We start from the raw sequence: 64,916 nt of genomic DNA on the forward strand, positions 1-64,916 counted from the left end.
ACTCAACAGAAACATTCAAAAACACAGATTCATTCATGGATGAATGTCTTAATGAGAGTGTAACTGAATCATTCACTCGACAGATTCATTCAAAACAGATTTATTCAGGGATCAAGCAAGTGGTTGAATTTAGGAGTTTTTTAAATTAATTTATGTTGAGAAAACAAGCTTATAAATCATACAGAATTAATTGTATGAAAATCTAAAAATATAGAAAGTTTAGTGTTAAGGGCAGGGTTTGGGTTTTGGTATAGAAAATCCAATTACAGTATAAAAACCATTACATCTATGGAACGTCCTTATAAAACATGGAAACCTAACGTGTGTGTGTGTGTGTGTGTGTTTTCTACAGAAGAAAGAAAGTTATACAGGTCTGAAACGGCATGAGGGTGAATAAATCAACTCTCTTATATCATTGTGGTGTCTTTTAATATCTAACTATTTAAAAATTCATTTTTATAAAATCATAAAATAGAGATATGAATAAATTTATAGGGTGGAACTAATGAGAACACAAATAATTTTTTCTTGGATTTTTAAGAACTGTCAGAAGAAATGAATTGCTTGCACACATCTTTGATGGAGCACAGTAATGTACTATATCTCTAAAACCAGTGATCTTCCATTGAAGGTATGGCCCAGCTCATTCTTTGGTCCACATCTTAATCATTTCCTCATATTTAGAGTGAATATTTCCAGTAGTTCCTGCTTTCAGTGCTTCACATGAATGACAAGCACTGTCTATGCCACTGGAAGCCAAATTCATTCACATCTTTTTGTACAGCATTTAAGGCATCTTGTTCAAAGCAAAAGAGCAGCGGCGCTCTACAGGTGTTTGAACATTTCTCTAAACAGCTCTGATGCTTTCATACTTGCACTGAATTATCTTGACGCAACTTTTAAAGCAATTTAGTCACTTTGCCCCAGCTGCAGAAAATAGACCAGAGTAGTGTCTGTGCTGAGTGCACATACTGTACAGAGTAATTGACAATGTGTGTGAAAAACAAGAAAATGGCCATCCTGCTGCTGAAGATATAACCCTTTCTGAGAAAGGTTAACAATGCAAAAGTGGAAACGTTTTTGATAGATTCAAAATCGAGCATTGACGAATGCTTTTGGCCCTTAAGCTTTTAGTGTTCGTATAATCCTCCCAAATTGAACAAAAATAAGTCTGATGTGACGATAATAACAGACGCAAACTCACTTGAATAATTTGAACTGCAAAAGTGGGACAGTTATTTTAAGTTGACAGCATATATTTGTTACAATATAAACACTACAGAATTTTCCACAACAATCTTATTCTATGAAAATTGACAAGAAGTTTGATGAATTAAGTCTATGGATCCTTGTGATCTTTAAAAACGCAGCTCATTATGAAGCTGAACCCACTATATTTAGTTGTTCGCTTTCACCCATTCGGCAAGTCAACAGTGAGAATAATTATGCCCACATTTCATAAAAGAAGCATTTAAAAAAACTCTTCACATAAGCAGTGCCTAAAAACTGTCTCCACAGTGCAATGAAAGAACATTAACCTTCTAAAGTTTCGCAAGAAGACTTCTTTGCTGATGAAGCAAATAACTGGACCACTTGCACAGCAAAGACGGACTCTCCCTTTGAAAATCTGTCATTTCAAATCAAGTGCTGTGACATAAAACATAAAAGACATTGAATTTATATAGCCTCTACCTTCACTTGATTTAATATAAAACATGTAGTCCCAACATGCTTTCTATTGTCTTGACTTCTCTGCTTGCAAAAATGAATGTCTTTTTAATATCATTAATGTTTATTTTGACATTTGGTATTGACTCAATGCGAGGGAAGTAAGGTCATTTTAACATAAAATTAACTTTTTTGTTCCCTCAGCCATTATAAGGAAAGCATTTTGCTATCTTGTGGTGTATCTTAACCACGCAGACTAAAGGTGTCTTAACACAGCTGTGATAATGCTGCTTTGCGCCTGCTCAAAGTTCAGTGTAAAGACACAAGCCAGACTAAATTATGCCAGCTCTGACCCACCTCAGCCACTAGTATAAGTACACAGTTCATTGTAAATGCATTCACGCCACCTTTGTACAGCAGTAAACAGTGTGAAGACATCTTAATGCCACTACAGAAGCACTTCTACGGCACCTTTGCAGTGTATATTGAGCACAATTTTCACATATTCCATCTATAAATGGGAATTACAAGTATGTGTCCATCTGACTTTTTTTCTAGGGTGTTGTCCTAAATATTCAATTTTGCACTTTCATCATTGGAGCTATTAGAAACCTAGGTGCATTTCAGAGCTGCGGTAACCATGGAGACTGCAGGATCCACTGATGTTAGCCCAATCCAGCCTCAGCAATGTACTTTGAGAGCCAGCGTTATTCCTCAGGATTATACCGAGAGAGATTTGGGGATTTTTTTTTTTTTATTATAGGAGCATGGATACTCATTTTGTTTTGCTACTTTTAGACTTTTATGGTCTCTCTTGTACACTGTGTGCTAAATATTTTATGGATGTAATGTCTGTTACAAAAAAAATGACTAAAGAAAATGTCTGAAAAATATCATACCTGATCAAAATGTATGTCTGTGCACTCAATGCTTGTTTTTTTTCTGCACAGTCTGTGGCTATTATTTGACCCTTTTATGAACAGTATTTGTCTATATTGTCTATACGGGTCTATATTTCTGCATTGACCTGGGTGATATATTAAATATTTATGATGCTTTTCTGGTGAAAAAAAACTATGCAGCATCATGAATTTTGCAATGATTTTAATACACATCTTAACTGCGGAGCTCCTCCTTGCATGGGAGCATACAATATTTTAATAACATCTCTGCTTTAAACATCATGATGAAGGTCTGTAAGATTTTTAATGTTTCTTATGCTCACCAAGGCTGTATTTATTTGAACACAGTAGAAGATATAACATGCTAATATGCTGATCTGTTGCTCAAGAAACATTTCTTATTATTAGCAATTTGGAAAATGGTTGTGCTGCTTAATATTATTTTTTTGTTGATTGTTTTTCCAGGACTCTTTGATGAACAGAAAGTTCCAAATAAAATCTTTTGTAATATTATAAATGTCTATACTTGCAGTCCAGTTCTCATAAGAGCACCTGGTTTGTTGCTCACTGCACATAGTGTGACCCTTTAAATATAACTATAAAAAAATTATAATAATAGTGATAATAGTATTATCACACTTTATCATTGTTTTATTTTAAATAAAATAATAAACAAAATAATAGGCTAAGTGTGATGATACTATTATATATTAAAAATAATACAATACAATAAAAAAATACAATTATTTTATAGTAAACTTGAAAATACAATGCTAATATTTACTTTTTCCCCCCTCTTTTTACTTTATCAATTTTCAAACCTAAAATGAGCAAGTTTTTATTTTGGCTGGTTCCTGGCAAGAAGTATATGCACTGTTGATTTTAGCGCGTCAGAATGAAATGCCAGAGTTTTGGGTTTTGCTCTGAAACCGGCAGCGCATAGCCTAGATTCATGCTTTCAGTTCAGATGGAAACAGTATTACAGTTAGTTGATCTAAAAGGGTGATTGTGCAGTAACAGCTGCAAATGAGTGGTCTTGATTTTAGTCGCACATGCGCACCTGTGTATCCCTGTCATCTCAAGTTAATGTGTGTTTGCTGAATAAAAGTTTTAATTTCTTTAAGAAAAAGTTGTTACTAACCCCAAAATTTTGAACCGTATAGTGTATCTTCATCTTTTCTCATATTTTGCATTAAATATTGTGAATATGAAACGATGTAATTTATGCATAATTTTCCTTTGAATGAAATAAATGTTATTTCCATTGTAGATATATCTATTATATAAACTGAATGTTGTCAGAAGGCTCATAATATAAAGACATTTTATGCCCGATCCCACTTCCTATTGTGAGTGCATTTTTAGCTGAAATCTGATTTTTGGTGGTCAACGTAATCACAAAATGGGCACACTGAGCACAACTCGTACAGCACGACAAAATCAGGTTCTGACACAACCACAGGGAGCCAGAAAGCTTCTCATCAGAGAGACTGGCCCAAAAACACATTATACCTGCCACAGCGGGCAGGAGTCATCATGACTGATGAAGCTGAGACAGGGCCGGTGAGACTCAGAGCAGTACAGGTGGTCTGATCCGATCCAGCTTTAATCAGAGGTGTGAACCTCAGCATCAGATAACTATTTGATGAGTGAGGGCCATAAATCAAACATTTACCCAGCAGCTTTGATCTCAGAGGGCACGGGGTTAAGAAAAACACCGTGCATATAAATCCTGGAGATGTACCATCTGCTAATGAAAGTCTTTTTGTTTTTATTTGGTCCTTTTAGACTTTGGTTAGATACTGCAGCAGAACACCCTAATGATCTTTCCTTTTCAATTAAGCAGCTGGGCTTTCGTAACCTGAGCCCAGCGCAGTGTTCCAGAATTAATTGCAAGTCCAATACAAGAGAGTGACCTTAATCAACAAGCATCCTCAAGGTACTTTCACATGTGAAAGTGAAGAAAACATGAAATGTTAACAGCACCATCAGCCTCTCACAGAAACAAAGAACAGGCTCAATCATTTGCAGGACAAAACATGCACTTTTATTATTTTTCTTCAGTGGAAGCAGAAACCAATCAAATCATTTCCTCTTGCTATAGCTAGGCTACTATATGATGTGTTCAAGTTAAAAGCCATGCATTTTTGTGGCTATTTTTCCCAAGTGCCTCTTTAGGAACCCATTAAGTCTCAGAAGTGCCGTCTACAAAAGAAAGCCTCCTAACAAAGCACTGTTTAATTCCTTTTTAGTCTCAAAAATCTGCAGTTTGATTATTAATACGAGTTGTTTGTAGGTTTCCCAGTTTCACGGATGATGGTGTGCTTTTCAACGATTTTTGTTAGCAATGTTGCTCATTGTATGCCTACAAGCTGACAGTTTTGAGACGCTTCTCACTGCACATGTGCCGGTCTTTAATAAAACAAATACTCGGGCAACTGACATTACCTGCGAAATCCGACCCGACAGCTTGCATTAGAAATCATTATTATTAGTGTGCCGGTGTTCATCGGGAAAAGGCAAGGGCAACGTTTTAAACACTGATTTTATTTACTTGCTCAATAATTGATTTTTACCCCAAAACCTTCTGTACTGCAGTTTTAAGACGTTTTTAATAGTTTCTTTTATATGACCTGTCATAATTCAATGTTTATGTGGAGCCTCAGCCGCAGGCTTTATGAGATCTTGGCAAAGCTCACGAAACTGTTGCAAGGAAACAAGAGCGCCATCATCTGTTTAAAAAAAATAAAATATTAAGGCTTCATTTTATGCATTGTTAAATTAACCCAAATAACTACAGATATATAATATATAAATGAATGCAAAAAGGAACGAGAACTCCATATTTGTTTTAATACATGTCTTTATTGTCCAAAGTACCATAAAATGATAACTGTACAACTCGGCACACTTAAGCAGAACCAGGGCACTAAATATCCAAATTGGGTTGCTGGTTGTAGTTGAAGACACATTAAAAATAATAATAAAAAAAAAAAATGTACATATTTACATAGAAAGACTTAAAGTGTGTTGATGCTCTTCGCATAGGAAACTAAAAAAAAAAAAAAAAAAGAAGAAGTTCTTAAAGAAACTTAAAAACATAATGCAAGTCCCTGGTACTGGACACATGGAGTGAGGAGAGCAGACAGTGGATCAGAGATGTGAATGGTCAGAAAGGCACTCTGTGATGTCTATGTACAGGTCATCCATCATTCAGTGAGAGAAGCTCACATCCAGGCTATTCACAGTAGTTGACTCTTTACATCCCAGACAATTACACCCGAAAACAAATGAGAAATGTTCCATATTTAGCATCAAGTACCCATATTGTTCAAGTTGATGAAAGCTTAAAACAATTCTAACTGAACGTGTGTGGGGGGTGACAATAGCAACTTAAATCAAACTACACAGGAAATTTAAAAATTAAAAACTAGGAGGAAATGGGATGCCAGATGAACAGAAAGCATTCTAACGTTACAGCACCATGTCTGGCTCGGTCTCACCAGGCCTTTCCTATCGGTTAGTACACTTCTCAGTGTTTCATTACAACACACAGCCTGAAAACTCTATGAAGGAGCTTCATTTTTGTTGCTAAAACAACGCAAACAGATTTTATTTGACTCCCGTGATAGATTGTTCTCTTTGGTGTTTCATGATCTCAACAAGGCAGACCACGTTAGGCTAAAACTACATTTTTAAAACAATTCATTCTCGCCAGGCACCACATTTAGCTGTGTTAAGTTAAAAGGCTACAATTCTCTATTAGTTTCTTGTTCTGTAATACATTAAGGTAAGTGTAAACATGATCAGTATATTGTCCAATGGCACTAGACAGACGATGGACCCCAGGACGACCAGAACGTCACATTCCTCTGCTCTTAAACAGGCGTCAGCGCTGCTGCGGATCTCACACCTTACAGATTCTGGATATAAACTATAGACTTATAAATTGTGCCACTCAAACATCTTGAGATATTAGTTTCATAAAATCGGTTCACTCATTATTTTAGTGCTGTCAAATGATTAGTCGCGATTAATCGCATCCAAAAGAAAAGTTTAACATTGTGTATGCAGTATATATTTAGTTGTGTATATAAATACGCACACATGCATGTATATTTAGGACACATTTTGTGTTTATAATAAATATAATATATTTACATGTAAATACATAAAAAAATTTAAAATTAAAAAAAAAATTAAATTTTAAAATAATTATATATAATAAAATAGTGCGTATTTATATATACACATTATAAATATACAGTACACACACTTGTGTTAACTTTTTTATTTTGAATGCGATTAATTGCGAGTAATTGTTTGAGCACTACATCCTTCGCCCTTAAATCATGCTGTGCGTGAAGAGTGGAGGAATTATTATACATGTCATGACATCAACGAAGGACAGAGAGCAATGTGAAGGCATCGTCGTATAGGACATCCGCTCAAAGCGGTGCTCCTTTGACATCAATGCATAATGCAGTGAAAAGTGCGGCGTCGACTAACTTCTCCCTCTCTGTGATTAACAAACTGGTTTTATGAGTTAAAAGCACTTGGCAAAGCGTGGGTTATGATTTCTTCATAACCACAGCTTTGTGAAAGCCCACCATCTTGGGTCAGGTTGATGCTGCAGCTTTGATATGGGTGAACCGATTCCTCTTTTTTTTTTTTTTTTCTTTTTTTTAAATATTTAAATAGATATAAAACTTTCTCTTTTTCCTTTTAAACAGACAGTCTGTACACATCTGGTACCAGTACATATAAAATTACAAGAGTTGTTAAATTAGAAAGGATATGTTCCTTTTGATACGTCATATCAAAAATATGCAGCTTTAGTAAACATTTATAGTACTTTTTTCTAAGCTAACTTTACATTGCTACATTACATTTTTCAGAGTTAGAAATATAGCAAAAGTGAGAGAATGCTGCCTCGCGCTTTAGTCTCTGTGAGTCGAAGGGCTCTCCGTGCACAATGCAGTGATCTTGAGCACTGAGCAGCTGTGCGACTTTAAAAGCCGTTGTGCGGAGGTAGACGCCTCGGAGTAAATAGTGTACTTTCCACAGCAGCCATCCCTGTTCTGCACCTCTCACTCTCCTGCACATCCACTTTCGCTGTACCAATCTCAGCACCTGCTCGCTGCTTCCTCCCTTTCTCCATATCCTGCTGCGCCTGTGCAGCTCGAGTCCCTCTCTTCCCTCCCTCCTCCTTCCCGGCCTCAGTCGATCTTCTCGACTTTTCCGATGATTTTCTCCTCGAAGATGGGCAGGGTGGCATCATCTTCGCGTACCTCCTCGAACACCACTCCGCAGTCAAACTCATCGCTCACTTTCTTGAAATAATACCTAGGATGTGGTGAGTCAAAGGGATAGAGATGGTTTTAAGGACCGTCAAATTCAGTTGACATTACTATAAAATTCTTAACATTATATAAACATATAATCGACATTTGATACTGGAAATAAGTTTAAAGAGTTAATTCAAATATGAAAAATCTGTCACCATTTGCTTGCCTCATGCGGTTCCAAAGCATTATGACTTCCTCCACTAAATAAGCAATTTTGCTGATATTTCCGTGCAATTGTAGGAAAAGGTGACAAGCTTTCAAGCTTTAAAAGTTATAGATAAGTATAATAAAAGTGGTAATTTCACTAATGTGCCAGTCTTTTGAAGCCCTAAAATAGTTTTTTATAAAGTTATACTCTCCATGACTGATCAGAAATGGAGTAAAACAGTATTGTAAAATATTACAATTTAAAAGAACCAATTTGTATTTTAATACATATTAAATGTAATTTATTCCTGTGATAAAGACTAAATTGGTTTAGTCTTCAGTGTCACGTGATCCTTCAGAAATCATTCTGATATGTTGAAAGAAAAGAAAAGTTGAATAATGTATTTGTAAGGAGTGTAGGGGAGTTGTAAGGACCAGTTTTATTATACTTTCATACTGATGTTGGCTTTTGTGAAGCTTGAAAGTTTCAGTCCAAGACTGATAAACACAGTCACGTTTAGTGTTCCAAGAAGATATTTTGTAACAATATGAAGGTCAGTAAATGACGAAATGATCTTATTTTTTGGGTGAGCCATCTAAATTAAACACTACAGAAGGTTCTCAAAAACTAGAACATGAGATGTGGCAAAGGTTTACCTGTAGCTCCCTTTCTTAGTAAGCAGCTCCTTGAACTGTCCCAGCGAGACAATCCTTCCTTTGACAGATGTCCTGTATGGGATGGGCTCTCCGCAGAAGTAATAGGCCACGGTGATGTTTTCACAGGGCTGCTTCTTCATATTCTTATGCCTGCAAATGAAAAGAGAGGCACTTGACAAACATACCAAACATTTGTTCTACAAAAAGGAGGAACAAAATTATGCAGTTTGCTTTTCTAGCAACAAACTGAGAAGTACAATGTCTTGCAAGGATGTCTGGACCAGAGCCATTTTTCAAAGGCTCTTGTATGTGCTCTGCTGGGCCTGAAGTGGGCATGAGTGCTGGTGGGCGTCAGAGGATCGGTTTACTGTTGCCAAGTAAAACGGATTCCAGATGCCTGACAAATGTTCCTCAGAAAAAAAAACAGATGTGCCGCTTTCATCTCATCCACACCAAAGCTTTGATGTCACTAAACTGCATATCTGCATTAGGAGCAGGCACACATTCGCAGCCTCTCATTCTCCAGCAGCTGATCATCGGTTAATACGCCAGATCGACACTGCACTGCAACCAAATCTGTGAGAAACTACGTACTAAAACTGGTCAAACTATATTACATTCATAAGGGAACAGTTTACCTAAAAATGTAAATTTGCTGAAAATGTAGTCACCCTCAGGCCAGTCAAGATGCTTCTCAATCAGAACAGATTGAGGAATTTAGCATTACTTGCTCACCAATGGATCCTCTGCAGTGAATGGGTGCCACCAGAAAGACAGTCCAAACAGCTGATAAAAACATCACAATAATCCAGTAGTAGTCCACACGACTCCAGTACATTGATTAATATCTTAAGTGAAAAGCTGCATGTTTGTAAGAAACAAATAAATATTAACTCTGAAACATTGGTTCCAGCCAAAATAACCAGTGGAACTCCAGTGGAATAAATCCATCCCCTGTTGTCGTCTCATATCAAAATTCACCAACATATTTAACACGCAGCTTCACACTTTACAAGATATTAATTGATGGACTAGACCCATGTGGATTACTGTGATGTCTTAATCAGCTGTTTGGACTATCATTCTGATGGCACCCATTCAATGCAGAGGATCCACTGGTGAGCAAGTGATGTAATGCTAAATGTACCCATATCTGTCAAGTAAATTTAAATTTTTGGGTAAACTATTCCTTTAAATGCTATGCGCAGGAAGTCTGGATAGCTCTACACACAGAAGCGTTAGTTAACTACGTAAAGGCACAGCCTTGACAAAACAAACACATGCGGGTGCATGTATCGGTAGCATGGGATGGTGAAGGGAAGCGCTACACTCTATGGAGAAGCATGGAGGACATACTCTGCTTCGGAGAGTTCCATGTCGGAGACAGCGGGCACCACACTGAGCGTGGGGAACAGAGCAGGCCTGACAGCGGTGCGACCCCTCTGGATCACCTCCATCACATACCTGAGGAACAACCCTGAGTTAGACACACTAGCTGCGTCCAAAGGCTCACATCGCCTCGTTATACGCATGCACCTAAACCAGCCACAATGTGTGCAGGAATATGTCGACCAGAATGAGGGGGGGGGGTGAGGATGATGACGCAGCCTTGTATTGTGCATTAAGGGTTGTAGAGGGATCACTGACAAATTCCTTCCAAGATGAAGAAACATTAAGTTTATAAAGCAAAGTTTGTAAAAGCAAACATTTTTTTTTAAATAATAATCTTTGTTCATGTTGGTTTCATATGGATTTTAAAACTTTACTGGCATTTTCAACAAAAAAGTCAATTTAACGACTTTGAATGTCAAGTGGTGGAACCAGTAGGGCCGTGCGATTAATCGAAATCGAATCAAATTTGCGATTACCAAATCGCAACGTCTCAAATTGCGAAGCCTGCAATTTGGACGCGATATTACTCTGTTCCAGAGCATATGCATGACTGCCAGCCTTGAGTGGCGGGATAATATAATTTGCAAGAGCTGCGTCAAAGCACTTTCAGTACTGGAGAATAAAAGATACATTTTTAGATGTTTTTATAAGTAGGCTACATGAACGTTATCTTACACATTTTATCTCCCCAACAGATTAATTTGAAATAAGTTTATAATGCATGTTCGCTAATTCAGAAGCCCGCACACACAGCCCATGTCTCTGAATGCTTCTCATACTCGCTCCGCTCTGCCCCACGCTGCGCGTCTCCCACGTCTCACGGGCGAGCCATTTACATGCAGCCGGTCTCGTAATGCTCTTTAATACTCACAATAAAAAATGTTTGCTTGAGCATTGCACTACAAATCTTTTTGCACTATGCGCTGCTTCCCACAAAATCTCTCTTTAATCTAATGTACGAAATATATATACAATTTTTATTTCTATCCTTTTGCACAATTTCATGTACAGTATATATGTAAAGTTCTTGTACAGTCTCAGTTTGTGTATGTCTAGGCAACTAGGTATAGTAGTTAGTATTTATATAGTCAGATGCTCTTTTTTTTCTCTTTCTCTTATACTTGCATTGTTGTATGTTTATCTTATGTTTAACTAATATGTAGCACCGTGTTCCTGCGAGACACGACATTTCGTTCCACTATATGTCCACACATGTAGCAGAATGACAATAAAGCTCAACTTGACTTGACTTAATGTAAACTATAATGGTGTCTACTGGTATTTGATGAATTCTATTGGTGGGATGTAATCTAGTAGATGGCAACCAATAGAACAAGAGTAATTCCTATTGGAATAATGCCCAAAACAAAAAGGAATTTTGTAATGGCTTTTATGGAAACTATAAGAATTTATGTGATGGTTTCTATTGTTTTTTGTTTGTTTTTTTTTTCAGCAGGGTAATGATACTCATACTGTGCTGCACATTAGTGGCAAAATTGAGCCGAAGCTTGACTTTGTAAATTTAAAAATCGCAAATCAAATCGCAATATCTGTCAAAAAAAAAAAAAATTGCAATTTGATATTTTTCCCTAAATCACACAGCCCTAGGAACCAGTGTGTAAAACATAACACTTTCCTTACATCTCAAATACATGCAACAGTGTGTCTTAGACAAATTACTAATCTTACAAATTTAATTAATTATCAAATAATTTTAAGTCACCGTCTGGATGAACCTTCTGAAAGAACCTTGCCTTGCTGTAAATGGGTCAAATAATCTGACATTTTAAGTGACCTTGACATACAGTCATGAGGCTCTGCAGGGGTCCTTTCTATGATATTTCCAGTTTATTTTTCACTGCTTGTTTCGCCACAGTGGTTTAACTGCATGTCTGATTATAATCATAATAATAATAATAATAATGCCAAACCACTTTCTTTTAAGGCTCTTCTCAAGAACTGAATTCTTTCAAAATATATTTTTCTTCATTACCATATTAGAAATGTTTCACCCTGACATTTTCGACATTCTCCCCCAAAAATATCTAAATTTTTCATTTTGAAATGATCATAAAAAGGCATAGTCAGGTAATTTGGGCTTTTTTAGTGCATTTTCAAATAGAGCTGGCCTAATGAATAAGCGTCATTGACCCAAAGGCAAACTGCATGAGATTATTTTTATGCAATAACAAATCAAGCCACTACATTTCATATATGAACTATGGTCTTCAGGTGAACATGTCTTCTCACCTCTGCTTAGCCTGCAATGTTCCAGACTTCCTCTTGTCTTCCTCAAGCCGCCTACGCGCCTCCTCCAGCTGGGTGAGGGGGTTGGGGGCTGGGTTGGGGGGCATGGTTGGATCCTGGATGAAGGGATGGGAGGGCTGCACATTGTTGCGGAGCTGAGCGGTAACCCAAGGGTGCACAGCCCCCGGCCGCTCCACCGAACTGGGCCTCGACACCTCGTGACTCTGAGCCTTCTTAGAGCCAGAGATGCTCCTATAAAATAAGTAAAAACAAAATTAGTTTTTACATTATTCATTTTGAAAAACATTGCTATCTATCGATCTATCCATCCATCCTATATCTAGCAAAATAAAACTTTGAATTGCTGATTAGACACCTTCATTACTATTACTACACTAAGTAAGGGCTCTAACCCGTAAGGGCTCCTCTTATAGCGGCCAGCTTCCTTCTCGCCCTCCATCATCCACTGCAATATCTTCTGGTTCCTCTCCATATCATCAGGGGGCAAGGGCTCTCGCATCTCAAAGTTTCGACCATCATCTCCTTTTCTGACCGGACGCTTAGACAGTGTGCTTCCTTTACTGCTACAATGAGACATGAGAACATCAAAATCACTGAAGCTGTTGAGATAAATGGCTTCACTAAACGTCTCCAATTTTCACTGCCATTCAAAAGTTTGGTATCAGTACAATTTTGAAAGCAAATGACATTTACAATGTTACAAAAGATTTCTATTTCAAATAAATGCTGGTATTTTCAACTTCCTATTCCTCAAAGAATCCTAAAACAATTAGTAAAAAACTACCAAATAAATTGCAAAATATTAAGAAGCACTAGTGAAGTGTTTCTTGAGCAGCTTATTAGAATGACTGCTGAATAATCACATGACACTAAAGACAGGAGTAATGGCTGCTAAAAATTCAGCTTTGCATCACAGGAATAAATTACATAAAAAAAAAATTAAAAACAAAACATTTAATATTAATATTACGCTTATTTTAATAGTAATAATATTTCCCAGTGTTAGTGTTTTTACTGTATTTTGGATCAAATAAATGCAGCCTTGGTAAGCATGCAAGATTTCAAAAACATTTATGACTTATATTGACTACACTTTTGAACAGTAGTGTACATATCTAACAAAAGACATCGAGGCACATACCTGTAACCCATGGGGTCCATGGCACTGGGGCCGACACTCATTCCGTCTGCAAAGTTGCGTGACTTGGATCCAAAGTGTTGTTGCTCCATGTTCCAGGCGAATCCCCCATGCATCCTCATGGCTTCTGCCTCCACCTGTTCTTTGGGTTTCCCCCCCGTGGGATAATGTGTGTGGTGAATGTGTTTGTGATGGTGCAGGTGCGCTGCTTCACCCTTTGGGCCCAGCCGAGCCTGGTGCTTGCCTTGGCCACCAGACAGCGGCATCATCATCCCGGGGATCTTGCCTGCGGAAAGCCCGTCAGGGGAGCGGGACTTCGGAGAGTGGCGGCCTGTGCCCGGAGATTGACAGCCAGGGGTTTTCATGACACGCTGCACATGCTCATCCAGGATGCTCTCGGGGTTTTCCTCGTGTGCGTCCCGTAGCTGCAGCCCATTGTAGCTCATTTCAGAGTAGCGCCCGCCATAATGCTGCACATGGACCGCAGGAGGAATCCTGTGATTGGCCAGGGAGGGAGCGGTTGAGATGTCCGCATCGTCACCTTCCTCTTCCTACAGGACACAAGAGATTATTCAATGATGACAAGATGCTTAAACTCAGGCATTTAATTTGAACTGTATCTGAAACCATCTTCCTCAAAGAAAAAACACATTTTATAGTGAGTGGAGCAAGTCTACTGCAGAAAACAATGGGCTGTAGAATCACTGTGCAGTAACACGTTTAAACCAGCAGATGTCATACGTTTACAGCTTTCCTAAGATTCTATTGATATGCCTTTATGGTCACATTGAAAACACACAATGACCTCAAACAGCCAAAAGAAAATTCCCGTCGCCCAAAATTTGACTTCAATATTCCCTTTAATCATGAAAGCCCTTCTCCACAAGCAGACCTCTCTTTAGATTATAAATGATGTGACATGCCTGTTCCCTTAACAAGATTTAATATTTTACTTGCTAATTTGTTGTGCCCTTCTCCCATTTTGATTTTACTGGCAAAAAACACTGAGTTCTTTGACAAATGTAGTTTTACTCGTGGTCTGGTGACTAAACTGCATTTTAGTCACATTCTGTATTGTTACTTGCAGACAATGAAAAAGCATAGTTGTGTCTATGAAAGCAGTCATGACCTAAATCTAATTCAACTGTAACAGCGTTCCCACCATATCTTTATTCTGAATAATATTCAGCATATTACAGATTCAGGCTGTCACTCCGGGTTGGGGCGTTTGCAGGAATACTGTTATGTCAAGTAATTCCGATCATTTTCCCCACAAAATTAACCCTTTTATGTAAATGTTTAACTGTTTTAACCAATGCCATTTTTCAAGTTATTAAATTTAGTAGCAGTGCACTGACATTGCTGCTTATATTGTTGATGTGGGCTAAACTATGCACAGTGTTTAGTAAACTATGCCTTTGTGTTCTCTTTGCTGATAGTTACAAAAAAAAAAAAAAAAGTCATTTTATATGAACAGATCTCATGATCAGTCGACGTGTGCGTTGCACTTGACCGTTGAATTGCCATTATGCACACCACCATTCAGTTTCTTTTTTTAAAGAAATTATTTTAATTCAGCAACAAAGCATTATATTGATCCAAATTAACAAGACATTTTTGTTGTAAAAATTTATATTTCAAATAATTGTTCTTTTCAACTTTCTATATATAATCTATCCATTTATATAAAACAAACCCTAAAAATTATCACGGTATCCATATTTCATAAAATATTAGTATTTAATAATAAATATAATAAGCAGCACTACATATCATTACCATTATATTGATAATGCTTCTGGACAGAAAAGTGTTATTTTAAATTGTAATAATCAACAATATTTCAGAATATAATTTATTGAATGCTGACCTTGGTGAGAATGAAAAACTATTATTTTATTCTCCGTTAACAAACGCCTTTTCATTTGGTCGTCTTCTCGTTTTCATAATAGAGAAAGTCAATAAAGCTGAAACCACAGCAGGTCACTTGTGTGCAATGCTTTGATTCTCTCTCCAGGTAGTGAAGTCCAAGGAGATGAGGAATTTTGAGGATCTGGCAAATGCATTATTTTATTTTTACTGAACAGCTGTGCAGGTCAGGGCTCTGGATGATCTTTGACAGATCATGCCAGAATAAAAAAAGAGCAAAAAAGAAAAAAAGATGATGAGGTGGGATACACAACACAAATCCAACAGTAATGCGCAAAGCAGCCAATTTTCATTGTGCCGTTTCGACCTCTAAAAACTGATTTCTGTCCGAAATTGACTGAATAACACCCCAGAATGGCGATATCAAGAGTTTATTCAGACTTGTCAAGGTTCAGTTGCTGGCAAAAACATGTTTAACTGTCAGAGCCCGTCCTGCTCAGTGGAGCAAAGAGAGCAAGTGCTGTATATAGAAGATGGTTGCTCAGCTGATAGGTAGAGAAAACTTAAAACAAGTTTGCTGAAAGTCAAGGCTTCAGTGAGAATATCAATTAGAAGACAAATGACATTCCTCCTTCGGCTCTTAATAACTCCAAGTCACTGTTCTGTGACGGAAGTTCCTCTTACAGGAGGCCAAACTACATAAATAATCTGCCTTGAGACTTAACACCTGGCTTTGAGTCGGGAAAAAGATTCCCATTTGCGGTGTGCGCAAGCATTTCTTCACGCCTCGACTGACTTCAAACAAAGTCATTACACTGAGGCAGACTAGCAAGTAGCTCAATCTCAGCAGGTGATTCACCTGACACTGAACAAAGACGAAAGAAATGAGCAGAGTCCCCTTGATAAGACAGGAAGTCTTTAGAACACATCCGACTGTCTTGCTCATGAACAGAAGTGGCCTACACATCAGTGTTTGATACAAGGGGAAGCAAAAAATAAAATAATTACTATAGCTGAAATACGGCAGTGACTTGACGATTCGGATGCACTCACCAGTCGAACCCTCTTGAGCCGCTCCTCCAGTTTTTCTTGCGCCTCACGTTCCCTCAGCACCCCCTCCAGCCTGCTGATGAGCTCCGCCGCAAACTTCTCCGGCTCAACGTGAATATCCTTTGGCATCCGGTTTGTGCGCTGATGGGAAGACAATGCGAGTCAATACTCAAGGTCACTGTTCACAATTAATTAATGTGATGCACTTAAAAGAAACCACAACCACAGCTGCTGATTATACAGGCATGGAAAGAGAACAATAATATAAAAATAATAAACGGAGCAATTCCAATAGGGTCCTCACACCATTGGTGCTCGGGCCCTAATGACAGCTAAAACACAACAGTGAAAGCAAAAGAACATTAATACAGTCTAGACAGACAAATATTTGAAAAGACATATTTGACTAGACTGACATATTTCATAATGTGCCACTGAGAACGGATACACTGCTTCTGTACAGACTTCATTAATAAGTTTCAGTTTGAAAGAATTTACATTTTTATTTAGCCGAAAATAACTTTAAATAAATTTGATTTAAATGATTGATTAATAATGATCAACACTCAAATGTACACTTAAACTGCATGCTTTTAGGCAAATTGCATGTTTTTCATATCAGATTTTTTAAAGATATAATTATGTTTCTAATCTAATTAAATGTTGAAAAATAAGCATATAAACAGCAGCTGTAATAACTTGTTTCTTTGACAGATTCATTCAAACAAACTAAAACACGAAGACAACAGATTAAGTAAAAACAGTTAAATATAGTTCTCTTTATTTTTAGAACACATTTTTTGGCTTCGGACAAATATTTTTGGTTGCCAAAATTTCAGTGCATAATGAATTTAAAAGCATCAAGCTTGATGACCAAAAACAAATGCCAGACAGTAAAACAATCACTTGAAATTACTTTGGCCAAAAACAGCTCCACCAAACAAATTGGACGGCTGGCATCCATGTTCTAGTTTACAGCTGTGAGAATTCAAAATATGGCTATAGTTATCGCCATGTCAATCATCATAATTTTGCAAGTATCTCCTGTACTCTGTACAAACATGAAATGACACAGATTAGGGTATTCACTCCTACATTTCAATGTGGTTGTCATGGAGAAAGTAGTTAAGAAATATTAACCCTTTGACATGTAAAATCAAACCGGTGTGATTAGACCATTTAATTACATAATGAAACTGCATCGGCTTTTGTACTATTGTTTGCAACTGCACAGTTGCTGCTGACTCAGAATGAGGGACTGGCTGAGCAGTTATTAGTTATTTGAAGGTCTGAAAAGGCTTAAATCCAGCTTGCAACGTGAACCCAAACCTTAAAAAACAAAAAGCTGAATATCACAATCACTCTTTATCTGAGCAGATTAGATGGCACAGGGGAAAGGTGCATATAGATCTTCACTGTAGTTCTCGTTTGGCTCTGTTCGAAGGCGGTCGTATTTTTCTTCCCTCCCTCCCTATCCTGAACTTCCCTGCTTGCTCTCTAGTATTGTCCTGTCCTTCTTAAGAGACTCTCGCTGCACTATTTACAAAACCGAAATTATGGATCTGATCAACTGGTCTCTTAACGCAATTGACACCATCTTCTCGACTAGAAAAGCGGGATCTGGAGAACCGGAATGTCCCGCTGGGACGTTTGCTGCTGGCTACACGATGGACGCATGGGAGAGATGGCGGGTCGTGTGTCTGGCGGCTCTCTCCGTGGAGGACATTGAAGACATCATCTTATTCGGAACCATGATAACTGGGTTTCTGCTATTTGGATTAGGCGTTGCCCTAAACTATCGGAAAATTAAGGAGACGGGACTGGCTATCCAAAACCTCTCAAGGCTGCCCGTCATGATTGAGGCTGTAGGCAGAGCGGTCGCCTCTGAAACAGAGACGATTAACCGCAATATGGATTCGATCACGGCTAAGCTCTCGGCTTTGGAAAGGAAAATTGATGGACAAGGAGATCAGAATGGACAATGAGAATAGCTGTGAAACTGGAAGACAGCTGTTCGCCCAAACAATCTTATCTCTTTCCGGCTTCCCACAACAGAACGGCTTGGCAAGGCCGCTCTGGTATCAACTCTCCTGTGAATACTGCAGGGAGACGCTCTTTCTTCCCTCCCCCCATCAAACACCTTATTATTGTCTGGCGCTTGTGCTCTGTCCAAGGTCGTTTCCATGGCAATTGCTATGTCGCATCACAACCTGCGAACTGAGTCGACTGGTTTGGAGTGCTGGCGAAACGGATTTCAAGGCATACGAACTCACACGAACTTACACATACACACACTCATACACCTCCCTACCCCCATCCCACGCCTTCGTCGCTTCATCCTGTCAGTTGATAACGGGTCTGTGTGTTTGCGCTGTAATGGCTGCTGGCCGGATGGCTGTTTCGTCTGAAGTAGGATTACTATGCAAGTTATGTTCCTGTGTTGACTGTGCTCTATGCTGAGGTTTTTGTCCGTTCTCACACTGCACTCTCGTTCAGGAGCGTAGTGTGAGGACAATTTTTTTCTCCTCTCTTTCCTCATGTTATGCTGTATTTCTTCTTCTTTATTGCATTTCGTTGCCTTGTACCTACATGTGCAATGACAATAAATTGAATCCATCCATCCATCCACTGTACCATTTTTTTGCTCTCAAATCAACAGGACTCTAAACAACCTAAGTTCAGGAAATGAATTATTCCAGAAGTCTGGAAGGAGAAAAAGAGAGACGGGGGAGGAAGACAGACACATGAAGAAATACAGTTGCAGGCAGTGCCTGGACAAGGTCCAATAAAACCTTACAGGAGCCGTTAAAATTTTGATTACAGGGCCAAATCTGATCTAAAATCTGTTTCAGCTCTCTTTGTTCTGGCCCTCTGTTTGCTTAAGATTCATCAGTCTCCTCCACAGCCCACACGGTTACATGCCCAGTGGAACTGCAGAATCTGTCAAGCCTTGACAAGGCGTTTTGGTTGCTAACACTGCCTCCCTGCCGCAGACCACGCTTACAGAATATAAGAGAGCCTTTTAAACTTAACAGAGACAGAGCACCAGAATGCAACCAAATGGGAAAAAAAAACATCCAAGTGAGAGAGCGTTAAAGGTTTAGAATCATAAACAATGTGAACGTAATGTACAAGAAGATAAACCTGAACATAGTGGAGTATAACAATTGTCAACGGTTCATATGAAAATGAAGATTCTTCACCTAGTACATGTTGTTCCAAACCCACAAAATGTTCTTTCTTTGGTTAAAAAAGCAGACGTTAGGCAAGATGTTCAATCAGCTCTTTTCCATACAATGAATCTGAATGGTTATCAGGGGCTGTCAAGCTCCAAAAAAGTCTAAAATCATCTAAATAGTCACATGACCGCTTTGTGCAAGGAACAGGCCAAGATGTGTCATTATTCACTTTCAAATATTGTGGTTTGAATATGAACTACCATTCAAAAGTTTGGGGTTTCTATTCATATGCCTTCTATTCATAAAAAGAACCTTGAAATAACATGTACAGTTTCTACAAAAATATTAAGCAGCACAACGGTTTTCAATAACTTGAATTTGCATGTTTCTTGAGCATCAAATCAGCATATTAGACTGATTTCTAAAAGATCATGTGACACTGATGAATAGAGTAATGACTGCTGAATGAAATTACTTTTTAAAATATATTAAAATGGAAATAGTTGTTTTAAATTGCAATAATATTTCAAAATATTAGTGCTTTTACTGTATTTTTGATCAAATAATCAGACTTTTCTTCCTGACCAAAACTTTTGAACGGCAATACAGGCAATAACAGAAGATTTGAGAGATCAGAAAGACCAGATCTGAGTCAGTTTATCACAAAACTATTGTAGATAGTTCAGAAGACTTATGCCATATGAGTCAAACCTAGAGCTGCTCGATTCTGGAAAAATTGAGAATCACGATTTGTTTATCTCAAGAAGAGATAACGATTCTCCCACAATTCTGAACTAAACAATGCGTGACAACATATTAATTGCAGCAGTCTATTTAAAAAGTGTTTAGTTCATTAATATGAATTATTCAACATTTTAATATATATTTAAAATATAATACACCAATTTTTAAAGGGGTCATCGGATGCAAAATTCACTTTACATGTTGTTTGAACATAAATGTGTGTTGGAAGTGTGTGTACACATCCATCCTATAATGATAAAAATCCACCCAGTGTGTTTTTTTTTTTAAATCACTGTTTTAAAATCCCCAACCTCAAATCAGGCTGCTCTGAGAGCCCTGTCAGAATGACATAGTAATATTGCATAGTTGAAAAGACTGTTTGTGAAGCTATTTCTTACCTAAACATGGTAAACACAACACTAATTGTGTGGCTCTTTTTGTCATTTTAGAGCTTGACAGTCCCTGGAAACAGCAAAACACCCTGCTACATCATTCTGTGTTCCATGAAATAAAGAAAGTCAAACCGGTTTGGAACGACATGAGGTAAACTATGACAGAAGCTACATTTTCAGGTGAACTATCCCTTTAAGAAAGTTTGTACATCAGCAACTTGTCATTCGATAATCAGATATTGGTGTGCACGCTGAAAAAAAAAAAATGTTAAAGAGTCTCTAGTACGTCACATGCGCATTCGAGCTGAAGTGTCTTCGCTGCCTCCACAGCTTTCAGTCTCTATAGGATGAGTGAAAGGCCCCGTTGAGGGGAAGTGTATGTTTGCTCTGTTAAATTGGGCTCCATCTCAGAGGCTCCAATTATGCTGGAGCCGGTGCAGTGGGAAAGCCGAGCCATCAGAGGGGGAGGCTTCACATCTGCTGGGGCAGAGCAGGCAGAGCTGACGAGAGCATCAGGAACGCTTTAGACAGCACACTCGCGCTCTCTCACTCTCCATCAGCTATTCTCCGGCACATGATCAAAGCTCCCCAGCCACCGCTGTGCATCTTAAGAATGCACATTCATTTTAGGGGCGATGGGAGAGACAAGGCAGGGGGAAGAAAAGAGAGAGTAAGAATGACAGGGAAAGACCAGAAGATGATGGATGGAGACAAGGCACAGAGAATAAAATAAAAAGAAAGAGTGGGGGAAGAGAAAGAGAGAGAGGAATGATGGAAAGAAAGGTAGAAAGAGACACACACACACACACACACACACACAAAAGTCAACAAAGTGTTCTAGAAATCCAAAGCATACTTACAGGAATATGAGGTAGTGGCACTCGCCCATTAACTTTGGCACTTTCGTGTATCTCGTGTCGATGCGGCTTGCGATATCTATAAGGTGGGGCTCCATCTCTGTAGGGAGAAGCATAAGATTTTAGTTCTAAATCTTTAGCAATATACAAAAATACAATATATGAAGTAGTGTTGTCACGATACTGGAATTTCTAACTTCGATACGATTCGATACTTGAAAAATATCGATATTCGATACCATTTTCGATACCACGGAGAAAAAAACTGCCACAATATTAAGGGGGTAATTTTTTTAATTTAAAGATAAATGTAACAAGTCGAGAACATGCGGTATATTTTACATGAACAAAAAAATGTCTTGAGGTACTGCATTTGTTGATTTATTTATTAATCTTAGTTAAATGCTAATTGAAACTAACGTTTACTAATACATGTACTAATTAAAATCCAAAGTTCTATTTGTTGATATTCTCATTTGCTTCATAACCAAAATATTTCCAGATATAGAGCCCTATGAAATCCGTTTTATTTTTTTCTACATTCAATTTTTTCCATTTTAATTTTTCTGGATTCCGTTTTTTTCCGTTTGAATTTTTCTGGACTCTTAATGGTCAAATTAAATGCTATTAATCTAAAAGCATGTCTAATTCATTAAAATCATGAAAATTATACAATTTAACATTTAATCTATTAAAAGTGTACCAAAAATGACACGTTTGGGGCCATATGAAACTTTTATTTTTTTCCCATCTTATGTTTTATTGTTACCAAATTCTGTGTTTTAGCATGTCTATTATTTGAATGCATACAATTTTTATTTATTCTTACAGTAGCCTTATGAAATGTGTTTTCCCCCTCAGAAATTCTGTGTTGTGTATTTAAATTTTACTGGATATCAGATGAAGGCATAAAACTATTTTAATTAATTTATATTTGAATTAATGAAAATTAAACATTTACATCTTTGGCAAATGAAGGGGATTTACTATTAAAATTAAAATATTTTGTGATTATTTTTTTTTTAAATTAACAGTAGTAGAAAGTAGTAGTATTATGTACATTCTACTAAATAATAGTAATATAGCCTATTTCTGGCACACGGTCTTTAATAGGCCAAGTTAACCCGAACTTTTATTTTGACGGGTTGCCGTGAATACTTTTAAAGTTCTGTGTGTGTATGATATGACGCTAGTTTTACTCAAATTAAATGGTAAAATGCTCGTGCCTTTCAGATCAGTTCTGGAGATATTGTTGATGTTTTTATGTCCTCATTGAGACGGCAGGCGCTGAAATCACCGCGAGCGCCACATTAGTAAACACAACCGCACGTGAAGCACATTCACACAGAGACGCGCAGAACATGCAGGATTCATATTTAAATCCACTTTTGCAGCTTAATATTTACAGATACTAGTCCATATCGCGATTTGATTTAAGTGTAATGACCTACTTTTGATTACTTCATCCAAACTTTGACAAATTCCGTGACATTCCGCGTTAAACTGTAAATTCCGTTTTTATGACTGGATTCCGTGGCGTTCTCTGCATCGCGGAGATCATAGATCCTACAGATAGCGCTCCTGCTGTGTTCTTTAACAACCAGAGCAGTCATCTTTCTATTCACTTCACTTTTGCTATTTAACCAGAGCGAAGGAGACGAGTGCGGTCACGTGTGGTGCTTGTCCACGCGCCTTTGGAGAGAAGTGAAAGTGACAGCTCGGCTAGTATCGGTGTATCGATACTTCGGGAAATTAATATTGGTACCGTTCAGATATTTCAGTATCGATATTTATCGAAACATCAATATTTTTGACAACACTAATATGAAGTAGGGATGTGCAGATCTAGTCGGCTAGTCGACTAAACGTTACATCTTCTGCTAGTCGACACTGAAATCAATAGTCGATAACACGAGAGGGAAAAAAAACATGATTTTATTCAAATTACAATCATTTTAACATTACATTTAAAACATTTTAATTAACAAGTTAAAAAAAACTTTTGAAAAAGAATACATATCAAAACATTCAAATATCTAAATATTTTTAAAAGTGTATCTGGGCGGAAACTACATTTTTACCTCAGACCTCGCATGCGTTTTCTTCATGTCAGTTGCGGCGAGCTCAAAATGACCACGCGAAAGTGTGGGATTATTTTGAATTAGAAGGAAACTGAAAAGTTGTGTGTAAACTAATGTCAAATTGGCTTACAATAACTCTACTGGAGCTATGCGTAATCATATTCAATACAGGCATGTATGCGTTAGCTTGGAGGCTAGCCAATGCCAGCAAATGTCAATCATATCATACACTAACCCGCCGTCTCTGCGGTCCGCGATCCCATTCGCGCCGTCCATTACCCACTTCGGTGGAGGTGCGGGATTTCCAGGCTCTTTTCGAAACTGTCTGCTTGCTTGTAGTTATCTCTCTGCATGCCTGTGACTTCAGTTCGAGCACTTTTTTTTTCAGTGCAGAATCGCCTTTAGTCCCGTCTTTCGCAAGACCACGTTCACATGTTAAATTCACTGAACAAACGCGCATGGTCTGAGTAAGTAAAACGAGTATAGGTTTGTTTTTAGACAATATAGCCAACGAAGTACATTTTTAAAAGCCATTTTAATGCTTGATAAACTTTACTATTGTTTTTGTGTTTTAATATGTTGGCTAACGATATATGAAAATGAAGAATTCTGTCAGTCTATTGATTGATTTTCCATTTCAGCATTGCTCCAGGCGATCTGAATAAATAAGCTATGCACTGGTTTATGTTGAGTGTATGCTCTTCCTTTTTTTCAGTTTAACGACCGCCTAAAATTAAATGATGATAACGCGAGGCAAGCATACGGCATAATCGTGACCTATTTTTAGCAGAATTCACTGAGGGATTTGACAGTATGATTCAAAGATGAAGTATTTCAAGTGTAGGCTGTTATATAGACACACACACACACAGTTTTCTTTTGCCATTTTTTGGGGGGTTTCTAGCTTATAGACTAGTTGGATACAAAACTTCAGTTTACACGACAGTCAAATTAGTCGTAGCGCACACCCCTAATATGAAGTCATTATCTTCTACACAACACACCTTGAAAAAAAGTAACAAAAAAAACCAAACAAACAAATTTGTTCATTTACTCACCAGTATGAATTACTTTCATCCATGGAACACAAAAGTATATGTTCAGCAGAATGTCTAAACCAGTGTTATAGTAAACTATTAATAATAAACTAAAACTATATTAATAAAATTGATACGAATAAATAAAACAGTGACACTTTATAATAAGGTGCCATTAATTATTTTTTGTTAATGCATGAGCAATACAATTACTACAGTATTTATTAATCACTACTAACATTAGTTAATGAAAAACTGTTCACTAGTTCATATTAGCTCATGTTCATTAAATAATATCAACACACACAGCTTTTGATTTTAATAATGCATTACTAGATGCTATAATTAACATTAAGATTAATAAACACTTAAAATAATTTCTTAATGTAGTGTCACCAAAAAAAAAAAAAACCTACAAAAACAAAATTACAAAAATTAAGAGGAAAACTGAAAATATAAAAATAAGCTAACTAAAAATATTAAATACTATAATAGAATATAAAATACTAATGCTCTTTTCTATACAGTTAAGTAAATGGTGACCACGGCTGTAAAGCTAAACATTTTTTGTGAATATTTCATTTCTTTAAAGCTATCACGCATCCTCAGAACATGACTTCAGAAGCCTTATGGATTTATGGATGAGACTTTTATGCCATTTGAAGGCTTGAAAGTCTGTGGTTCCCATTTACTTTCATTGTATAAAAGAGCAGATCAGACATTCTGCTAAACATTTGTGTTCCACAAGACACAAATTCATACATACTGGAATGATATGAGGGTGAGTAAACAATGAAAATGTTCATTTTTGAACAAACTATCCCTTTAACCATAGTAGCGTTTGTCTAATCTACATATAAAGCCAGTTTGCAAAAGCTAGCTTCTACATAATCATTCAGCGAAAGCTTTGTATGTTGTATTTTTTGTGCTGGTAAATAAACTTGTGATGAAAAACATGTACTGAACATCAGGGGATTTAACTGTGCTTGCTAAATGCAAAATGTTACCTCACTAGCATGTGCGACTTATAAAGAAATGTCAGATCTACAGGGAACAAAATGGTGCTGGTGCTGCTTCATAACAATGAGTATGTGCAGTCCTTGTGTGAAAACAGACCTCAGACTGCAAAGCTAAAGTGATAGCAGGCGTTTACGTTTTTGTTGTGGGACTGAAATTGTAAAAAAAAAAACAAAAAAAAAAGGGTCCTCCCCACATCTGGCTGAATCCCTGGGGCAGTGGCGGCAACAGTTTCAGAGCAAATCATGTTTGGGGTCCTTCACTGACACATGCACAGGGAGTCTTTAATCCCCCCGGGTCCTGCTGCGGACCCCCCGCATCTCTGCCTGGCAAGCAGCTGATAATGGCCTCTAATCTAGCCCACTTCAGACACGTTTTTGCCCTGATGTGCCTTTAATGTGATTTTTTGTGTAACACTGATCCCTCATGCCATCTCTGCACCCAGCACACTCCTCACAAAACGCATTAAAAAAAAAAAAAGGAACTCATTTCCTGACGATGAAATTGTACATTTTTGCTAATTTACAGTTAAGGTACGGTCACAGAACAACTGTTCTGTGAACTTTTTGCAGGCAAAATCCAGCCGTTTCGATGAGGAATTTCGTGTGAGGGTAAAAAGTTTTCACCACGTAGATTTTACAACATGGTCAAGTTGGATTTGCGGCATTGACTAATGGAAAGCTGCTTGGTTTGAAAGTGACTTCTGCTGTGCTTTGTACATAACCACACTATTGACAATGGACTTTTTTTGCCCATGAAATTTCACTTTTGAACAGAAATGTATTTCAACAGAAATCCACATGATTGCTACACTATTGCCAATAGAAAATGGTCCTTTGTCCATGAATTTATTCTATGAATCCACACTAATGGGAATTTCACATGAGAGCAAAATATTACCCTGTGCACGTTTTGCAACACGTTTAAAAGGATTGCTGAATGAAGTTGTAATTTTTGTTTTCTTTGCACACAAAAAGTATTCTCGTAGATTCATAAAATTATGGATGAATCACTGATGTCACATGGACTATTTTAATGACTTCCTTACTACATTTCTTGGCCTTGAACATGTCAGTTACGCTGTGGTCTGTGCAGGGTCAGAAATATCTTAATTTGTGTTCGAAGATGAATGAAGATCTTATGGTTTTGGAATGACATGAGGGTGAGTTAATGGCAGAATTTTCATTTTTGGGTGAACTATCCCTTTAATTCTTTTTATTGCTGCATTGACCAATGGAAGGCTGCTTGATTTGACAATTACTTCTGTGCAAGCTGTGCTTCATACCTTGGTACACTATTGACCATCTATGTATACTATAGTCGCTAACGGTACATTAACTGTTGTTAAGCAAGTTTTCACTGACAATATCCAGTAATTTCAATGGGAATCTACACGATGGGGAATTTCACATGAGGGTGAAAGATTTCCCTGTGCATATTTTGCAACAGGTACAAGTTGGTTACACAGATTCGCAGAACTGGCCAATGGAAAGCTGCTTGGTTTGACAGTGACTAGGGTTGGGCAATGTCAACAAAATTGGCATCGGACGGTGTCTACAGTGAAAAATAGGGGGTGTGCCCGAAGCTGGAATCCGTATTCAAAAAGGCACGGAAAACAAATAGCAATTGCTAACGGCTGCCTGTTACATTACAGTACATAAGATTTCACTTACCACATAAACAGGGTAAGGAGAGATGACTGAGGATGATGGCCATCAGCCTATCAGCCATCAGCGACCCTAACAGTGACTTGTGTGAGCTGTCCTTCATTCACCAATACACTATTGACAATGGACCTTTTCTTGCCCATGTAATTTTCCTAATGTGACCGCACCTTGACTGAGCGTTGGCTGCATTAGCAATTTTAAAAATATGCATTTAAAAGCTTTAAATTTATAACCACTTCCACATAAATGGACAGAAAATCATTTTAATATCGCAGTGCATTATCCAGCTGACCACGTCCTCGTGTCAACCATTTAAAATAACTGCATGAGGCCGAAATATTTTGGAAGCCATGAAATGAGTGGACAAATTTGATTACACCTAAGGCCAAAACACTATTTATTCTCTGTTTGTTTTCTATATTCCATTTCCTGTTCCTTTCCGAAACCTGCTTATGTACAGTACCAACGTGAAGGCCATTTCCTTTGTTTTCAGGGAAAGTTAATTTGAAGGGAAACAAGTCAATGCCTTCAAATTACAGCCTGCAGCGCCTCTTACCTCCCAATTTGAAGCTCTATAATTAGCATAAGTAATGACATCTAGAAGCTTTCATTGGTGTGGATAATGAGCAGATGGTCCTCCTCAGAGGAGAGCAGATTTGTTTCTGTTCCCAGAGCAGAGCTGGGGGAAATGGCACTAATTCTGTGTGCACGAGACACTGCTCTGAGACCAGCCTCCAATAACGGCTGCCAGCCTTGGCTTAAGACACGCCAATGACAAGTAATATCAAGCTTTGTCTGCTCATCTTCCGTTCGATTGCTGAAATATCTGGGCTTCTGCAGAACTGGCTGTACATTTCTTGGAGGAGGAAAATCCTGCCAAATTGACCCAGTAGTGAAATTGAATCGCTCTAAGCTTTCGGATGGAATGTTCCACCAGCTTGCGGTGGCGAGGATGGATCCATCCGTGTGTGTGTTTGTGCGTCAGTCGATGTGTACGTACACACTGCTGTCGGTCAGGGAGAGAGTGTCTGCATCGCTGGACATGCTCTGCTGCTCACTGTCGTTGGCACTGGTGGCGGGAGCCACCGCGTAGCCGGTGTTCACGTAGTACGGGTTGATGGGCTCCCTCCATGACGCGTGTCTGTTGATGAGAAATGGGACAGAGGAGATTCCTGTTAGACACGTGATCAGGAAGACAATACAGGTCATCTCAATGAAACGACACACTATATTCATGCATTTCTAAGTAATAATGACAAATGAGGGATGCTCAGCTGATTGCAATCAGTGGATAATCCCTTTGTATGACTTGACTGTCTGTCAAATTCACCAGATCATATTTGTGACCCTGGAGCACAAAAGCAGTCATATGTAGCACGGGTATATTTCTAACAATAGCCAACAATACATTGTATGGGTCAAAACTTTCTATTTTTCTTTTATGCCAAAAACCATTAGGATATTAAGTAAAGATCATGTTCCATGAACATATTTCGTAAATTGAAACTTTTCATAAAAAAAAAAAAAAAAAAAAAAAAGTTTTATTTTAACCATGCAGCAAACCTTTTAAAATATTTTGACAAATTATTGAAAAAAATAAATAAGTGACTTTAAACCGTTTAACTGATTATATTAATCGGTCAAAGTTCTTATTGGTCGGGAAACATCCCTAGTTGTTATTCTTGGCTAGATAACTAGCAGGTTTTAAAAGCCCTTTAAAATTAAATGTATAGCCTACACAGTTTGGATTAAATGAAAGTAGAGTCAAATTTTATCTCCTGTGCAGACTTTACAATAATACCGTCCATGTTCATACTTCATGTTATTATCTAACATCAGCTTACAGTGGGTGAACAATATATTTTTACAACATTAATCAAGAAGTTTGCTTTTAAATGCTTTTATTTTGTACAAAATTGCACAAAGTAACACTTGTCAAAAATGGCTGGCCATTGAAAGTGAATGGGGAAGAATGAAAGAAACAACTAGTGTTCAGGAGCATGTTGTGCTTGCAAACATAAATGCCTTGGACCAGTGCGTGCATGTATACTCACGCTATCACACACACACACACATCTATGCATACAAACTATTGTGTTACTACACCTAACTGTATGCAATATGCTTTTATGAATCTCATATTATAACTCTCTCTCTCTCTCTCACACACACACACACACACACACACACACACACACACACACAATGCACACAAATGCTCAAACTGCCTTGTCTTTGGCCTGCATTGACTTCAAAATAATGTTTTTTTTTCCATCCTTCGACCAGAACGTTACATCAACTTCAGCTGGGTCCTCAAAATCAGAAGATTGCTTCTTTTCAGTTGTTGCAAGGTTTTCAGCTTGTCCAGTGATATTTTTATCTTCCAATATATCTTGCAATGCATCGTCACTGTAAAATTCTTCTTCAGTTGTCTCTTCCTCGTGTAAATGACAAGCAAGGCACTGTGAGGCATTTGTATGCTCTAGCATTTAATTGTAAACTTTCGTTTACTCTGAGAGAACACGAAAGCCTCTAAACATATTGTCATAATGTTTTGTCTAGTACGGAGCCGCTTAGAGCTCACGATGGTGGAAAAATTTCAGGGTGGGTGAAAAAAAATCGGGGTGGGAGGAAAAAATATTTTTCAAATCTTTTGCGTTCCCTCGCAAAACTTTGTGTACATCTTTGCGAGAGAACGCAAACATCTTTGCGAGAGAACGCAAACATCTTTGCGAGAGAACGCAAGCATCTTTGCGAGGGAACGCAAGCATCTTTGCGAGAGAACGCAAGCATCTTTGCGAGAGAACGCAAACATCTTTGCGAGAGAACGCAAGCATCTTTGCGAGGGAACGCAAGCATCTTTGCGAGAGAACGCAAGCATCTTTGCGAGAGAACGCAAGCATCTTTGCGAGAGAACGCAAGCATCTTTGCGAGAGAACGCAAGCATCTTTGCGAGGGAACGCAAGCATCTTTGCGAGGGAACGCAAGCATCTTTGCGAGGGAACGCAAGCATCTTTGCGAGAGAACGCAAGCATCTTTGCGAGGGAACGCAAGCATCTTTGCGAGGGAACGCAAGCATCTTTGCGAGAGAACGCAAGCATCTTTGCGAGAGAACGCAAGCATCTTTGCGAGAGAACGCAAACATCTTTGCGAGAGAACGCAAGCATCTTTGCGAGGGAACGCAAGCATCTTTGCGAGGGAACGCAAGCATCTTTGCGAGGGAACGCAAGCATCTTTGCGAGGGAACGCAAGCATCTTTGCGAGGGAACGCAAGCATCTTTGCGAGGGAACGCAAGCATCTTTGCGAGGGAACGCAAGCATCTTTGCGAGGGAACGCAAGCATCTTTGCGAGGGAACGCAAGCATCTTTGCGAGAGAACGCAAGCATCTTTGCGAGAGAACGCAAGCATCTTTGCGAGAGAACGCAAGCATCTTTGCGAGGGAACGCAAGCATCTTTGCTTTGTGTGTGTGTGTGTGTGTGTGTGTGTGTGTGTGTGTGTGTGTGTGTGTGTGAGAGAGAGAGAGAGAGAGAGAGAGAGAGAGAGAGAGAGAGAGAGAGAGAGAGAGAGAGAGAGAGAGAGAGAGAGAGTTATATCAGATTCATAAAAGGATATTGCATGCAGTTCAGGGTAGGATGAAATAGGTGTAATACTCACAATAGTTTGCATGCATGGATGGATGGGTGTGTGTGTGTGTGTGCGCGTGCATGTGTGTGTGTGTGTGTGATAGCTTGAGTATAAATGCATCCACACATGCAAAGGTCCAAGGTCTTTGTTTGCAAGCACAACATGCTCCTGAACACTAGTTGTTTCTTTCATTCTTCCCCATTCACTTTCAATGGCCGGCCATTTTTGACAAGTGTTACTTTGTGCAATTTTGTACAAAATAAAAGCATTTAAAAGCAAACTTCTTGATTAAACAAAGTACACTAGTGTGAGAAACAGTGCAAATTTTCATAATTTTTTCTCTCATATTGTGAAAATTATTCATAAAAAATAATTTTTTCACTCAAAAAATGAGGTACCTACTCTCAGATAAATGAGGCTTACGATTAATCAGAAGCAAATAGAAACACAAAACCAGTCCTAAATGAAAGAAAACAAGTTGACAAAAAGAATGAATGCAACATTTAGTGATAATATAGCATAATGACAGATTTATAAGCAGTTGTTTGGAGTCCGGTCATTTTTGACCGGGAACACAACGAGTGTGACTAGGTGAAATAAAACCCACAAAAAATTACGAAAATTCTAAAAAAAATTATGAGAAATACTTGTATCCTATGTGCACAAAGTCAGTAAGTTTGAGTCCAATGCGATAACGTTAACTAGTATTTCCAGGAAAAAGAAAAAATGTTTCGGGTCAATTTGACCCGAACACAACCAGAGGTTAATTAATGTTTGTGAATGTTATTTAATACAAACACTTGATCATTCATGTTTGGTCATTGTGTATTAAATAATTTTAACAGATTTCACTTTTGATTTTATGTATTAGTAAATTTTGAAATTAACCCTAAGAAGAATAATTGCTATATAACTTTTGTTTATTGATAGGTCATATCTAACAAATGGAATCTTATTGTAAAGTGTTTTTAATGCTACAGTTTCCATCCATTTGATATACACTTGTCTTAAAATATATGTAATCTTATCTAAAGTTATTATAAAAGCTGAGGTTTGTTCTTTACTGTAATGTTATATTTTAGCTGAAGTCAATGATCTAATGTTGCATTTGGTCAGACTCAGCCCATTGTTTTACTTAAGTATAGGCAAGGCAAGTTTATTTCTATAGCACATTTCATACACAGTGGTAATTCAAAGTGCTTTACATAAAAGAAAGTGAAATAGACATTAAAAATCAATAAAAACATGGAAATAAAAATCATAAAAACAAGGAATTTTAAAATGATATAGAAATTGATTTAAAATAATTTTAAAGAAAATGATTATACAAAATTCATTGCAGTCAGTTCGGACATATAGCACAGTGCTCATTCAACAAATGCACAGTTAAACAGATGAGTTTTGAGTCTTGATTTAAATGTGGCTAATGTTTTAGCACATCTGATCTCTTCTGGAAGCTGGTTCCAACTGCGGGCCACATAATAGCTAAAAGCAGACTCCCCTTGTTTTGTGTGAACCCTTGGTATTTCTAACTGACCTGATCCTAATGAAATGTATAGCTATATTTTCCTTTTACAGCTTCAGCAGGGCCTAAAATTAACACTCACCAAGCTCCAAATGCAAGTAAAAATCAGCGTTGGCAGGTACATGTAACCGTGTCAGTCGCCAGTTGGCAAGTAAAACTTTTACGAAATATAACAATGCAATGTAGTGAAAAACAGCCAGTTTTTAAAAAGATTCGCTGTTTCTGATGCAAGTAAATCAAATAATCTTTCCGAAGATGAGCTCGTCGTGATTAGCTGTTCATAAGCGACAAGAGCAAATCGAATAATAGGATATAAACGGGCTGATAAGGTCAGAGCAGTGCAATGGTCAGCTTGTCCCTAGACACGGTTCTAGTAACGTTTGCCTGATAAGATATTACTGCTTCATTTCGTAAGATTAACTTTTACCTTCTTTATTCTTCATAACCCAAGAATGTGGCGACACATACCGGGGGTTACGCCACCTGAACGGTGCAGTGAAGTAGGCTATAGTTTGAAAGGCTGCGCATTTGGCCGTTACATACACCGAGCCGCTTCAGACAGCTCACCAGTAGCGCTTCAACAGACGAAAACACATACAATTATTTCAAAATAAGTTACTTCGTAAACTTAGTCTTAAATGACTGTAAAGAGTTTGGAGAAAATAGGATGTGTCAGATCCGCGTCATGCGCATCAGGTTTTAAAGAGAAAGCGCTGATTTAAAGTGAAACCTGCTGAAGTCTGTCACTGATGTAAATCAAAGAACAAAAGAAAAAGAGAAATCACTCGACTGCTCTAGTTGTTGATTAACTTTTGTAGCTGAAGTCATTACAAATGACTTGCTTCTTGCTTCAGACCAAGGCTGCAACTAGCATGTTTTTGTGTTTTGCTTTGGTACCAAAATAGGTACAGAGAACCGTGGATTTTCACTGGAATTGGTACCGAATACAGAAATGTAGGTACCGTGACAACACTATTGCTAAAAGCTTAATTTGGACAGCTTTAACCCTAAAAGAGGCAACATATCCTGGGGGATACAAACATTTGAGAAGCTGTGGGGAGAAGCAGTGAAAGTGTAGGTCTTATTTCTGGGTTTCATTTTGAAGGTGTTTGTTGTGAATATTTAGATGGTGACTTTTGTTTCTACATTATTTTTTTCGCTCGCAGGAAGCATTTAAAACTGCATGGCCACCTGTCGTGGGAAATCTAATCAACCTCCAATAAAAGTTGATCTAGTTCACATATTTACACATGTTGGAGGGGACTTACCTGTTTAAAAAGCTGTTATTCAGCATTAGCTTATTAGGTTTACATTTCAATTTTATGAATTAAATGCTTACATTTTTTGTAATCAGTCTCTAAATGTTTCTATCTCAGGGGATACGTTGCTCTTTTATAGGTATAAATCAAGATATAAAAACATATACATAGACTCTGTGATTTTGTGGCTTGTGTTTTAGAAAATCAGATCTTTTCGTAATCTTGACAAAACACATATCGTTGGAAACATCTGACAGTCAAGGTTCCATATTTGGTAAAATGATTGATTTGAGAGAAAACTGCATTAAAAAAAATAAAGAAATAAAAATCAAGAGTTTGGGTGTAACCCAGTGAATATTTTTGGTATAGTGCCCAAACAAAATCTCACAGGAACCACTATTGTTGTGATATCAAATTAAAATTGGAACACAACTTGGTTAGACATACGGCTTTGATTTCATAGAAATTTTAGAGTTCATATTTTATAAAATACTATTTATATAAAATAAAAATAGTATACTACATTATCTTTATTGTAAACTTAAACTTCTATAACTTTTTTATACTTTCGTTTTTTTTTTTAATGCTTTCACTTCAGCAATAATCTGTTACGTGTCTTCATTAAAAAGAGACCAACCTTAGGTCTGTATTCCAAAGTATTCAGGAATTACAGCCATGCTGTAAAAAGCACTGATGAACAATTGTTCTGTTTTCAGTGAATTTATACCTCCAAAGGGACGACGTATCCTGGGGGATACAAACATTAAAATCAAAAATAAGAATCAAGTTTTGAAAAAAAAAATAATCATGAAATTGTATTGTTTGAGTTCCAATACAATGGAAAAAATAAATTAATTTACTGATATCTATTTATGGTTTTGCCCTTTTTAGGATTAAAAAAACGATTTTCTCAGCATTTAGATTTTTTTTGCACCCTCAGATTCCAGATTTTCAAATAGCTGCATCTCAGCCAAATATTGTCCTATCCTAACAAACCATATATCAATGGAAAGATTATTCAGCTTTCAGATTATAATAATATTACCAACCTCAACAAAACGAAAAACAGCTAAATATTTAAATAAAAAGGAATGAATGATTAAATATGAGGAATACACAACTGTCAATCATGAAGAGTAATGAATAAATACAAAAATCTCTCACATTAAGTTTCATTACGCCAATGAGTTAAACTATCAAATTAATTATTTCCTCATAGGACTGTCTGCTAATATGGATATTTTATGTATGCCTACATGTTTTTTTAGGCCTATTAAAAACAACAAAAAAATGTTTTGTGCTTGTTGATTTATTCTGTATAAATGATACCATAGCTGTTATCTAGATTGTCATACTGTTGGTTGATTGATAATTATGCAAAAAATGACTGAGAGATTACAAATAACCGGTTGACAGAGATCCTGATAAAAAAAAAAAAGGATTGGCATCTGACTTGAGATAAGACAAAAATGTATCACTGTTAAAATCTAATTGGAGCATCACTACATCGTATGATTATAATTAGGGGTCGACCGATATGTGTTTTTCAGGGCCGATACCGATACCGATTATTACAGACCAAGTAGACCGATATATTGAACCGATATATATGTCTGGTGTAAAAATGAAAATTAATGTCAAAATTAAGAATAACAAGGGCTCTGACAAAAACGGCCTTCCCTAGTGTTGGTTGCACTTCTTACTCGTCTTCCCCAATGCATCCATCTACAATAAGGGTAATATATAAAGAGAGAGTTAAAAGTGGGGCCACTGCATGCTTCATGATTAAGCCTATGAATACTAAATACTAAAGCTAAACAGCTTGGGGAAATGTAAGTATTTGGCTTCAATAATTTACATATTAAATGTATGTGTAATAGCATAACCTCTCATAATTCTTCATTAATTATTTTCGGTTGACTAAATCATAACCTACAAGAGGTGACTATTCAATTCATCATCTAAAGCACATCAGTTGATTAATTTAAAAAGCGCAATGTATATAATAAGTGTAAATAATTTAATTGTCTTCATAGCTCCATTGTAGAAGTTGCGAAGAAGACCGCAACTATTTTAATGAAACTATAACACTAATAGCCTGTTATAGGCTGACTTGGTTCAATAGCCTTTTGAAATGTCCCAATTTCCGTCATCCTAATCTTGGCCTATGTGACAGTAACTTAATCTTGGCCTATGTGATAGTATCTTAATCTTGGCCTATGTGATAGTATCTTAGTCGTGGCCTATGTGACAGTAATTTCCATTAGTTTTCATTTACAGAGCAGTGCAAATGAAGGCATAAAACATTAATTTAATTTATCTTTTAATCAAATGAGAGTTAAACTTTTTGGCAAACAAATGTGTTTACTATTAATATTAAAACATGTAAGAAATAGCGTATTGCGTGATTGTTCTTTTAAACAAAAGTTGTAATAATTGTAGTAGTATTAGTAAATAAACCAAACTTTTTTGACGGGTTGCCATGAGGACCTCTTAAGTTTCTGTAGCCTATTTATGATATGACGATCGTTTTACTCAAACGAAACAGTCAAATGCTCATGAAGTAACTCTCAGAGCAGTTCTAGCGATGATGTTCATGTATTTATGTCCTCATTTAGTGACATGGCAGATGCGGAAAACACCGCGAGCGTCGCGCACTTCAGTGTGTGTGCGTGTGTGTGTGTGTGTGTGTGTGTGTGTGTGTGTGTCAAAATCGCGCGTCTGTGCCTTTCACATATACAGAGACACGCCGAACATGCAGAATTCATATTTAAATAGTCTTTTTGCAGCTTAATGTTTACAGATAGTCCACATCATGAGTCGATTTAAGTGTACTGACCTACTTTTGATTAATTCATCCAAACTTTGACTAATTCCGTGACTCCGCGTTATACAGTAAATTCCATTTATATGACTGGATTCTGCGATTCCCCCTGCGTTTCCCCCATCTCGGAAACCATAAATAGATAATATTGAGGTTTTTACAACTTCAGTGTAGTGGATTGTAATTTATTGCAACTTGTGCAAGGTCTGCTGCTGCCTTTGAGAGAGAACTGATGCGTGATGAAGCAGCACCAGTTAGCAAGCGCTTTCGGTGTGAGAGTGCCTTTAGTCTTCCACGTTGATTGGTCGGACTCCTGACTCTCAACAAATCAGATGCGCGGTGGGCGGAGACTGCTCTAGGCCACAGAGTGGTGAGTTCCGACAGGCTGCATCAGAGCCAAATAGCGCGTTTCAAAATTTAATAATTTTATCGGCACATCGGTTTTGAAAATGACCGATACCGATTATCATAAAAATGCTTAATATCGGTGCCAATAATCGGCCAGGCCGATAATCGGTCGACCCCTAATTATAATTACATACAAAAATGTAACAGGTCATAAAGACAAAGCTATGCTCTACCTGCCCTATCTGTCTTATTGAAGATAAAATCTTTTTTTTTTTTAAATACCTGCCCTCTATTAATGACAGCGCACAACTAATCAAGAGCTTCATCACATAATTGACCTTAAACATTTTCAAAATGTGCTTTCAGCTGGGTGGAGGCAAAACACAGACAATCGAATTCTCAGAAAACCAAATTATCTTGCAATTAGTTAATGCCGACAAAGAACAAAAACATACCACACAGTTGAGGACACCATCTTGTCATGCTAAAAACTGCAACAAGAATAAGTGTTTCCCTCTTAAAACATAATTGGGTTAATGCCTGTTCTTCAAGCCAGCATTCTATTGGAACTGTGCAACATGTTACCCTAATGGCTTATTCTCGGGCTAGTGATTAATGTAAATACTGAAAATTGAGATGTAAGTTTACTGTCAACTTAATTTGAAAAGAAAAATCAAGAGATCAACCTCAAAAAGAAAACCATTTACTCGCAAGATTACCTTTTTATAATGGAACAGTGAATCATATTCAACAATTTGAAACAAACTCTAGGAACTTTGTAAGTAGTACATACGACTCTTGCGCTATATTAGGGCTGCCACTAACGACTATTTTTATTTCGATTAATTAGACTAATTTTTCGATTAATCTAAACGATTAATTTCCCACAAAAAATAATCTATAATTTTACTTAAGAATATTTTATTAAACCAAATGAAATCCAAATTTCTATGAAATCCTTTTTTAAAGCAAAAGTGAAGTGCAACAGAGTGCAAGAAGCAAGTGTCCATCTCATATCCTAATCACTGAAATCAGAGTTCAGTATTACAGTGTAAGAACGACAACATATCCACGTGTTCTAGTCTACTAATAAAACAATTATAAATCAAAAAACACTTTTTAAAGGAGTATTTACCAGAAATATTTACCAGAATTAATTGGAGATGCTTTTTATTATTAAAATTTAATGGAACCATTAAAATGCAATCCAGAAAATAATGGACAACAGAATTTGGTAAAGACAAAACTGTAAAACTCAATTAATTAGACTCAATTAATTAATACATTTTGATTAATAAAATTTAAAAAACTGAATTTGGAAATACAACGGATTTCATAGGGCCCTATAATTATATTTTTATTTTATTTTTTGTGGTAATAAAAATCGATTTAAGTGAACAATAGCTTTTAAAATGACTTAAAATACATATATAATAGCAATGATTCAATAATTATTAGTTCAAATAAAGTGTCAAAAGCAATAAATAATATGGTTTTATTGAACAAAACTGTTAAAATACATAATGTATTATAAACAATAGAGCTAATGTACATTACGCGTTACAACAAAAGCCTGCAGGGGGCGCCAATAGCCTGGTGATTATTTTTACACATTACTGTGTGATCTAATCCTTGTTTAATATTGACCAGCTCCATTTAATACAAATGTACACTTAATATTTATTAATTTGGCCATTCCTTTAGGACAGAAATGTTATAGCCACTGTTATTAAATTAATATGTGGACATCAAAAAATAATATTTTACACTTCCCATTAGGTACAGGGTTGGGTATTGTTTGAATTTAATCAATTCCGACTCTGCTTATTGATTCCAATTCTTTTTGCTTACCAGTTTCGATTCCAATGTGATTAAATAATGATATTAAACATTTAACCTGCGTCTCTTTTTTGCAAACCATTTAGTTGCAGCTGAATGCCATGAACAAAACTCAACAGGCTACATAAAAACTGGACTCTTTAAGAGCTGTTTGTGTGCAAAATAGAACTGCATGATTTTGGACCCTTTTCATTACAATGTAATCGATAAATCTTCATTTGAAGTGTCAAATTACTTTCAAAAGGTGATTTACTCTATTTTAATCGCTACCGTACACATCAGTTTATATGTTGCAGTACTTCTGTGATTTGGATGTTTGTGTAACAGAAATAATGATACTGTAGTTGAAAAGACTGTGAAGCAGTTTCATTAATGACAGATGATAGCTGCTCTCTTTAGGTCAGCGGCAGCGCCAACGCAGCTTAAATGTTCAAATCACACTGACTAACAAAAACTAATAAGACGAGGCATGGCACAGGACACATCACATGCTGTACTATATACAGAGTATATTACAGAATGTTCAGCAAACTCCGAGGAAGCAAATCAATATTCATATGTTTTTTTTTTTTACATAAGGAAACCCTCCATAGCGTAACGTGAGGTAAACAGCAAAGATAAGCTTCTCAAAACGAAAACAAAAAGAAAAGTAAAACTAAACTGGCTGTCGCTGACAGGACGTGCATGTTTTTTCTACAAGAACACCAGCATGTTCACCTTCTCTGGTTTAAGCAGCGGTCTTTTACTTAAGTTTGAAAACAAAATCCTCCGTTGCGCTCCGTCCTGACGCAGCGAGTATAAACCAGGCTCTACCCATGAAGCGCTCGTGCTGAAAGCACCTCTCTTCACGTGATCAGTGAAATCTGACTCCTGCTATAATGTGCTGCGGCTGGCAGCGCGCGCTGTATGAAGCAGACACTTTGGAGCAGCGCAGACCAGGCACTCGTACAAATGCGACCATGTCAAATTTTAACTCGCAAAAAATGACCATTTTGGTCCCAATCTAGAGCCCTGTCATGTTAAATTTAATCTTCGTATTACAACAATAAAAAACATTTTATTTATAAAAAGCTTTAGCAGCAACACTAATATTAGCAGTAAGCAAAATGAATGTCTAATGTTTTCAAATGGAGAAAATAAATAAAGGACAGGAGTCATATCAACTTAATTTTTAACTACAGTTTTAGTAGGTTTATAAGCTGTTTAATAGGCTAAAGAGTGAAGAATAATTCACTGGATATTGTTAATTCACAGAATAATATTCTCTGGAATATTGGAATATAACAAGCATTGTATTTTATTGCATTTCACAACTGGCATGCTCTAAATTATGCTGCTGACAGCGCGGTTTATCTATGCATTTACACAGAACTATAGGCTACTCAAACTGCGAATTTCCATAGAGTTGTATTAATTTCTTATTATTAATGCAATTCTCAAAACACCCACAAGATGGCGGTGTTTATCTGTGAATCCGATATTACAAAACCGATATCCGATTATGGAAAAATTATTAAATATCGGGAAAAATATTGGTAAATCGATATATGGGTCGATCTCTACAGCTTGGACAAACCAAGTGATCACAACGCTGTGATCGCATACGTAAAATGTTGAGGAATGAAACATATGGGGGTGGTGATGGCGCAGTGGATAAGACGCATGCCTTTGGTGTGAGAGACCCGGGTTCGAATCCACTGTGAGACACCAATGTGTCCCTGAGCAAGACACTTAACCCCTAGTTGCTCCAGAGGCGTGCGACCTCTGACATATATAGCAATTGTAAGTCGCTTTGGATAAAAGCGTCAGCTAAATGAATAAATGTAAATGTAAATGATTCATTTTAATAGGCCCTTTTCTCAATGACGTCAGCTAACTTCCGCTTTTCCGCAAAGCAGTGTATCTGTACTTCAGTTATACATTTATACCGGAGACTTCTCGGGAAAATGTGGGAACAACATGAAATATAAAGACATACCCTTAGAATTTAGACTAATAATGTTAATGTACATACAGTCGGGTTCTTTTGTGAACGTTATTTTACATCTTTGCTTTAGATGGTTGGGAGGCTACCCTGCAGCAATGTTATAGATTTGCTTTCAGATTTGTATTATAACGTTTACACCCACAAAACGTCTCCACACAAAATCGATACTTAAAACCTTTTCATAATTTATTTGATTTATTTCAGTTGTTGCGGTTAATATTGTAATAGTGAGTACACTTTGTAAATTCTCTGTATATTTAAATGTAAGTGTAGTTGTTCTGCAATAAAAAAAAAATTTTTAAAAAAAGACAAACGTCGTAATTTTTTTTTACTATGAGGAAAAATTACATAGACACGAGTCATATTTTTTATGATAAATATTCTCATATTACAAGTTTCACATCCATAAATGCAAGTGGTCTGAAGAGAAACCCAGTATTATCCAGTTCAAGAATAATATGGCTTTATATTGAAACAATGCAAGAAGGACCGCCGTCAAGCTGTAGTGCTACTTAACTACAGACCTCTACAATTACTTAAATTCCTCCATTTAATTTATCTTTACATGTATGCACATTTTTTGTGAATTATTGTGATTGATATGATTGATCATAATTTATCTTCGTTAAAGGCTATATGCAATTAGGGGTGGCTCGATAGCACTTTTTCAGAACCGATACCAAAAATTCGGAGTATCTGCCGATACCAATTCGATACCTGGACAGTTTTTTTTTTTTTTTTTTTAATCAGTGTTGAATTTTTATACCTCAATGTGTGTTGACCTGATCATGACTTTTTTTTTGTTACACACAATCTACTAAATATAAACAACTTTACAGTAAAGAAAAACAACAAATGAATGCATTTAATTATAATCTATGATAAAAATACTACTATAAACTAGGTTAGTGGATAATTCAGTAGCAAAAGTTACTCTAGAAAAATCACAAGTGCACAATTTTATAAAAATCTATAATATTAAATTTCAGTTACTTTGCTCGTCAAGAACATAGTGCTCTCTAGTCCAGTGTTGTAATCTAACAGACAGCAACACGATTTTGAAAACAGCACATAGATAAAGTTTTGCAAGATAAAGTCCTTTTATGAAAAAACATTTCTCTTTAAGTATAATTAATTAATCAAGTATAATATTAGGAACATTTAATAATCTTGCAGAGTGTTTCATCGTCTTGACTGTCATAACCGAATGCGACACGCAGTTTGAATGCTGAATGGAGGATGACAAACAGCCGCAGAAGAGAGAAGAGTTTACATGAATTTGAGTTAAATATTCATCTGTACCTCACATTAAACTATATAACGGCTTCAGAACACGAAAAATATAGTGCACGAATGTGGCTTTTGTGGGGCTTAACAATAACAATAGTATACGCACAATATTGGATTTGCATCGGTCTCGTCTGACCAATACCTGATCTGGCAGAAAATACCAGTATCGGAGCTATACCGATACTGAATATACCCTATATGCTAGTGTTGTCATGGTACCAAAAATTTCAGTATTCAGTAGCGATACCAGTGAAAATCCATGGTTCTCAGTACCAATATCGGTACCAAAGCAAAACATAAAAACATGCTAATTTAAAAAAAAAAAAGTTAATAAAAATAACAAACAAAACAAAAATAAAATGTACAAAAATCAATGCTATTCTTTATACTTATTTAAAACGGTGTTTCAAGTTTTTCCGCAAGTAATAAAAGTATGAAAAACAGTAAACAAGTTTCACCCAAATTTAATTTGTATTTTAATTAATGAAATTAACACTTTTTTGGTAAATAAAGGGAATTTACCATTCAAATTAAAATTAAGATTCATTAATTTTTTCAACAGTAGTAATAATATCGCATACATTCTACTAAATAATAGCAATATATTTCTGGCACAATATCTTTAAGATAAACTTTTATTTTGAGGGGTTGCCAGTGAATACCTAAATTTCTGTGTGTAGCTATATGATATGACGCGGTTTCACTCAAATGAAACTAAAATGCTTGTAAAGTGACTCTCAGATCAGTTTTGGAGATATTGTTCATGTATTTATGTCCTCATTGAGACTGCAGATGATGAAATCACCACGAGCGTCAGGCGCACTTCAGTGTATGTAGTAAACAAAACCGCTCATCTCTGCCATTCATTCATTCACACACAGAGACTCCCGGGATTCATATTTGAATCAACTTTTGCGTTTACAGATACTTGTCTATTTGATTTGATTTAAGTATAATGACCTACTTTTGTTTAATTCATCCAAACTTTGACAAATTCCGTGACATTCAGTGTTAAACTGTAAATTCCGTTTTTATAACTGGATTCCGAGATTCCGTCCGCGTTTTCTGCATCGCAGAAATCATAGGGCCGTACGGGTCAAGAACCAGGTTGACCGGGTACTCGGTACTACCGGTACTTTAAAAACCTGGTACCGTGAATTTAAATTTTTTTAGTACCGACTTGGTACCGAAGTACCAGGTCTTTTGACAACACTACTATATGCAATGTGATCTTTTATAAAAAAAAAAAAAAAATTATATTTGATATTTACATAAATGCTCAGAAATCTGTTTTTAACAGTAAAAGCTTATGTAAACTCATATTTATTTATGAATTAAATTGTATCATGTCTATCAAAATAAAGTGGAAAAATATAGACCCCATTTTATTGATATTTAATAGTACAAGCTTATGTTGAATATTATTCTTCTACATACACACGCTGTATGAAGCAGTACATAAATTATTGAATGAAAAGTCTGTTACCACAGGCAAATATCTAAAACTTATGACAAATATATCTAACTGCAATAAAAGACAGCAAACACTGTGCGAGAGTCGCAGAAATGGGAAATCAGAAAATACGACTTCAGTGCACCATTCACAAAAAAAGAGCATATAGGAATCGATAAGCGGAAACAAAATTAAGTATCCAATTCCTGACCTTAAGTATCCAATTGATTTTCAATTATCAATCCTTATTAGGGATGTGCCCAAATCCGAATACAGTGTTCGGAAAGGAAATGACATGTACTACAGAACCCCTAAAAGAAATAAATACAAGATGGGAGGGAAAAAATATATTTCATTGCTTTCTCTCACAATTCCACTACCAGTCAATAAATGTCAAAAACGCAGGCTTGGTCAAATAAATACAGGCTTGGTTAGCAGAAGAGAATTATTTAAAAACATTAAAAATCTTGCTGTTCAAAAACATTTAACTGATAGTGTATATCGTTGAGTAATTATACTGTAAATATATAAATTATGGGCATCAGGTAGCCGTTATTAATATGCAGGCCATTGAAATCGCATTTGAATGCACGCTCGCTTTTTACTTTTACTTTCGAGATTTCACGATCACACGTACTGTGCATACTACAGAGCAGCAGTACTTACCACACATTTTACAAGATTACGCTCAGGATCTGCAAATCATCAGTCATCTCTCTTTACTGTTTATGTGGTAAGTGATATTTTATGTTGGCCTACTGTAATGTAACAGGCAACCGTTAGCAAGCGGCTAACCATGTCCCTATAGTGGCTCCGTAGAACGCATTGTTCATTTCAGTGCTTTTCCATACACCACTCTCACAGTGGGGTTTCTGCCTTTTTTTGTTAAAGGTGCAATAGGTGATTTTCTTCAAAAACATTTTTTGTTATGCTGGTTGAAAATCTCTTCACATCCCGATAGCAATCACTAAGTTAAGTGGTCTAAATGTATTTATTAGGGCTGGGCGATATAGCCTAGTAAGAAAAAAAATCCTCGATTTTTTTTTACAAAAAATCAGATTTACGATTTAAACAATTTTGTTTCTAACTTTATTAAAAGTATGTTATCTTTTGTCAAATTCAAAAAAATATATTAAGCTTTCTATCATTTCTAATTAAAACAACAGAATAAAAACAAGTAGAATAAGAAGTAGAATAAGATGCCATTCAAATGAAATCAGTATTTAAGAAATAAATTTGTACTACAGAGGTGGCACAGCAGAATACACAAGTGGCTTGTAGGTGTACTTTCAGATGTTTAATGAGGCTCAATTAAATTCATAAATTCATGTTGAGGTTAATGTTTTAAATCTACAATTTTGAAATGTAGAAATATTAAGGCTTAGAATAAGCCAGGATTAGGCCATAGTTCAATTAGGAAATTTAAGTACTTTTTATTAACATGCCTTAGAAAAAAACATTACTGGTGTGCATCTTGAGACAAAAAGACACTGATATGTTTTAAGATCAATCAGTGCAAGTTTATTTCAGTTGAAACAACTCAGAATTACATTTTAGTCTGGGACTAATCTTAAACCTTGTCTGTGAAACCGGGGGTAAATGATTTAAATAACAGAAAAGATACTTAAAAATTAAATTAAAACTACCAGTAGGTGGCGGTATGTCACTGATTTGATCACTGAATCATTCATTTAATTGACTCGTTCAAACGGATGATTCATTCAGGAATGAAGTATACTGTCTTTATGAATGGGTAATTGAATCATTGACTCACTAGATTCGTTTAAAAACGCAGTTCATTCATAAACGAAACACAGCTGTGTTTAAATGGAGATGCACTGCGGCTTGGCTGGGACTTTGTTTGAAACTACTTTCGTTGATGAAATATAGCAAAAATAAGGCAATAGTGTTGTAGTCAATATATAAAAAAAGGAATTTAATATTAACTTCTTGTTTAATGAACTGTTGTAATAAATCAATATCACATTTGCAAACTCTCTTAATAATCATTAAAAGCTGTCCCTCATCTTAGTTCATCGCGATCTCACAAAACTCCATTATAATCAACGAAGCTCCTTACACTGTGCAAATAAGAGATGCATGCACTAGGGCTGTATACCTTGGAGAACCTGGCGATACGATACATACCTCGATACACAGGTCACGATTCGATACGTACCTCGATACAGAGCGGTCTCGATACGATTTGATACAATGTGACACGATTCGATACGATTCAATAAAAATACATGGGCCAGAGCCAATTAGTTAATGCTGAACACATTTACTCAACAAACAGAACTCTGCATTTTTCTTCAATTTATTGAAGACAAAAGTGCATTATAACAAAGTGCATTTAGCTTAAATATTTGCAACTTTAAGTGCTCTGACTAATTGTACACAAATTGTATTAATCTGGAAATTACCACAAGTCAACATTTAACTTTCCAAGGGTACAGTCTGAGCTCACACAAGCACAAAATCTTCTTCTTATTATTCTTAACTTCGTATTAAATCTTCTTATAATTCTTTTTTGTGACACCATGTACTGCCTTAACATATTTCACTATGAAATCACTTAAATGCTACATCTTGCTTTAACATTTTCCATGAGTTTTTTTAAACTCGCGGGTGCCGCTGCGCCCCCTAATGGCTGGGCGGAGTATCGATACTAAGGGCTAGAATATCGATACTGTATCTTTTTTTATTATATCGGTATGTATCTAAGAATCGATATTTTGAGCACACCCCTAGCATGCACGGTCTACACTTCATTGGTTATGTGATACATTACTCAACCTACAAAAACACATAAGTAGGTTAGATACAGTTAAAGCTCCCTCAGCACAAACACAAATATGCTGATCGGGTCAGTTCACTGGTGCTCCTAAATATTTGTTCATAGTCGCACGCTGTATTTTTCAGTCGCAAATGGGATCACGAGCACAGGGACGCACATGCCCACTTAAGTTATTTAACAGTAATCAGTTTTTCCACATATTCATGGCCGTTGTTCCACAGTTGAAAAGAGACGGACATCAAAATAGCTGAGACTGCAACAACAGACGCTCACATTGACAAGCGCTTGTGTGCGAGAGGGTATGAGACAGCTCAGCTTTCGTTTAAAAGAGTTAAAAAATATTTGTTATCAGTCAATGGGGAAAAATAGAGCAGACACGGAACATGGTTGAAGCTTTCTAGAGCGCGTGCGCCGGGCCCCTGCGTACAACTTCAAATGGAGTATACTGAAAGGCTGCGCATTCGCGTACAAAAACGAAGTAACGTTAGGCCTTTAACATCATGATGTCTATCAGCCATCAGGCATCGTCTATCGGCCAAACCCTATATGGCAAACACGCGGGGGGAGGGCTGAGCTCATTCAGAACTATGGAAGCTCAGAGGGGAGCGTCGGCGGATGTTAAAAAGAAAACCGATTTTCATTCAAATAAATCGATGTGAATTACACATTCGAGTTAATTGATAAAATCGATTTATCGCCCAGCCCTAGTATTTATATATTCTGTGGAAGGCGTAGGACTGAGCATTGACTTTGCTGCCTGCCTGTCAACATATGCATTTGCATACCACTGTGCACACTGTTCGCGCAGACACGATACGTCATCAGCGCGTTCACATATGCTGTGCAGACAGAGTGAGAATGGCAGGCAAACATCAACAACCTGATCTTCCTTCCTGGTAATGTGGTACTTTTACTAACTGTACTATAAAGAATGACACATGATGCATTGTAGTAATGTGCAACTAACCGAAATACAGTTTCGATTTCGATCTCCAATGATTATGAAAATACAATAATAGAAATAAAAGTATTATTGAGCACCATTCCGCCCCCTTTCTAGCAGTGCGCTTTTGATTCTCCATAAAAGCCCAATTTCACGTGCAAATCTGCAAAATCATGTAACGTGAATTTTGCAAAATGGGATGTGCTTGATTTAAGTTGATTAGATGTATTCATGTTTTTAAAAGTGCGTAAGAAAACTTGCCCTGTTCCTCGGGAGGATTACTGTGTACGCGCTCAGAGACGGAACAGAACACAGACAGAGTTCTGAGTCATTTTTTATGGTTTTATTACTGACCATTTATGAATATTTACTCTAACAACGTTTGCTTAATTGAGATATACTTAGTTTCATTTGTTATCTATATAAAAAAAAAAAAAAAAAAAAAAGGGTTCAAAAATACAGTACTTTTTGCTGTGGTACTGAAAATGTCATAAAGAGTACGAATTTCTACTTCCCCTACAACTTTTTAATATTAATGTCAGCGTTCTCCGCTTCCTTCAGACTGAATTTACCCAGCTAACATATATCATGCCAACTGAGGCATGTAACAGAATCCAGGATGGCCAATGACACAGAGATGAAAACGAGCAACGCAAAAAAGCAGTCAACCTTGCTATTCAGATTCCCTCCTGGAAGAACAGGTATGACACAAATTGAAATGCTTCTACAGTTATTCGTTACTGCACGCATGTAATTTTCGAGTGGCTACAAAAGGAGCAGGAAGTGTTTTGAAGTATGATTTCAAAATACAGCTAGCCACTGCTTAAACCTCTCACAAACCGAGACAGAAACATCTCTTTATGACCAGCCTAAGCAGAGGGACAGAAAGAAACAGACAGAGGCAGACAGAAGGAGAAAAATAGAGAATACGAGAGAGGAGGGGGGAGAAAAGAGAGAGAGCACGAGTGAGAGACCCAGGCTCTCTGCAGTCTCCAGTGATTATCTCTCGCTCTCGACACATCCATGGTCTTCTAATGATTCAAGCATCAGCCATGTCAATATTCACCATGTAAGAGATACCCAGAAGCCTTCAGAGACGATCCCGAGCCTTCAGCAGCTCTCTCCACATGCCCAGCATTCCCCATTCCATTTGATTCTTCACAAAACAAAGGCTCTAAAAAAGGCAGGGGGCATTTGGACTCTCTGAATCATTACTGCGATTCAAAACGAATCGATGTGCTGCTCTTCCCCCCAATAACATACACATGCCAACATCCAACTGAGCTAACACATTAATTACTGTGACATCTCCTGTAAAAAAAAAACGAAAGCAAGCCCTCGCTAGAGTAAGAAATAAAAAGCACAGGCACGTTAGGTTTAACTGGCTCCCCTTGCAGCCCATTACCACTTAAAAATCCTTGCATCCAAAGCAACTCCACTGGGACAAAAGCACGATGAGCATTTGAAAGGAGTCATTACCTAGATACAGGTTACATTGCTGTGCCCAAGATTTGTGCACCTCCCCACATTCAGAATAATTATGAGCTCTTTGTCATCCCATTTTACATGTAATCACAGCTGACTCCAGACTCCAACAGATTAAACCCTTAAAAGGCAGCTCTGCGCTCACGAGCACCGGTAAAAGAGATTCAGATTACACTTTACCTCTAACAGAGTCTGGGAATGTGTCGTCACAGCAGCAATGCATTCTGGGAATTTAGGTCACGGGAGCTACAGCGGAGACTGGATAATATAGTGAATATAGACATTGATATTAATGTTTCTATTATTCTACTTAAGCCATAGCCCTTTGCACGGCCGGTGTGAAAAACATGCTTTTTTTCAGCCTTAGAATGCTGGAAAAGCAGAGATACTTCCTGCAGACATTTTTTGATGCCATAGCCCTTATCAATGTCTGCATGAAATACCTCTTGATTAACGCCATGTTAATAAAGTAAGCGTTAATCATTCCAACGCGATCACATAAACATAAAATAATAGCCTATAAAATATCTGCATTCACAACAGAACTCAAAGTTAAATTGAAACTCGGTAACAACTCAAATAAGATATGGCTTAATAATTGATCCCTGTAGATTTAATATACAGTGATTTTCATTAAACTGTAAGCCCTCACACCACAAATAAAAGAAAATCATATGGGGAAATATTATCGGTGGCAGCTCTTTGATCTCCGGCCACTTGTTTGTAAGGATTACGTTTCATTCATTCATTCATTTGATTGCTTGCATCATTGTTCGGCATCTCTAATAGTAAGGAATCTTCGAATTTGTTCATTATTTATTTGCATAGCATCCACAATACACATCGTTTCAAAGCAGCTTACAGTAAGTTCTGTTACCTCTATAATGGCTTAATTCTTTACACTGAGCAGATTTACTGGCCAATATTGTGATATATAACAATGTTAAACGATCCACTGTTTGAGATCTAGCTATGTATTCTCCCCTTCAAAAAAAAAAAAAAAATAGGCATGGTTCTGCTGCTCTAACCAAAGCGTTTTAGCAGTTAGCCTATATCAGTACCACTGTAGTGAAGGAGACTGAATAATGAATATAATCCATATTTCATGCTTGCATAAAAACATCACAGTGTGGAGAGATCTTGACATTCCACTATCATTTCATCTTGATACTAGATCTAGACAGAGTAAAATCAGCCTCAACACATAAATTAACTAGAACTTTAGCAATGATGGCCATATTAATCTTATAAGAGAATCACAATTAGATTTATTATTACTGCACCGATACTACAATTCTGAACAACACTAATAAGCCAGTAATAATTTTCTTATACAGTTCAAAAGATTTAGGTCGACAAAGTTTTAAATATATATATATATATATATATATGCGCCGATAACGAATAAGGCACATATATATTGTGCATTCCTACTTCAGTGCAAGAGATCAAAAACATAAGCAAAGATGAAAAAAAAAAAACTATTTTCACTTATTCCTGCTGGAACAAATTCCTCTTCTTGCATTAGATTTATATCTCTTGGTAAAGCCTAGGATTTATTTCTAGACTTAACGATACATATTATAGACAGTCGATGTGGCTTTATTACCAAAACTAACTGGCAGTACATTTCCAAACTGAGAAACTTCTGAATTCCCTCACTTCCTTTTTTCTGCCAGCAAATCAAAGACATATGACTCCTGCAAAATTTACATGCATGAAACCCTAAAGCATTTACCTAAAAGGCTATTTAAAAAATAAACGTGATGTCTTTCTGTAATTCCAGCCAAATACTTCATGTAGGCCTAATGAAAAAATTATTTGAACATAGCCTCACAAATGCATTGCTGCCGCTAATTAAAAACACATCAGGTCCAGAGGCAATGGAACATACATTGAGCTGGGTGGAGAGTGGAGGGCGTTCCTGCGGTTTAACAATATCAATCTGTCAGGGTCTTTCGTTTTGTCATGTTAAAGCTTGTTAAAAGAGGTACCCTTTAACAACGCTCAAAAATTAAAATGCTATGCAAAGCCCTCCGCATGCTAAACATAAACTGTCAGGACAAGATGCGAGTCAAAAGGAGGAAAGGAAGAAGATGCTGCAAAACAATCTCAAAGAGAGGTGCGTTTCCTTTCAGAACACTCCTGGGGATGTTTCTCATCTTTATACCTCACCTGAACATCTAAAGCGCTGAGGTTTTGGACAGAACAGGGTTACTGCACAATCAACAGATGTCAAGGTTTGTCTCAGACAGTTGAGAGAAAACTGGGTCAACTTCTAGGGGTAGATTTCCGCATTTTCAATCTCTTTGCGGGAGGAGTGCCAGCAGTGAACACAGTGCAGTTGAGCACATCAGAGCAGCGGAGCACAATCTATGCTTGAGCATTTTACAGAGGCTAAATCAGGCTGTGTAAATCCTCCTCCTGCTCCTCCATGCCCGCTTAGAATTTAAGCTTTAGCACCGAGAGAGGAAAAACATGTTGTATTAATACAGAAATTCACATTAAGAAAACGATAGTTCAGATTCTGATTGGACGACCTGCATTCACAATTGCTGTTAAAATGCCATTTGAAATTAATATGTATCAGAGCTGTAAATGGTAAACAGACTAATTGTTTATTTTGATATGGGATTATTGACAAACTATTGATATTGCCATTTTACTGTATCTTTTAGCCAATGTTTTATAAAAGTAATAGTCTGTTCAAAGTAAATGCTCTTACAGTTTCTCTCAACCAGGGGGCCTCAACAAACATCTAAGAGGGGGTGCAAATGACTTACATCATTTAAAATAGGAAAAAAACACCAATAACAAGCCAAAATATCTTTAAAAAAATAAATAAATAAAATCAAGATTTCGTATCCAAGATTTTTCTTCAACTGAGGAACCAAAGGTCCCATGGTCTTACAAAAAGGTGATTTTTAGACATTGAAAAGTAATGCATGTTAACAAAAATCTCCATGGCCTTTTTTAGTAAATGTATGTGCATTTTTAGTTATGCCAAGCTCCAAAATATATTTTTAGCAGGTAGAATTGTGTAAAAAAAAAGGGTTTTATTTCTTATTAATTCTTATCAAATTACAAATAACTGAAAAAAAAAAAAAAAAAAAAAAATCACAGGACCTTCGAATATTGTTGTGAATGAGGGCCCTGAAGTCAAAGAGGCTGAGAGACACTCATTTACACGCACAAAAATTCACTCAGATTAAAAAAAATAAATCCAAAACAAAAAAACACAATCCAGTTTTTCTAAGGCATGGTTTTCTTCAAAAATGAAGATTCTGTCATCATTTACTCACCCTCACGTCCTTCAAAACATGTGTCACTTACTTTCTTCTACAGATCACAAAAGAAGATTTTGTTTAACCAAATTATTTGGTTACCATTGGCTTCCATTGCATGGACAAGAACACTGAAACATTTCTCAAAATATCTTTTTTTGTGTTCCACAGAAGAAAGTCAGATTTTGAACAATATGAGAGTGATTAAATGATTCATAAGTAGACTATTACGTTAGACTAACAAAGACAGAAAATTTGACAGATGTGGCAACATGCATTTAATCCTTCACATATTCTATTATAAATTGCGCAATGTACATGTGAGACAAATAAAGCTTGCAGCTTCACTGCACAAAAAGCTGCTGTAGCTTGACTTTACCATGGTAAAAGCATATGAACGCCTCATACCTGGAGTGGCTTATTGCTTTGATATGTCATTGTGAAAGCACCTGTCGATATTTACTTTTAAATCTAGGATGGAAAGCTTTGTAATCTTCAGCGGAGGCTGTTCAAAGGCCCACATGCACCGCTTTCTATTCCAGCAGGACAAGGATTAAAGTATTTAGCAGTCACATCTCTAAATCCCATATTGCTCATATGGAGGGACTCGAGGCTCTGATGCATCAAGTGATTTGTTGTAAATTTCACAGCACGGCTTAAAAACCACATCTCTCCAGATTAAACGATGTTGGTGCGATGCACGACACGAATGAGAAAGACACGTGCGCTAAAAGAGCACAATAGGCCATCACAACCGGTGGCCAGGAATGCCTCGGGAATGTCTGAGCACAAAAAATTCATTACAAAACACAATACCTGAAGCATACATTCCAATATGCTCGCTCGATGCGCAAACCATGGGTGGTATGAGAGATAGAGATCTGAACACATTCAGATACAAACCAAATCTATACACAGCTGTGGGCTTCAAAGCACATTAGATCAGATTTACGTAAAAAGTCCCTGAGCGCATCTGTTCAGTCTATACCGCAAAACTTTTTTGGAGCGTGCGCATTCATTCTTTCTTTCTCACAAAATATTCAATGCAGCTTCTTCCTTTGTGCACATTCTAAAGAGAATCCAAGTTATGGTTCTCCTGAAGAAACCTTTATTCTGCTGCAAAGCCTGCCATTCAAGAGACACCTGCATGGAGAACACAAAGAGTACCCACTTGCACCAACTCGCAGTAGGCAAAGACAACGCTGCGGCCCACTATCTGTCTTGCTACCTCAGTCACAGCTAATCAGAGGTTTCTGCCTATACTGCATTCCTCTCATCTCCTGTGGAAAGCTGTGCTTAACTCAGATTCCCTTTTTATCTTTTTCTTCTGCACCGCGAGGGGGGGAAGGGGGATGGAAGAAGGGAGAGAAGCTTTTCAAAGCTGCAGGGATTTACCTGTACTCACGGTTGTCCTGATATCGCTTACTGCTGGCCACCCGCTGAGGCACGGTTTCCATGAGCAGCTTCTGGGTCAGCCTGTTGCTGGGAGTGGGGTCGCTTTCGTGGTTCTGCTCCTGTTCCTGGTCACACCGCCACTCCTCGTCTTCATTCAGAGTTGGCAGGTAGCCCGGCAGGGCTTTGCCGTTGCCTGACATCGAACTCTGGTCGTTGAAGAGTTTGGGACTCTCTCCGCCCGTCCTGGTGTATTCCAAGTATATGTCGGACTTTAAAAACAAAGGGTAGGTGTTTTCTTCAATCATAGTCTGAATTTCGGTTTGCGCCTGGTCAAACATGGCGGGATCGATGTGAAGCTTCATCACGCAGTCCTTGATGAAGCTCTTGGTGGCCGGTTTGATCTGCCGGGACACGATTCCGTTGCTGTCCAAGATGTACTTTTTGTAAATGGCTTTGGCGAGCTTCAGCATCTTCTCGTTGCCTTCGTTGGCCTCCTGCTTGCGGAATCCGCTGCAGGCAAACCAGAAGTCCAGCATGTCGGCGCACTCCTCCTGTTTGAGGAAAGTCCTGAACAAGTGGATGCCATCTTGGTCGTCTAATAGCGAGTGCAAGGACTCCGCCCACTTCAGGTAGGGTGGCGTCGGGGAAGCGCTGCCCTCGGGCTCGTAGCCCAGGTCCAGGTCGGGTCTTCTGGGTGTAGCTATGGAGGTCTCGTTCTTAAGGCTCTCGCTCTTAGATGAGTAAAAGCTGTGGCCGTATTGCCGTCCATCGCTGGACACCAGATCGCCCTCCTCCCCGGGGACCGGGGGTCTGGGGGCATCCTCAGTGAAGCTGCCACCCACGTCTGGCAGATAACAGCCGGTCTCGTTTACGCTCATGCTCACAGTGTCCCTGCACCCTGTCCCAGTACAGCCCACAAGGCAGAAAGTTTATATCCAGACTTCTATTAATGCCACTGCGAAAGAATTCCTCCTATAAGAGAAGAGAGAGAGGGAGGCATGGAAAAGAAATTCAAAAACGCTCAACACGATCAGTGCAAAAACTGTGTAAAATAGTGCTGATATGTTCAAGAACCAAATACCTGATGCAAAGACTTCTACCTGAATGTGGGTGTAACATTTCATATAAACAAACACAAATATCCATAATAAGATAATAGCATTACAAAGAGGACAGCACAGTGTGACCAATAGCTCAAATTGATTTACATCTCAGGCTATTGAATTTTACTATGACATACTGTAGCAGATGCATCAAGCAAAACAATCATTTTTGTATCACAAGCACATTCCCAACAAATTCTGTGCACTGCATACAGCATAGGGATGCATCGATCCAATACTCAGGATCGGTATCGGCTCCGATACGGTCATTTTCTGCGGATCGGGTATCGGTCAGACGAGACCGATCCAAATCCGATATTGTGCGTATACTATTCTGTGTTATTTTTGAGCCCCACGAAAGGCACAAAAACATTATAAAGCACCATAAAGTTTTCGTGCACTATATTTCAAGTGTTCTGAAGCTGTTCCATAGTTTAATCTGAGGTACAGATGAATATTTAAGTCTTTAAATTCAAGTTCAGGTAAACTCTTCTCTCCGCCGCGGCTGTCTGTCATCCTCCATTCAGCATTCAAACTGCGTGCCGCGTTCGGTTACTACAGTCAAACTCTCTTCAAGAGCGCACAGTTACTGAGGTTTAAAACTTAAAAGAAAAGGCTTAATAAACTTACGCACAGATTTAATACACTACGCATCAATATCTCTTCCCTTTGTACTTTGAACGTTTCTATGCGGACTCAGAAGGCTGCGCGCTGCCACGCCGTGTCGCTTCAAGCGCATCATTCTGCGCACGGGATGCGCATAAGCGCTTTCTGCTGCTCTATATTGGAGCATTACATATTATAATTCTTTTGCGCAATGAAAGATTATTAACAGTCTTTCTTGTTCTGTCCTATCTATCATATGTTGCTGCCTTCATTACTGTGCTATAGATTTAAAATAAATGTATTTTAATTTTATAGTAGCCTATATATTTATATATAAATGTATTTGCTTGTTTTTTTTCATGAATGTATTTTACAACAATTCAAAGAGCAATGTGTATAATTTCACCAGATTTAGTCCTACAATTGTAAATAAAAATGTTTCACTAGGTTTTATAAAATTGTGCACCCATGGTTTTTCTAGAGTATCTCTTGCTGTATTATAAACCAAGTTTATAATAGTATTTTTTATCATAGATTATATATTTTTTCATTTGTTATTTTTCATTAAAATTAAGTTATCTATATGTAGTAGATTGTGTTTAACACACAAAATAGTAACACACAGAAGTATAGAAATTCTACATCGATTTAAAAAAAACTGCGCTGGTATCGGATTGGATACTCAGATACTCAGAATTTTCAGGATTGGATTGGTTCTGAAAAAATTGTATCGTTGCATCCCTAATACAGCATTACAAGATTAGACAAGTAAAGGAGGTTAGTTTATTTGGTTACACTTTATTTTACGGTGTCCTTGTTACAGTGTAGACTAATAATACATTTAAGTACCGAGTAGTATTAATTCAATGCATGTTCTTACTATCTGGTTAGGATTAGGGTTTGGTCTAGGGTTACTTGCATGTAATTATGCATAATTTAATTTATTGTAAATGTAACAAGGACACCTTAAATTAAAGTGTTACCGTTTATTTTAAGGTGTTCTTGTTCTTCGTAAACAAAATTAATAAAAAAAAAACAAGTATTTACTACAGAGTTAGATGCTTGCAACTATGCATAATTTACTGTTAGTTAATGTAACATGTGACAAGGACACTGTAAGTGTTACCGTACCAGAACTGAACATTTTCAACGTTAAAAAGGGTTACACTTTATTTTAAGGTGTCCTTGTTACAGTGTAATTATTCATTTAAGTACGGAGTAATATTAATTAACCATATGCACTTACTATGTTTAGGGTTACTTGCATGTAATTATAGTTAATTGTTATTATAACAGTAAGTACATGTAACGTGTGTAACAAGGACACCTTAAAATAAATTAGTTTATTTTTAAGTGTTCTTGTACAACGTAAATAGACAAATATTAATAAACAACATGCATTTACCATAGAGTTAGTTGCTTGCAACTACGCATAATTTATTGTTAGTAAATGTACCAAGGACACTGTAAAATAAGTAAGTATTACCATACCAGAACTGAACATTTTCAACCTTAAAGAGATACGCATCAATTACATTACAATAATGGCTCATTTAAAACCTATGCTGTCCAGGTTTAATTAAACACTGCAGTGCTCTACAATCCCATCAAACTTCCAGTGGCCTCAGGCATCTATCTTAAAGCAAAGATAGCAAATAAAGGGCAGCAATCATGGCACAAACACTCTTGAACTCACCTGTGACACGCTTTACGACACCAACCATAAATCCAACACTTTGAAGTTCCGACCTTAAAACCTGCCAACTAGATTTCGTCTGATGTTCTTGATAAGCGAGCTAAGGAGGAAGGAAACCTTGAGCTTTCCCAGTCAATAACTTTAACAGCGCGAACTTCAATGGCGATGAGCTAGCAGGCTATTCCAGCACAAGACGCGGATTTATAGACATTTTACGCGCACTAACAAAACACCACAGGGGTTAACCCGAGGAGGCTACTAACTAGCTACAGAGCAAAACCAGCCGCGATAAGTTACAAACATAAATAGAGCGAACATCAACCGCATCAAAGCGCGCGAGAGGAAGTACGTGCGGCGCGAGACCTTCCCAAACAAGTAGAGAAGAGACGGTCAAAAACACTTTCACCATCTTTGAGCGCCCTAGCCAACGTTTCTACAGAGCTTGTTCTGCGGATCCGACTCAACTAGTGTGAGAACACGTTGTCACAGCCATCTTTAACCACTACAAACGCCAATATATCCGATCATCCCACTTATGCACGGGGAAAAAAGCGGCCATCTAAAAACGGCTCGCGCTCGCTGCGTTTTTCCTTCGCTGACGACATTACAACACCCCTTTCGCTGCCCTCGCGATTTCTGCTTTGAAGTGAGCCCCACATTCACCGCATTCATGTCTCGGCCTCAGCAGCAGCAGCAGATGGGGGAGGGGAAAGTAAGAAACAAACTCCACACACACACAGAGAGAGAGAGAGCCAGGCCCTTCCGCAGCACAGGGACTAGTGTGCAACTTTGCAACACTGAAATTCGCACTCCAGCTCGCCGATAATACGCTTTACAAACGCGCACTCGACCTCGCAGAGGATTGGGACGCGAGCGGCGAAAAAGCGACGGTGCATTTCATCTCTCCGCTACCGCAAACCCCCATTACACCCAAAGCCAAGAGGAAGAAAAAAAGTGTGTCGTACTGTACCTGTGAGAACCTACTTTCCGTTTCCGAGCGCATCGGGAATAGCGTTGTATGCGGAGGGATGCGAATCGTGTCATCGATGCGGATCTCGGAGTTTAAAAATAACAAAGAAAACAGTCGCTTCTCCACCTCTCCATGGCTGTCTCTCACACTCCTGTGCCCGTGTGCGAGTGAGTGAGTGTGTGTGTGTGTGAGAGTGAGAGAGATGTGCAGCGCCGCGCATGGACAGAAATCACACTGCCGCCTGGAGAAGAAGAAAAAAAGATGAAGGCGAGGAAACCCTGGAGTGTGAAGAGCGCCTTCTTCGCGAATTCATTTACACTCACTGCGCCGTGAAGGTGCGCTCAAAAACACGTTTAGACAATATCGAGGAGAATACTTAAAATGATATATGCATGAGGAGATAAGCTAGCAGTCTTCTGGAAAATGATGTTTTATTTTACATTGAGCAGGTCGCCCCCTCATGGATGCCGCCATGTTAACATCACATGACCTGGCGTGTCATACAGTTCACCAGTTGCTGCTAGTTCTGCTTATAATATTGTTTACTTTTCACTTTATGATCTAAACCAAACAAGCATACCCAATACTATAAAAACAAACATAATCTACACTGAAAGAAAACAAACTGTTGGAAGATGTACTCTACCAGGGGTGTTTCTAGTCTTTCATCAGTGAAAAAAAAAAGTGTGCCCATATTTTGATGCTCTTTTTTAATAATGCTTTGCATCCCTGCTGTTCACAAGCTGCCAATGCAATAAAAATCTGCTTCGTTGTTGATAAGTGATAGAAGACGTTTTCAAGTTTTGTTTCCTATTGACCTCTCTCTCTCTCTCTCTGCCCTATCGACCTCATCCGGTGCTCTTTTTTTCCTCCTATAAAATATTACTTTTGCAATGTTAGAAACTGCTGCAAGTGATTCAGTGCATGAGCAAACGGTCCTAATGAATCAAACTGAATCGCAAACCCTTTTTAGAACCTGTTTGACCCATTGGATCAAAACGGTGATTCATTCACAAATCTGGCATCAGTTGTTCTGACTCTATAAACAGCTCAGAGAAAACAATGACTGCTGAAATATTATCAGATAAAAATTATTCACAGGTCGGTGTATGGTAATCTTCAATAGACCTTAGAATAGAGCCAAATTTAATGTTTGATAGGCTGTGAGGCATAGAAGTACATTGGATTGTACTGTTATTTAACAACATGCAAATTGTTTAACTGATGAAACATCTTTACAAAAGACGTTAAGTGGACAAAAATTATTATTTGTTTTTAACTTTTTGAGTTTTAAAAATGACATGTGATCTAGGACCTTAAAGACTGCGAGTCTTACAATGCACCCCCTTTTTCATTCACATGAAATTCAATATGGCATTTGATTTAGACTCAAAAATAGCCTATATTTGCATGCAGCTCTATCTATGCTGATTAATACAGTCACTGTGGACTATAACCTTGAGGAAATTTTCTCAGTTTTCCATCTGCAGTGTCATTGACACACATTTCATGGCTCTGCCGTGACAGTTTGGACATGCTGTCTGTTTTTAATTTTCTCCTGCTATCAAAATGCTGTAATCTAACCACGTTTTTGAGAAGTTTGCCAGGTGTAAATTAATCCCTTCCTTGTACGGTAAATTCCTTTCAATGTGTGCAATGTACAAATATTGTTTGCACAAAGTTCTTGTTTAAATTTCAATTAAACATACTAAAAAATAACTTCAATAAAACAAAATCCTCAGCCTGAGCACAGTAAAAATGAGAAACTTGAGCCTGAAAAAGCCTCCACAACTCTCTCAGTGAGAGAAGAGATTAGAATCAAGGTACATTTCGGATTGTATCTCTCCATCTGACAAAAGATGAAAGCAACGTGGCAAAAGAAAGAATGCAGGAGATTTAAACACTGTTCTTTTCTTTTAGTCATGAAAAAGCATGCAGCAGGAAGTATGTCTCTTTATAATCCTACTCCAGAATGGTTTTACATTTTTATAAACCGTACCGATATTACTGGAAATACAAATAACCTTCGTCCTGTTTTTAGCCTATTGAAGGCTAAGAGCAAGAAATGTGTCATCAGAGTGGATACAGACTGGTGAACATTGCATGTGAGAGAGTCAAAACCTCTGCAAATGATATGCAGAAGATAGTTCTGGATTTATGAGTTAGTTCAGTGAAGGAATCCATGACTTAGTACAGGCCATATAGTGTTAAAGGACCTGCCTTTGAAAAAATTAGCAGGCCTTAAAGACTAATATTACTTTGTATGCGCTGAACCTCTGAAGTTATGACTCAACACCTGGATATAATCAGGCATGTAATCTCATGTATTCATTGCAAAAAGATCAAAGGCCTTTGGAATGTGAAGTCCTGTTCCTCCTTTTTATGACTTTATTTGATTAGCTCATCTGAAAATGAAAGAGTGGTTTGTGTGGAAGCATGAATTTAATGACATATTACAAATTGCTCATGGGAAATCAAGACTGGGTGTAGTTAGGCATTCATCTCAGAATTTGACACACCTTAACGTTCACAAAAGAACATTAAAGGAACATTTGTAATGGTTTGCCAAGCCAAGGTCACCAAAAAATTTGCTAAGAAATTTTGATGACCATGCCAAATGAACCCTTAATTTGCCTTTTGGGTTGTGAACAATATTCAATATAGTTTGAATTTGGTAGGATTTTGAAATTATTTATGCTCACTAAGTCTGCATTTACAGTTCAAACAGTAGTATTGAAAAATATTATAACAATTTAAAAATAACTGTTGTTTTTTTAATATTTGAATATATTTTAAAATGTAATTTATTCTTGATGTCATATGATTCTTCAGAAATCATTCTGATATGCTGGTTTGCTGGTCAAGAAATATTTTTTATCATTAACAATGTTTAAAACAGTTGTGCCGCTTAATATTTTTGTGGAAACCGCAATATATTCTTTGCAGGATCATTTGATTTATACAGTTTTGTAACTTTATAAATGTCATTGCTGTCACTTTTGATAAATTTAACATGTCCTTGCTGAAATAAATTGTTACAAAATATCTTACTAACCAAAAGCCTATATATGCATGCATGTATGTGTATGTGTATATATATATATATATATATATATATATATATTAGTTAGCAAGACTCTAAGAGTACTTTGTAATTAATACATAATTACATTCATAATCATATATCTGCACTCAGTAAGTTTTGTTCCCATATGTCAGTTAGTTATTATGAAAGAAAATGCATTACCTGAGGAAATCGATTGCTTCTGTCTTGCGTTTTCTGGCTTCCCCCAACTCTCCCTCCATTGACAGAAGATTCCATTTCAATACCATTGACTGTATCAAGTTCCTGTAAAAACTGCATCCTCCTCTTTTTCAGAGAATCCAAGGTGACTGTCCACCAAAAATTGGTCCATTCCAGGTTATCGACTGCGTCCATTCGAATCTAAAACACAGATATGAAAAAACTATAATATCAAATCTTTTTCAACAGAAATTTCCAGCAATGTACTTCTTTAATTTTCTGTTTCGGTTTATTTACACACACACATACACATACACATATATATATATACACACACACATATATATATATATATATATATATATTATATATATATATATATATATATTGCTTGCTACGTGTACTGCGTTAGACTAACTGGGGCTTGTCATAGCATTTATATATTGTTCCTCTTAAATATTTGTTTTGCTTCCATTGCCCTCATTTGTAAGTCACTTTGGATAAAAGCAGCTGCATGCTAAACAATTTAATGCACAAATATACAGTATGTAGTAAATGTGGAGGATTTCTAAATTTTTCCAATAATGTTTTCCAGTCAACAGACTATGCATGGACTAGTGAATACTGGGCCAGTGCTCAAATCAGATGGCATCAGCAGCTGCAAACTCAGATCTATCCTTGCCCTTCCTGAGGCCTGGCTTTGATTACTGGGCCCCCCACCACGAGCCAACACATGGCCATGAGCACATACCAACTCAGTGCACAACCTCTGAGCAACCACTTGGAAACAATCAAGAGGTAAATAGCATGAAATAGAGGTGTTTGGAAACGGTTTGGAGAGATTGTGCAGATTAGGAGAGTATTTAGTAATTGCTCAAAGCCAGATTATTCTTGCCTTTGGAACTTTCACAAAGGGCGTTACAGTCGGAGGCGAGCAGGAATCGTTGCCACAGAAAGTCATTTGGGAAACTGTAACCAGAGGTCAGAGTCACGTGGGTGAATGTTAGATTGTTCTATCGTTGTTCTTCTACGTATAGTGAAAGTCACAGTCCCGGAGGAAACTATTGGAATCATTTGACAGCTGTGCTTGGCGAGCTTCTTGCACGAGTTTTGATGGAGGTTGTGACTGGCAGCTGTAGCTGCCATTCTGCTACCTGTTGAGTGGCCTTGGAACTCTTAGACAAATGACATGACAGGTGCACTTCAGGCTTAAGTACCTGCTCCTCTACAAAGCAGCTGCGGTGATTGCTGGTAGGTTGCACAAGACAAAGAAAACAACAGCAAGTCTGCTCTTTATTACACTACATTTGCTCATATTTTCCAGTTCTGCTCTCGCCAGTGCAAAGCACAGTTTGTCCGAGGTTATCAAATAAACCCATTATCTTTTTAACAACAATCAAATAAACATATACTCAGGAAACTGTTGCAGCTGCAAGGTCAGAATGAAGCACTTAAGGCATAAATGCGGGATGTTTCTCAAGATGAATTTGGATAAATTAGATGCAGGCATGTGAAAAAAATAGGGCATATTCGGTATAAATATAATGATAAATCAGTGCAGCGCCTGTAATTGCTTAATTTGTTAAGTAGTTTTTGTTAATATTTTAAATTCTATGTTTTTTCTATATTTTCTGTTTTCATTTTCATTTTAGTGGAAGTTTTAGCAATTTTGTTCTTTTTGTCATTTCTTTTAGTTTTTTTAAATATTTTAAATATAAAATATTTCTATATAGTTTTATTTTTAATTGGTTTAGTTTTAGTTATTATAGTAACTCGATTTAAACTTAATGAAAATTAGAAATGTTGAGAAATGAAATTAAAAAAATTCTGTTAATGTTGATTTCGTTTCAAGTTTTTTTATGATTTTAGTTTTATTTTACATTTTAGATAACAATAATAGTCCGGATGCAAATACAGTTAAATGATCTTCATCATAATGCATAGTATTAACTTAGGTGAATAAAACTTTTAAAGTTAAAGTAAATTAAAATTTCTTAATTTAGTACTTATCTCTTCTTTAATAGTTAGATATGTTTTATTGTTGTTTTTGGACTTGATTTGGTAACAATATTACACTAAAAATGTGATGTAACAGGCTCCGATAGGCCAGCATGTGGGTCCTGTTAGGCACATAACCTTGTGTAGCCTTGAATATATTTGCCATAACCTTTATACTGATGTGTGGATATGGGGCAGATTTTAAACTAGTTGTAATGTAGTTGCTGTACTACAATACAACGGTGCTATATTTGAATAAATTTATAGTATTTTTCTGTATATGTATCATATGTAAATATGTATGATCAAATAGATATTTTCCACATGGCTGTCCCTGTTTCATAATATGACTATATTAATCAGACATCGGCTTTATTGTACTTCCAGTTTGGCTTTTCTAACTTGTTAAAGTTACATGTTCTATGACAGACTGAGATGTCAGAGATATTTGAGGCAACATTTCAAAGCATTAGACTGAGCAGTTTCTGAATAAATGGACAAAAGCTAAAAAGTGTCACTATTGTTTGTGATTTACACCTTTTTTCACTATCATTGCACATATTTTGCAATATATAGTATTATAAAGCATCATACAACATTTTTTGAAAGTACATTCGTACAATTTGCAAAAACTTATCTGCATTACGAAAAGTAGTCTGATGGGCCTCCAGCTGAACACTGTAAATTCCAAAGGTTTTCAGGTCTGACTATTAGGATTGCTGTGTCAGTATGTCTTGTCTATATTCTCAGCTTCAAGGACATCCCGCACCATAAACACAACTTGGAAACTTTGTGGTACGTGACACACGGCATGATATCAGGCCCATAAAAGTGCTTACCTATGATTTTCTAGCATTGCCAATGACATCACAAACATTCTTCAAATGTCCCTTACATCAACATGTGACTTACTGTAATCTCATGAATCTCAGTTCTCTCTGCAGGAAGTAATAATGAGTAAATAAATACATAAAACAGGTTAATGTTTAAAAGACCACAGGAACCAGATGAGTCCTTTGCACAATCTGATTCTGCTTTAGCCTAGATTTAAACTGCTGATTTTGTCTGGCCAGAGGAGAATGACACTATTTCAACAAACTATTTCCTCGTCTACATACTGTAAAGCTGATATAAAGCCACCCAGCTTTAGATCAAGCCAATGTAAAGCTGCTTTGACACAATTTGCATTGTTAAAAGCGCTATACAAATAATATTGACTTGACATCTTTGTTGTTTAACATCTGAGATTAAACATGTTGTATAGTAAATTGGTTCAACTTTGTCCAGAAGCATGGATCACATTATTAGTTATTTACATGGCCATTCTATATTCTGAATATTGTCAAAGCTAAATGTTATGACACACAGCAATATTTTTGGAAAGGAAATATTAAAAGAGAAAAATGAAGAATTAGGGAGAATCAATAAATTATCAAAATATACTGCCATTATATGAATATGTAACGTGTCATCCATAAAAAGTAACCGTAATCTGATGATGAGCATTTTAAAATGTGATATAATCCAATTAGGAGTACTTTTTTCTCTCTTTGCAAGTTTTAACAGAAAACATATTACCAAGAGTTTTCCAACAACACTGCAGAACATTTGGAAATTGTCAAAGACAAGGTAAAACTTCACCTTTGACTGCCTATAAACAAAGATTAGATTGCAAAAGCACAACACTTAGAGAACAGCATGTGATAGACATACATTTACAGTCATGTTAAAATCCTCTTTAAGTGAGCAGGTATACCGAATATGAAAATGAAGCATGACAGTAAATGTGGCAGGAAACAGATAAGTTCTTGGCCTGCGGTCATTCATT

At 37.1% G+C, this 64,916-nt stretch overlaps 1 protein-coding gene across 2 annotated transcripts; it reads right to left on the reverse strand.

The window, feature by feature from the left end:
* Nucleotides 1-7,257: 7,257 nt before the first annotated feature.
* Nucleotides 7,258-58,329, reverse strand: LOC306864608 (axin-1). Of its 2 annotated transcripts, none has more exons than XM_079408722.1 (10): nt 57,847-58,329; nt 53,472-54,443; nt 28,414-28,554; nt 21,615-21,711; nt 16,443-16,580; nt 13,524-14,071; nt 12,775-12,945; nt 12,365-12,613; nt 8,723-8,872; nt 7,258-7,916 (listed from the first exon to the last, which is right to left on the reverse strand). In XM_079408722.1, exons 2-10 carry the CDS (start codon nt 54,347-54,349, stop codon nt 7,790-7,792), a joined length of 2,499 nt encoding a protein of 832 aa, XP_079264848.1. In that variant the 5' UTR covers nt 54,350-54,443; nt 57,847-58,329; the 3' UTR covers nt 7,258-7,789. The 2 variants fall into 2 exon arrangements, with proteins under 2 accessions (XP_079264848.1, XP_079264849.1); XM_079408723.1 differs by having other exon boundaries at nt 12,775-12,942; nt 57,847-58,041.
* Between the last annotated feature and the right edge of the window lie 6,587 nt (nt 58,330-64,916).

Source organism: Barbus barbus, assembly GCF_936440315.1.
Source record: "Barbus barbus genome assembly, chromosome: 4".
In the NCBI taxonomy this organism is placed as follows: domain Eukaryota; kingdom Metazoa; phylum Chordata; class Actinopteri; order Cypriniformes; family Cyprinidae; genus Barbus; species Barbus barbus.

What these genes read in the sequence shown, in the direction of transcription:
- LOC306864608 (XM_079408722.1), bottom strand. Translation starts at nt 54,349, where the DNA reads ATGAGCGTAAACGAGACCGGCTGTTATCTGCCAGACGTGGGTGGCAGC. An exon ending in TATAAGAGGAGCCCTTACGG is followed by an intron (nt 12,614 to 12,774) that starts GTTAGAGCCCTT and finishes CTTATTTTATAG; the next exon opens with GAGCATCTCTGGCTCTAAGA. An exon ending in ACATTGCAGGCTAAGCAGAG is followed by an intron (nt 8,873 to 12,364) that starts GTGAGAAGACAT and finishes TTTCATTTGCAG; the next exon opens with GCATAAGAATATGAAGAAGC.